The sequence below is a fragment of the Microtus oregoni genome, unplaced genomic scaffold, assembly GCF_018167655.1.
Source record: "Microtus oregoni isolate MIOR12 unplaced genomic scaffold, Mior012 000006F_ref0000085, whole genome shotgun sequence".
Taxonomy (NCBI): Eukaryota; Metazoa; Chordata; class Mammalia; order Rodentia; family Cricetidae; genus Microtus; species Microtus oregoni.
The window spans coordinates 49593750-49665838 of NW_024543065.1; the positions used below are offsets into that span (position 1 = coordinate 49593750).

The 72089-nt window shown below is 39.8% G+C and overlaps 1 protein-coding gene across 1 annotated transcript; it reads left to right on the forward strand.

The window, feature by feature from the left end:
• Nucleotides 1–16063: 16063 nt before the first annotated feature.
• On the forward strand, nucleotides 16064–36304 carry LOC121449923 (pregnancy-specific glycoprotein 22-like). Its single transcript, XM_041654584.1, has 8 exons — nucleotides 16064–16154; nucleotides 18489–18710; nucleotides 19501–19746; nucleotides 28298–28474; nucleotides 29783–30142; nucleotides 33016–33375; nucleotides 34530–34889; nucleotides 36033–36304. Exons 1-8 carry the CDS (start codon nucleotides 16064–16066, stop codon nucleotides 36302–36304), a joined length of 2088 nt encoding a protein of 695 aa, XP_041510518.1.
• The last annotated feature ends 35785 nt before the right edge of the window (nucleotides 36305–72089 follow it).

The window sequence follows — 72089 nt, forward strand, 5'->3', positions numbered from 1 at the left end:
TAGACCAGGCTGGTCTCGAACTCACAGAGATCCGCCTGCCTCTGCCTCCCGAGTGCTGGGATTACAGGCGTGCGCCACCACCGCCTGGCTGCCATTATTTTATTGAGAATTTTTGCGTCTATGTTCATGAGTGAGATAGGCCTGTAATTATCTTTCTCGGTTGGGTTTTTGTGTGGTTTTGGTATCAGGGTAACTGTAGCTTCATAAAAGGAATTTGGCAATGACTCTTCTGTTTCTATATTGTGGAATACATTAAGGAGTATAGGTATTAGGTCTTCATGGAAGTTCTGGTAGAATTCTGCATTGAAACCATCTGGTCCTGGGCTTTTTTTGGAAGGGAGATTTTTGATAACAGTTTCTAATTCTTCGCGACTAACAGGGCTATTTAGATCGTTCACCTGGTCTTGATTGAGCTTTGGTATATGGTATTTATCTAAAAAAAAATGTCCATTTCTTTTGTATTTTCCGGTTTTGTGGCATACCGGCTTTTGTAGTTAAGATCTCATGATTCTCTGAATTTCCTCTGTGTCTGTGGTTATGTCCCCCTTTTCATTTCTGATCTTATTTATCTGTGTGTTCTCTCTCCTTCGTTTAATTAGTTTGGATAGCGGTTTGTCGATCTTGTTGATTTTCTCCAACAACCAACTTTTTGTTTCATTGATTCTTTGGACTGATTTCTGTGTTTCTAGTTTGTTGATTTCAGCCCTCAGTTTGATTATTTCCAGTCTTCTACTCCTCCTGGGAGCGTCTGCTTCTTTTTTTCTAGAGCTCTCAGGTGTGCTGTTAAGTTTCCAATGTATGCTTTCTCCGTTTTCTTTAAGTGGGCACTTAGTGCTATGAACTTTCCTCTGAGCACTGCTTTCATCGTGTCCCATAGGTTTGAGTATGTTGTCTCTTTGTTTTCATTGAATTCAAGGAAGACTTTAATTTCTTTCTTAATTTCGTCCTTGACCCAGGTGCAGATTAGTATTTGACTGTTCAGTTTCCATGAGTTTGGCGGCTTTCTGAGGGTAGAATTGTTGTTGCCTTCTAACTTTAATCCGTGGTGATCTGATAAGACGCAGTTGGACACTGATTTTTTTTTTTTTGTATCTTTGGAGGTTTGCTTTGTTACCGCCTATGTGGTCGATTTTCAAGAAGGTTCCATGAGCTGCAGAGAAGAAGGTATATTCTTTCCTATTTGGGTGGAGTGTTCTATAGATGTCTATTAAGTCCATTTGCTTCATTACCTCCAACAATTTTCTTAATTCTCTATTAGGTTTCTGTCTGATTGACCTGTCCATTGGTGAGATAGGAGTGTTGAAGTCTCCTACTGTTAGTGTGGGTGGTTTGATGTCTGCCTTGAGTTTTAGTAATATTTCTTTTACATAAGTGGGTCCTTTTATATTAGGGGCATAGATATTCAGGATTGAGACTTCATCCTGATGAATTTTTCCTGTTATGAGTATAAAGTGTCCATAAATATCTCTTCTGATTGATTTTAGTTTGAAGTCAGTTTTGTTAGAAATTAATATGGCCACACCTGCTTTTTTCTTAGGACCATTTGCTCGAAAACCCTTTTCCCAAGCCTTTACTCTGAGTAGATGCCTGTCTTTGTGGTTGAGATGTGTTTCTTGCAAACAGCAGAATGTTGGATCCTGTTTTCTTATCCAATCTCTTATCCTGTACCTTATTATAGGTGAATTGATTCCATTAATATTAAGCGATATTAATGACCAGTGGTTGTTTACTCAGGTTATTTTTATTGTTTTTGGCAGGAGAGTTCGTGTGTCTCCCTTCTTTGAGTTGTGCTGGTGAAAGGTCACTAGATACCTGATTTATTATAGGCAATGTTGGTTATGTTGGATTTTTTGGGTTGTGTTTTTCCTTCTATTATTTTCGGTAGGGCTGGATTTGTGGCTACATATTGTTTAAATTTGTTCTTATCCTGGAATGTCTTGTTTTTTCCATTGATAGCTTGACTGGGTATAGTAGTTTGGGTTTGCATCCATGGTCTCTTAGTTTCTGAAGTACCTCTATTCAGGAACTTCTGGCTTTCATAGTTTCCATAGAGAAGTCAGATGTAAGTCTGATTGGTTTACCTTTATATGTTACTTGTCCTTTTCCCCCTGCAGCTCTTAATATTCTTTCTTTAATCTGTATATTTTGTGTTTTGATTATTATATGGCAAGGGGATGTTTTTTTTGATCCAGTCTGTTTTGTGTTCTGTATGCTTCTTTAATATTCAAAGGAATATCTTTCTTTATGTTGGGAAAGTTTTCTTTCATAATTTTGTTAAGAGTATTATCTGGGCCTTTGTGCTTTGACTCTTCTCCTTCTTCTATCCCTATTATTCTTAGGTTTGGTTTGGTCTTTTTACTGTGTCCCATATTTCCTGAATGTTTTGTGATGAGAATTTGTTGGCTTTGCATGTCCAGTTCAGCAGTTCAGGCAAGAGCAGTTTCTTGCCCAAATGGCTATCCAACTCCTTTAGGAGCCTCTTTGATGTCCATCTTCCTCTTGAAGTATATTTGTGCTGTCAAGAACAGATGTGTCTCACCATCAATAAAAGTCTTAAGTTCCTAAACATTATAAATGCCATAATCTGAAGGTCTCTGAAAGATCTGAAGAATACCTAACTAACTGAAATATATCTCTATACATCTAGAAAATCTAACTAAACTGACTAAAATATTAACTATTATAGATGACTTTCTATTAAACTATATTTTAAATCATACATTACATTTTTAAATAAACTATACAAACACAATACCTTAATCAAGAGCAGAAATATACATATAACAAAATGGACCTTAAATTTGTATAGATAAATCAAGAGCCATGCCTATGCATATTATTCAAATCTATATCATATTCTCCTTTAAATGTAAGAAACATTTACAAACGATGTTTGGGAATAGGGGCGTAGTTCTGTCTGAACTTCTTCCTGCTGCTTATTGGGTGAAGTATTTTGTTTTTGGTGATGTTTACAGCAAAATTTCAGGAACCTTGTTCCATAAAACCATATTGGTCTGGAAGGACTCCATTGGTTCTTATCTTCTTTGAAAACAACAGAAGAGCTTCTTTTTCAAGGCAACATAACCTTAACTCAAATTTTAGAATCAAGATACCTTTATGTTAGTTTAACTTAGCGGTCTATACAATGAAATATGTCTCTTAACTCCTTCACAGTCAAAAAATTTAAAGAAAACACAGTAATATACATAATCCATACTATTTCTGTAAATTTTCCATCTTTATGTGGCTTATTTTTCTTTACTCCTTTTAATCTATGATTTCCTGTACTCTGTCTCTTTAAAGACTTTACCCCTTTTTAAAAGCATTAACTTTATTTTATGACTCTCGATACTCTTTTTCTTCTCTCTCCCAAGCTTACGTACATTTATCAACACTATGACCCATGTAGAATTCTTTTATGTCTGATCCCACTGCCTGCCCAGATAGGAAGCACAGAGACATCGGCATGGTCTCAGTCACTTTCCTCCTGACATTAAGTGGGCTCACAAACACCTAGGCTCACAAATTCCATTTAAATGCTCCATAACCAGAGTTTGAGCTGGCAGCATGGCCCAGGAAGCTGTGTTTTAAAACTGTGTGGATTTTTTTCTGCTGCAACTGAATCAAGAAAATCTCTCTTAAAGGAGCTGTGGCACATCACCAACAAACAGCAAGAAGCTCTGTTAAGGTCTGTATTTTTGTGTCTAGAATTCCTTTACAAGTCCTCCAAGGTTTTACATCGATTTTGTCCATAACATTGTTGTGCCAGTTTGTAGGATGAGGTCGCTTATTCTTCCTGACTACCTGGGTAGCTTTGACCAGAAATAATTACACAGAAACTATATTTATTAAATCACTGGTTGGTCCATTGATTTAGCTTCTTACTGGCTAACTCTTATATCAATTTAACCTATTTCTGTTAATCTGTATATTGCCATGTGGCAGTGGCTTACCAGCAAAGATTCGGCATGTCTGACTCTGGTGACTCCATGGTGTCTCTCTGACTCTGCCTCCTTTCTCTTAGCATCCTATTCAGTTTATCCCACCTTCCTAAGTTCTGCCCTATTGACAGGCCAAGGCAGTTCTTTATTCATTAACCAATAAAAGCAATATACAGACAAAAGGACCTCCCACACCACTTCATTGTTTCCTAGAATATGAAGAATGGTCTTTATTTTGTGAAGATATCCTGAACTTACAGAACAAGGCTTTGAGGAGTCTAGCTGGATCTGTCCCAGAAGACTCAAAGCTGTGAACTAGACTTGTAGCATTTGATGTTTCTATGTCAGCTAACAACTGAGGGAAAGAATTAGTAGTCCTACTCAGTTGTGATATTTACAAGCCATAGAAATGACCAGCATGGCATGATATCCCTAAAGGTCCAAAGTGTCACTTATATCTTGCAGGTAACCAACAACTGTCTAAGTAGACTTAGAAGTGCTTGCTAGTAAGGAAATCATTTCTGGTATGGGATCCTAAATGATCACATTTGGCTAGTAAGTTCATTGATCCTAGAGGAGAACATAGCATGGCCAAATTCCTAAACTAGTATAATTTTTAGGTAAATTTATACATACCTATGCCCACAACTAAATATGGCTCTCATCGATGTCAAGGAAAGCTCTATTTTTACAGATGAAGACCAGCAAAGAAATCCAAAACTTGTCCAAATGCAGAGAACAACAGACACCACAGGGTGTCCAGCTCCAACTTATTTATCTATATTGACCCCATTGTTTGAACTCATAGAACACTTCAGAAGAGGGGCTGGAAAGGCTGCAAGAATCAGAGGACTGGGATGTTTATTGTGAGATTGTATGTTCTATATATGACAAGGAAGCTGCATCCAAGAATTTCCAACTATATGGTTGCCTAAACAAGACCTAAACACTGACAACACCATCTTAAATTCCAGCATGAAAGAGAAAGTTTCCCAGGTCTCTACCCATAAATAAAGATCTATAGTAATTAGTGCGTGCTGAGGGAAAATCAGTATTCTTCATGGATGAGCCCATGATAGATTACCAAATTCCAAATGGTCAGCTATAAAACCTCAGACCTTTATCCTAAACACACATGGGCAATACTAAATGGGTCCAGCATATTTTATTAATATATTTATTAATTTTCCAAAAGAAAAGTATAATAATAACAACATTTAAAGGACAGACATGAATTTGAGAGAGAGAGAATAGGCAGCATGGGAGGAGTTAAAGTGTGAAAATGAGGAATTCAAATGATATAAATACAGTATGTATGTAGAGATTTCTAAAAAAAACTTTTAAAATCTTTAAAAATGAATAAAAATAAGAGTGAGCAAGTGATAGAGAACAAGAAACAGTTGCCATGGTAGAGATCATGAAGGGATATTTAAGGAACATATTCTGAAGACTCTCTCCATTTCTGGACAACATCATTGAGCAGTCTTTTCCCAATTCCTGACACAAAGGAATGATCTGATCTTTAATTTTATTGGACTGGAGTGAAGTTTCATACTATATATTTAGCTCTGTGTAGTGTAAGGAACAAGGAACATTCAGGAACTTTTATGGCAGAGTGAGAGTAGTCAGATCATAGCACTAGCACAGACAGCTCCAACACTGTATCATAGAGTGAGATGCAAAAGATGTGGTCTGATAAAGACTGTGGGGACCTGGCCTAAAACCTCAGACCTCTATCTAAAAAATTGCAGAGACCATGTTTTCACTGTGTATAGTAGGAAGGAAACTCAGTGTATTGCTGAATTCTTCTAAGACAGGAGATTGAGAGGGAACGAGGAGTTTATTCTCAAAACCCAAAAGGAGAACAGTGATTTCCTAGCAGAAATCTCTTGGTGGACTGGTGGGGAGGGGAAGCCAGATTGTTTTCTTCTCAAAGTTTGTCTCATTGGTCATTGTTTACTAAAAATGGATGATCCCTAGTATGACAGGGTGCTCCTTTAAATGAAAATCAGAGAAGGGTGGGCCATCAAGATGCTTTAGTGTGTAAAGGCACTCGCTGCCAAAGATTAAATGCTGGCTTAAATTCCCAGATTCAACTTGTTGGAATTAGAGAACCAATTTCCTCATATTTTCTTATCTTCGTATATGTACAGTAGCATGTTTTTACTCATACACTGACATAGGCATGAGTAAACATATAGACATTCTTTCTCTGTCTCTCTCCACCTCTTTACACATAAATAAAATGGATAAGTAACTGTAAATTAAATGTCAAACTGTGGCTTTAGCCTATTTTGCTATCTACCAACATGAGATTCCTTTAAATCTGCTCTTTTCTTATATTTATTTATCCATTTATTCATCCATTCATTCTTCATCCACAGGTATTTGAGGCTTTTTCAGACACTGGAACATTCCAAAACAGTGGGGACATTCAGACCTCCAAAGCCCTAGTTGCAATGGACCAAAGGGAGACAGGCATCTAAAAGGTGAAATAATGGGTAGACTGTAACCACAAGAGAACAGGTAAGTAAACAATAAAGAGGCATGGGGATTTGTCTCAAGGTTTAATAGCATATGCTGATCTTCCAGAATAAGCAAGATAAGTTTCCAGCATTTATGTATAGAGGATTTAAAACCTTACCTAAAACCTGTTCCAGATGATTCCCCATATCCTCTGGGCCTCCACTAATCACCTGGACATCTCCTTCTGAGACTCTATATGGTACAAAGGTACTCAGGTCGTTAACCAACTGTTCTGATGCAATTAAGAGTTGTCACAGGACAGTCAGGATCCCCAAGGGGCATGACAGAGGACATAGTCCTTCCTGATGACTCAATGTCCTCAAACATTAACTCTAGGCAAATAGGAACAGATGGTGCTGCAGCTGGCGAGAGGTAGGGACAGCACTCCTTCCCTTATGATCTTAGTCAGCTCTACTACCTGTCTCAGGTGTTACTGGGCAGCAGGTAGGGGAAGGCAATGCTTCTGTGCCCATGCTACCAGATATCTGATAAATAACATGGAAAGCTCCCCTTTGTTCATAAAATCTGGGTTGGGTTACCCTTAGCTCAAATCACTGGGCAGTTCTGCTATGCTGTCTGGGTAAGGGGCAGGGCCTGTTTGCTCTAGTGCTACAGCTGGAAAGTGGGAAGGTCTAGTCTCTCCACTGTTGAAAATAAGTGGTCAAAATAGCATCCTTGTATTGATGCTGGTTTTAGAGGGAAAGCAAACACAAACACAGAGTTGCTACTGTGTTTTCACATGTACCACTACTGCAATGGTGCAGTATTCTGTTTCTGGTTTGCCTCTGTTCATTTATTTATTTATTAATTTATTTATTTTTTAAAACTATTCACTTTAGTTGGGTTGTGGTTGTGCTCACCTTTATTCTCAGACAGCCTATTCTATGGTTCTACAGAAGAGAGTTTATGAACATTCAGTGATACACATTGAAACTGTGTCTTGAAAAACAAAACAAAAAGACTTCATATTCATTAAATGTCTTCATTGATTCAGTTGTATTTGTTATTCATGGAATTAGACTTGTGCTTCTTCATTTTTATAGGTTTTGTATTCTAAGAATGTGTTTGTTTCATCTGAGTCACTTAACATTTAGATAATAAGTATTGAGTACTCATAGAATTCTAGAATTCTAAAGAATGGACTTTAAGGTGATAAAGTATTCTTATTTATTTATATCATTATGCTAACCCACTCGAATTCAGTTAGAGTTGATGCAAGAATGTTGATTCCTGGTATATTTTGTATGGTTTGCTTAGTTACCTTCTTCTTGTTTAGCCTATCAATTGCAATACCCTCAGTGTTCTGGCCCTCGAAATCAATTTATTAGAAATAAATTATCCCCATATATACCCACATACCAAGCTGATAGAGGCAACCTTGAGGTTCCCCAGATGTCTCTAGGCTGTTTTAAGAGACACAAAGTAAACAGCACAACTGTCAAACATATTTGGGGCATCAGTCTAATTTCATCAAGTTATTGACTATACATTTCATATGTCACATAGTCAGTATACATGTGAACCTGAAAAAAAGCTCTCTTTCTTGTTCAAACGTATGTGAGGAAGAGACTGTAAATGGAGACTGTGTGTTCATATATTGCCCATACAGACCTAAATAATTACACAAAACTATATTAATTATAGCATTGTTTGACTAATATCTTTGGCATATTCCTAGCTAGTTCTTACATGTTGAATTAACCCATTTCAATTAATTTATGTATCAGCATGAAGCTGTGGCCTACTGCCGCACTTCGCGGCCCCTGTCTGTGCTCTATGTGCTAGAACCCAGTTCGTGAGGTTAGGGCAAGGGACTGGAGGTTGAGAATACACAGGCAGAGACAGACCAACACACAGACCTTCCAACACTGGTACCAAAAAGCCCCTCTTTAATAGCACCTTGGAGGCTTAAATTCCCTGCAGTCAATGGCCAACAGGTGAAAATCCCATCCTCGATCCTCTAGGCAAAGCACAGCTTTTAGTCCTTTCCATTAGAAGTCTCTAGACAGGGAAGAGCAGCTGAAGGCCAGGACTTGATTGGTCCCAACAGCCTACCAGTAAATTTCTGGAATCTTTCTCATTTGGCAACTATATGACATCTGCTTGATTCCTTCTTCTTTCCTCCTCTATCTCTGCTTGGATTTCCTGTCTTGCTTTTCTGCCCTGCCATAGATACCCTATTTATTAACTAGTGTTAATAAACCATATTCACAGCATACAGATGGGAATCCCACATGACTTTCCCTTTTCTGTCTAAAAAAGGAAGGTTTTAACTTTAGCATAGTAAAATTACATGTAATAAGAAAAGTATCAAGCAAGAATTACCCCTAAAATATTTAGACTACTTGTATCTGGCAAAATTAAAGAAAATATTCTATCATCTATCTGTCCTTGTGAGTTTAAGGTTTCATATATAGCTTATCTTTTATCATAGCTAAGGAAAACTGTAACTATATGACTTAAACTTCATCAAAGGCCCCAGAATGATATAGTATGACATAAATAAACAGAAAGTACATTATAAGCAACTTCTAAAACTCTAAAATTGACAGCAATATGTCACTACCTATAAAGTCACTAAGAGTTCTTCTGTTCTTCTGTAACATTGGGGTGTCATCTTCAACCTACAGGCCCATAGTATCCAGCAGACTTTCTCATGAAGCAGGAAATTTGAAAGACTATTTGGCCTATATTGGAAGTTTGTAAGTCATTTATTTTCTGTGTCTGGCAGAATGTCTGACAGACTCTGTCATGGTGCAGGAACCCTGAAGGATTAACTCACCTTCTTTTGGCAAGTTCAGCAGTCATTTTTCTGTGGGTCTTCTATGACCAACATATAAAGCATACTATCAAGCAGTCCAAGCAAGACCAGATTTTTCCCCAAATGAGTAGCCTTGTCACATTAAAGGCAAATTCTATAACGTGTTTCTTCAATGCCAATCAACATCTGTGAAGTAACTGGTGCTGCCAGAAGCAGACATTTCTCACTGCTGAAAAGTGTAAGTTCTGGCTGGGACCGAGTCGTGAGGGCAACCAGGCAGGTGGTAGTTCCTTTGTCTCAATAGCCTGAATGCAGCAAGCAAGGTAGGCCCTTTGTTTACGAGCTACCTAACCAGCATGGACAGCTGATCTCGGCACCAGGAGAGCCATCACTGGGGTGAGTGAGTTTCTGACCCACGGGAGCAGCCCGGGACAGGGAACTCAGATGTTCCTCATCCCCCTATACTTCCTGGTCTTCCTGACGTTCCTCATCCCCCTATACTTCATGGTCTTCCTGCAGGGGCTATACTCCACGGATACTGCCTCTTTCTTCCTATCTCACCCAGCTTGCATCCAGAACCTCCCCCCTTCTGCATTCCTCCCCTCTTCGGGCACATAACATCACCCAGCTCAGCCTGTTTGGGTGCTGGGACAGAATCTAGGCACCAGGAGAACCATCACTGGGGAGTGCCATCACAGGGAAGGTACATCAGTAGGCAAGGAGACCTGATCCTGTAAAAGAAGATCCATAGGGGAACATTCGGGGGAAGAGATAGGCAGGCGCCAATGCAAGAATTCACCCAACAATCTGAAAAACAACATGAAACCACCAGAACCCAGTGACCTCACAACAGGAGGACATGAACACCTTAATCAAGAAGAAGTAGAAAAAATTGACTTTATGAAAGTGATAGAGGCTCTTAAACAGCATGTAAAAAACGATCTTATAGAAATGGATGAGAAGTATAACAGAAAGTTTGAATAATTGAGTAAATCAGTGAATTTACTTGGTTTTCCTTAGGAAACCAAGTAAAAACAATCAAACAGATAATGGAAACATTTCAAGACCTGAAAACTGAAATGGAGGCAAGGAAGAAAACACAAACAGAGGGCCGGCTGGACATGGAAAATCTAGGTAAACGGATAGAGAGAGACTACAGAAATAAGCATAACCAACCGAATACAAGAGATAGAAGAAAGAATCTCAGATTCTGAAGATACCATAGAGAAAATAAATGCACTTATCAAAGAAAACAGCAAATCCAAAAACTCTCATCACAAAACATTCAGGAAATATGGGACACAATAAATAAAAACAATCATAAGAATAATAGGAGTAGAAGAAGGAGAAGTGCAGCTCAACGGTCCATTCTGAACAACTACTGGAAATTACCTCAATTATGCAGGGGTTCAAGCTTGGTCCTAACACAACTTGATGTGACATACTGTTGGAGAAAACAAATAAAATGGTCTCACACTGATGGAGGAAGTTCATTGGTTAAATAGTAAAGAAACTGCTTGGCCCTGACAGGTTAAAACATAGGTGGGAGGACTAAACAGAACAGAATGCTGGGAGGAAGAAGAAGTGAGCTCAGACGCCATGTTCTCCTCTCCTGGGGCAGACGCGATGAAGCAAGCTGCCAGGTCAGACATGCTGAATCTTTCCCGGTAAGACTGGTGCTACACAGATTACTAAAAATGGGTTAGGCAAAATATGAGAATTAGCCCGTAAGAGGCTGGAGCTAGTGGGCCAAGCAGTGTTTAAAAGAATACAGTTTGTGTGTTGTTATTTCGGGGTATAAGCTAGCCACGCGACTAGGAGCTGGGGCAGTAGGAACATAGCCTGTAGCTCCTACTACTTCACACTAGTTCAGAATTGAGCATGATAAAGGGATTTTTATTTAAGGGGACTCACAGATCATAGTCCTCTGCATGAGCACATAACAGGAACTGAATTGTAAGAAGGTGCACCATTTCCATAGCTGGTACCCCCAAACCAGTCTCATAGTAGTGCTATCAGCATCATGACAACATTTCAACCAGGTGGTGTCATTGTTGTGGGTCCCCATCTTCTGCCTGGAAGCTTCAAAGATTACTGCAGGGAAAATCTACTGTTCATTGTGGAAAATTTAAGCATTATTCATATAGATATATTAAATGAAAGATACAATATAAACAAATGGGCCTGCCTTTATTAGAAATGAATATAGTGGCAATAGGAAGTATCAATATAGTTGTAGTTACCTGCATACAATGACACCTGAAAGTTCTCTAGAGGATGTACAAGATTAATGTCAACCGTTTATTGTGTTAAACTATATGTTTCTTTGATTTCTATGGGAACATAGAGAAAGACAAAGTGGGCTGAATTAAACAAAGTGAAACAGAGGGAGGGTCTCAGTTTCTCATGAACTGCAAGGCCCATAGAGCCTGAGGAGCCATGGACTATAATCTGAAAAATTTAGGATGCAGGCTTCTGTAGGCAAGTAAATAAGGACAACTCCATGGCTCCCTAAACAATTCCCTTCATACTCTTAGATTATTCTAAGATTCATTTTTTTTTATCTTTTGTGGTCCGGTGGCTCATTTTGCTTTCTATCAAACACATGGAAACATTGGGCAAAATTATGCTTCCTCAGGGTTAGGTGAATGCCAGTCCAACTGCTTGTCTATTGTATGAGATTTCTTTACATGCATGAAGTATTGAGGGGATTTTGTGGGTTCTTCTTAAGGAAGGTCAATGTGAAGCCTTATTATGTTTAACCTTAAAGAGAAAAGCCTTGGATGGCTCTGGCCCAGGCTGGGCAGTGGCTATAAGTACAGCTAGAGGGACACAGCCCTCCATGGTGCAAGGTAGGCAGGGAGTGGGCCTATTAGAACCAGCACAGACAGTAGGGATCTGGATCCAAGATTCTCGGTCTGTACATTCAAACTTTGCCAGTCAGTTCACACATGACAAAAACTGTTTCTCCCACAGAGCACAGGAGGCTCACTATCTCTGAGCACTCAGGTCCTCTGGTATCTGACTATGATTTTTCTTCTGCTTGGTTCTCTAAGAACATAGATTGAAGGAGGAGTTTTAAAAGACCAATGCTGGTTACTAAAAGGCCTTTGCAAAGAACAAGGATTCCAGAGGAGGCATCTTCTATATGGTGTCTGCACGGCACTGCTGCCTGAGGCCAATACCACAACTGGCCATTCTAACCTTAAGGAGATTGATGATGGTATGAACCTAAGATTCAGAATATAAGCTAGCTGTCAGTATAAAATGGTCAAAGTCTGCACAAGGTGATAGATTGAACTTGTCAGAGGGTCACTGTACTCTCATTTATTTAGTATCACGAATGACAGAGGACCCTGTGAGTATGTAATCTGGCAATGACTGACTGCCACCTGAAGTGACCTATTCAACCTGAATGCTACCTGTGAGTAATTTTTGTTGCATCATGACTATAAGTGCCTCCATATAGAGGTCTGGAGCTGGAATGTTTGTGACATTCACCCATTACACAGATGCCTTGGATGATCATGTTGCCCTGATCTAGACCAAGCACATGTAGCAAGGACCAAGGTCCAAGAGGTGCAATGGGGTGGAAGGACTTCTGCCTAGAGCGACTTAGGGTGATGGACACAGGGCATATCTCAGACTCAGCTCAGTGCACTCATGATGACACAGTGGGTATACATTATACATTGTACTCCTGATGGATCAGGTGCTTGTGCGTGCTACATAAGAAATCTTCTACTACAATCTGTACCCAAGCTCTGGTTGGGACATCCTTATCTATGGTTACACTGTATATCAAAAAGTTGTTATTTTGTAGCACAAATTCTAATTGGTCTTAATAATAAAAGCTCAGAGTCAGCTAACAGAGGGTGAAAACTGAAGGATCAGAGAAGCAGAATGGCCAGTCACCAGAGTTCTTACTTCTAATGATCACCAAAGGGGTGATTCTGTGTCTACAAAGCCTTAGACTGCCTGGGTTCCTGTGTCCTCCTGCCTTATATTAATATCTCTACCCAGCCACATCACTCCTGTCTCCACCTCCCTAGTGTTGGGATTAAAGGTATGTGATCCCAAGTGTTGGAATCACCTTTGTGTGATCTCTGTTTCTCTTTTATACAAATTTATCTCATGTAGCACAAGGTGGCCTTGAACTCACAGAGATCTGTCTGCCATTGTCTCCCAAGTGCTGGGATTAAAGATGTATGGCACCATTGCCTGGCCTCTATGGATAACTAGTGGCTTATCTCTGCACCCTGATCTTCATGCAAGCTTTATATGTTATAGTATAAAAAAATACCACCACACTATTTTCTTCTCTATACCCAAATTTTTCCTTCCCAATTCTGACATTATATTTGGTTTTATTGTTTGTTCCAGATAGTTTGAATGTTTCAATCATGTTCCCCTCAGAAGTCATTTTCATCTAGGGGCAAACCTCTACATCTCATGCCTCACATCAACTAACCAACACACATAAAACTCTTTACTTATCAATGGGAAATAAGAAACCCCAGTAATCCTCCAAAAGTTTCTTTATCTAAAATGTAACTACCAATCCTGTATCTTCCTTGTCTAGAACATTGTGACATCAATAGGGACAAAGCCTTGGTTTATGGGTAGATATAGAAATTAATTCACAGCTTGTCTCGAGGGGCAAAAACAAATCTCAATCTTCTTATGAGAGTCCACATCTTTTTTGTCCTCTTCTCTTTGAATCTGATTTCTCCTGGGTGACTTTTGATTGGTCTGGAGATGTGAGGGGGTGAGCTCCTTTCAGGTGTGAGGAAATTCCCAGGTAAGGAGACTTTACTTAAGGTCAAGTAGATGCTTCTTTCTGTCACTCATTCCTTCCTTACCCCCATTTGCTAACATGATTTCTATGACCCAGAAAGAACACTCAGAACTTTGAGCCATGTTCATGTTTCTTTACCCCAAATTCTCCCAGATCCTGTCTTGTCTCATCTGGTAATTGGCTTCTGCTCTGAATCCAATGGAGCCAGAAGAGGCAGGTGATGAACAAGGATAGGAGGCCAGTCCTGAGTCAGGATGAAACAAATGTTTTAGTGATGCTCTTCACAGTGTCTGTGGTGGATATCAGAGTGTCACTGGTTCAGAATCTGGAAGGAAGGAAAAGCAAAATACAGGGTAGATGTTCTTGAGCTGTGTGATGCTTCTTAGGATCCAGCTGTGTGGCGCAGTGGACACTAACACATTTGAGGACCACAGCAAACAGAGGGCCACTCACTTGGAGAATGGGGAACTTCCTTGGAAATCTCCCTATGGAGGAGGAGGACTTAACTCTTTACAACAGGATCCTAGTTATCATCAACTGTTATCTTGACACAGCCCAAAATCAAGTGGGTGGAAACCAGAGTCTCACTGGAGTAATTCCTTATTAGTTCAGTCTGTGGACATGTCTGTGAGGGATTGCCTTATTTTGATGTAGGAGCACAAAAGCCATTGTGGGCAGTACAATTCCTATGTAGAAGATCCTTGGTTTTACAAGAAAGCTATCTCAGAGTGAGCAATAGAGGAGGCCAGCGAATGAGCCAGCAAGTATCGTGTTTTCTGCCTTGACTTCCATCAGTGATAAAAAATGACTGAGTCCAAGAAGAAAAATGGACCCTTCTCTCTCTCCTAAGCTGCTTTTACTCATGATGTTTTTATCATAGCAAGAAAAAAAAAACTAGGACTTCGTATAATGAGGAGCAGACAACACATCCATTTGAATCAATGTTCTCTGTACTCAAAATCAGATCTCCTCAGCACCCTATATGCAAAGAGAAGGAAGGATTTAGATCCCAAAGATGAACCAAAAAGTTCATTGCATCCCCTAAGTTAGTGTCTTCTCCTTTGAGTCTCTAGAGAAATGTCCTAGGACTCTTCTCTGAAATTTTCTTAGCATAAAGCTCCTCCAGAGGGTGCCCGTTCTCTGGATACAGAGTGATCCTATTTTAGTACAGGGCTTTGCAGGAAAAATCTGAGGTCCTTTATAGACAAACATTACATAGAATTAGAGTCCTGAAGAACACAGTGAACAGGATGACAGACCCTCCATACACTTGTGCTGAAGGTATCAGGTCACTTCACATTTGAATTGTTGACAATCCTTGCTATCGCCCCACAAGTTTGATTTCAGTTCTCCCATAGATATTCAGGGAGAGAAATCAAGACACATGCTCAACACTTAGAAAATGTTTCTCTGAGCTATAACCTTGCCTAGCAGACTGGATTTCATATCTGTCCCTACTAAAATAAAGCTATCTCCCAAGACCCTATTCTCACCTACTGGATGCTTCTTGTATCTGAAATCACCTTTCTGCAGAGCAAGCCTAAAGCCCCATCCCTCCAGGCATCTCTCTAAGGGAAGACAGGATTCCCACTGGAGAATTACCTAGACAAAGTCCATAGGAGGCTCAGGAAAATTGGAGAGGACATTGACTTACCTAATGTACAGCTCAGCCAACACATAATGCTGAAAGTTGGCTTGAAGTTCTTTATAGAAAGAACAGTCTTTTCAATGACACACAAGTCACATCTTCCCCAACACTGAGGAAATGAAACTCATAAACTTCTCCCAGGACTCTGTTCTAGATCAAGAATTTGATTGGCGAAATTATTAATAAAGGCTTGCTCTTAATCCCTTGTCATCATTCAGCTGGTCCCTTTCCATCCCTCAGAGACATTTCTGTCACCTTCCTTACAGGAGCAAATCCCACCTTCCCAGAGCACTGAGAACAGTGCACATTGGGTACTTAGCAAGGCCTCTCTGTCAAAAAGACCCATAGGATGGATAGAGGTTCCTTCTTTGGTTCACAGACCCAAGACCATGACACAGCAGATGTCAGGCCTGGATGAACTATTGTTCTCTGAGGGCATGGGGATGTTTATCAGCATTGTTGCTAATGTGTTTCTTGGAGGTGAAACATAAACAGAGAACAGTTGAGAGGGATGTGGGGCAGCACTGAGAGTGGTAGGAACAGAGCAATGCCTTAGACTCAGATCTCACCACCTGACACCCACTTGAGTATGCGAATTTCTACTGCCCTAGAGGAAGCTCAGATCAGAGGGAGGAAGAAGAGCAGAGGCTGGAGTTGGGCTGTAACTGAAGCTCTTCTCCTCAGAGGGAGAGAGGCACAGTGAGAAGAGAGATGGAGATGTTCTCTGTGCTTCCCTGTAAGTGGTGTACCCTATGGCAGGGGCTCCTGTTCACAGGTAAGAATACCAGCTCTCTGGGAAATTATCGAATTGTTTTAGTCTATAAAGAAAACGGAATTCTGAGAGAAGAATCAAGATTTCCAGAGTCATGTTCTCTCTCCTTCTGCTCCTCATTGGCCTTCGGAACTCAGTCTGGTGCTCCAGTGTGGGTTTCTGTCTCTATCTCCATCCATCGCAAGATGAAGGTTCTATGGTGATATGCAAGATATTCATCAGTATGGCTATAGGACAGGGTGATTTCAGGTTCCCTCTCCTCATTGCCCAAGGAAGTACCTGGGGACATCTCCCTGGACACCTGCAAACCCCTCTAGAGTCAAGTCTCTTGCCAACCCTAAGATGGCTCCCTTAATTAGGATATATACTTCCCTGCTCCTATATCCACCCTTCCTTTATCCCAACCATTCCATTTCCCAACGCTCTCCCCATCCTCCCCTTCTTACTTTTCTCTCCCCATTTCCCCTTACCCCCATCCCACCCGACCCTCGAGTTCCCAATTTTTGCCTGGCAATCTTGTTTACTTCCAATATCTGGGAGGATGACTATATGTTTTTTTTTTTGAGTTCACCATCTTACTTAGCTTCTCTAGGATCACAAATTATAGGCTCAGTTGACCATGAGGGGTGCACCCACCCACTGAGACAGTGGGGCTGATCTATTGGGAGCTCATCAAGGCCAGCTGGATTGGGACTGAAAAAGCATGGGATAAAACTGGACTCTCTGAACATGGCGGACAATGAGGGCTGGGACAAGGACAATGGCACTGGGTTTTGATCCTACTGCATGAACTGGCTTTGTGTGAGCCTAGCCTGTTTGGATGCTCACCTTCCTAGACCTGGATGGAGGGGGGAGGACCTTGGACTTTCCTCAGGGCAGGGAAACCTGACTGCTCTTCAGACTGAAGAGGGAGGGGGAAAGAAGTGGGCGGAGGGGGAGAGGAGTGGGGGAAGGTGGAGAGGAGTGGGGTAGGGAGAGGGAAATGAGAGGTGGGGAGGAGGTGGGAATTTTTTCAATAAAAAATGAAATTAAAAAAAAATATTTCTGTAGTCATAGGACAAAAATATAGTGAGGGAGAGAAGTTCAGCTACTTGTAGCTGTCTGTAGACAGGAGGTGATAAATGATAAAAGCCTCATCTACTCCCTATTCAAAGTCAAACACATTGGCTGCCATTTCTGAAGCCAGGTGTTCCCTATCATGACAGGGTGACTCTCCAAATAGAATTTAGACAGTGGTGGGTCACTAAGACAAGTTAATCTGTGGAGACATGAGAATTTGAATTCAGTCTTCAGCTCATACATGGTAGATGGAAAAAACAAACTCCTTCTGGACTTTTTCTGCCTTAAAATATTTCAGAGCATGAATGTGCTCATACACACACTGAGAAGTATGCCTTCACAAGTACACACATACAATACATAAAGAAATGTGAAACCATTTAAGTCACACTTGAGTGTATTTTTTCTTGTTGCCTACAAATCTGGAGCTATGTAGGTAAATTTTTTCTCCCGCTCTCCTTTTCTCCCTTACTCAGTTCCTCTCTTCATCCATTCCTTTCTTATTTTCTTCCTGCCTACATTCTGCTTTTCATTCCATCCTTCCTTGCTTGTTTCCTTTCTTCTTTCCATTATCCACTGGTATCTAAGTCTTTTCCTAGAACTGAACCTCCGAAAAGATCAGAGTAATCGCTGACTTCACAAAGCCCTGGTTCTAGTGAATCTGACATCAGCTTATATAGAAAATGATTTAAGGGTTGACTGATACGACAAAGTATACAGAAATAAAATTTAAAAAGTGAGGATTTTCTAGAGGAAGAAGTCAGAGAGGCTTCCTCACACCAATTCGGGGCAATGGTAAATGGAAAGCCAGCCATACACCTGATCAGAGAATTCCTAAGATGAATTTCAATCAGAGGTTCTGAGGTCATGGAGTTCAAGCTGCTCATGTGTCGAGGAGGGTACAGAAACCCCTACTCACACACCTAGGCTGAGTTATGATGTCAGCTGTTCAATATTGATTGTTTTTCTCTTTTCCCTTTTAGCCTACCTTTTAACCAGTTGGTACCTGCCCACCACTGTCCAAGTCATTGTTGATTTAGTGCCACCCCATGTTGTTGAAGGAGAAAATGTTCTTCTTCATGTCCACAATCTGCCAGAAGATCTTGTAGCCTTTGTCTGGCACAAAGGGGTGACAAAGATGAACTTCGGAATTGTACTTTATTCACTGACCACTAATTCAAACATCACGGGGCCTGGACACAGTGGTAGAGAGATAGTGTACAGAAATGGATCTCTGTGCCTCCAAAATGTCACCCAGAAGGACACATGATTCCACATGCTACGATCCTTAAATAGGCATAAAGGAATTGTATCAACAACATCTATATACCTGCATGTATACTGTAAGTGATTCTATGTGAACTATCAGTGCTGGGTGGGTTCATTCCACTGGATACACACAGCATGGTGGCCTGTGCCTACCTCCCCTCTACATTGTGTCCCCATCTTTGTATTTTGGCATTTAGTGTGCGTCTTGCAGTGCAGACTTTCCTTATTTGGTGGTTAGAGACACAGGATACAGCAGAGAGCAACTCCAGTGTCAGCTCCTATTTTCTTGGGTCAAAAGGATACTCATTAGCTTTGATAATTTGACTGGAACTACAAAAGGAACAGAACAATAACAGAAAGAGTGAAAGCGCGAAGATGCAGGATCTGTAGGGGAAGATGTCATGAAGACATCATGACAAAACTATCCTACTGTAAATTTGAGCAGAGGTCTGACAGCAGTGAAATAGCAACATATAAGTGCAGGGACACAAATTAGGATGATAAGATACTTACGTACACAGCTAGATAGAGCAATGAACACAACTGTTCAGAATATAGGGCTTCATCTCACCAAAATGCAATGGATGGATCTCTCTCTATCTCCACTTCTAGCCTTCCTTTGGACCTGTGGACCTCTTTCCACCTCTGCCCAAGTCACTATTGAATCAGTGCCCCCCATAATTTACGAGGGGGGAAGTGTTCTTCTACTCATTCACAATCTCCCAGAGAATATTCGATCCCTTTTCTGGTACAAGGGGATGATTGTGTCCAATGATCTTGAGGTTGCAAGACACATAATAACCATGAATTCAAGTGTGCTGGATTCTGTACACAGTGGCCGAGATACAGTGTACAGCAATGGATCCCCTCTGCCCAACAATGTCACCTGGAAGGATGCTGGATTATATACCCTACGAACTCTAAGTACAGATATGAAAACAGAATTAGCACATGTGCAACTTCAGGTGAACAGTAAGTGATTCTCTGTGATCATTCAGTGCAGGGTGGGGCTTAGACACATAGGATTATGATGCCTGGCCTGTACCTCCCTTCCCTCTGCACTGTGTCTCAATGTTGGTGTTTGAGCACTAAATGCATGACACATGTTAGAGAAAAATGATCATACGTCAGACTGTATCTTCTAACTCTACCCCACACATACATGTCAAGGAAGACCTTGATGGAAAATAATTTAGCTCAGTCTCTTGGGGGAATGTAGAACAGGGAGCCCTGAACTCTGTCATCTTTCCAAGGCTGGACTACTGTGAGAGAGGAATGTTTTGCTAGACTCAAACCTTACTTTCTTGTATACCTGATAGGGAACAATGTTTTTTCCACTGTCCATATCAAACTGGTGTATTTATTAACCCCAAGTTGAAAGTGTCATAAATAAAATCCATCAACTGAGGCAGGGATCATGGAGGTATGCTGCTTACTGGCTTACTTTACATGGCTGGTAAGTCCATTCTTATATATCATCCAGTACATCTAGTCCAGGAGTGAGAATGCCTGCAATAGTCTGAACCCTTCCACAATAATCCCATATATATATATATATATGTATATATATGTATGAATATATATATATATATATATATATATATATGAAGATTGAGTGGGCAGCAGTAGAAAAAGGCCTATCTACGGAGGGGGGAGGACCTAGGACTTACCACAGGGCAGGGAACCCAGACTGCTCTGTGGACTGGAGAGGGAGTGGGAGAGGAGTGGGGGAGGGGGAGAAGGGTGGGAGGAGGGGGAGAAGGGTGGGAGGAGGGGGAGGGAAATGGGAGGCTGGGAGGAGGTGGAAACTTGTTTTTTATGTTTTTTTCTCCTTTTCTCAATAAAAAAATAAAAAAAGAAAAAGGCCTATCTATAGGCTAATCTGGTAGTGCAATTTTCAATTGATACCTTGTATTTCAAGAGGGCTCTACATTGTGTCAAGTTCATGTTAAACTACCCAGCCTAAGTGAGCCCTTTTGAAGACCTGAACCTTGAAGATCAGACTGGTCCTGACTTTCACTCAGTCCCAGTTCTGAAGAGTGCAGGACAGAGCAGAAAATTCTTCTGGGAGGTGAATTTAGGAGTTGAATGGAAACACAAAGAAAACAAACCAAAATTAAAATTAAAAAACAGAAACAATAAAAACAGATAGTAAAACCCTGGAAGTTCAGGGAAAGCATCCTCTCAGACCCCTCCAGTGTGCAGTGCAGTGTGTTCAATTTCTGCCTGAGTACAGTGAGGGAGCAGGCATGCAGATACTTGAGGGGAGATTTCCATTCTGGAAATTTGAGTAAGAAATCAACACCTATACCTTTAACTACGCAAAACCCACATGCTTAAATGACAGTGTGACTATATATTCAACAACATAAAAAGCAAAACATCACCACCTGAACCTAGTGGTTCTACAACAGCAAGACCTGAACATTCCACCATAGATGAAGTAGAAAAAAAACCTAAAATAATAGTATGAAGATAATAGAGGCCCTTAAAGGGGAAATGAAGGTAAAAACAAACAAATATTTGGAAGAAGTCAATAACTCCTTTAAGAAAGCAAGAAAGCCAAGATAAACAGTTGAATGGGTGAAGGAGACAGTTTAAGAATTGAAAATTGTAATAGGGGCAATAAAGAAAACAGAAACCAAGGGATTTCTAAAAATGGAAAATATAGAACAGGAACTACAGATGCAAGCATAAACAACAGAATACAAAAAAATGAAAGAGAGACTCTCCAGCATTGAAGATACAATAGAGAGAATTGATTCATTGGTCAAAAAAATGTAAAATCCAACAAATTCTTAAAACAAAACATCAGTGATATCTAAGAAACTGTGGAAAGATCAAATCTAAGAATATTAAGGATAGAAGAAGGAGAAGAACTCAAACTTAAAGGCACAGAAAATATATTCAACAAAATCATACAGGAAAACTTTTGCCAACCTAAAGATGGAAATGCCTATGAAGGTACAAGAATTTTATGGAACACCAAATAATCTGTCCCCCCAAATCATACATTTGCCACATAATAATCAAAACAGTAAACATACAAATAAAGCAAGAATATTGAGAGTTGCAAAAAAAAAGGCCAGGTAACCTATTTAGTCAGAACCATCAAAATTATACTCAATTTTTCAATGGAGATTCTGAAGTGCTGAATATCCTGGACAGATATTTTGCAGACATTAAGAGATCATGGATGTCAGCCTAGAATACTTTACCCAGTGTTGCTTTTAATCACCAAAGACAGAGAAAACAAGTTATTCCATGGCAAAAATACATTTAACCAATATCTAACCACGAATCTAGCCTAATAGAATGTATTAGAAGGAATTCTCCAATCCAAGGATGTTAGCTACACCCACAAAACACAGGCAATGGAAAATTATACAACAGCACATCCCAATGAAGAGAAACACAATCATATTACCATCACCAACAACAAAACCAAGAATAACAGGGATTATCAATACCTGATCATTAATATCCCTTAATACAATACACTCAAGTCACAAATAAAAAGACACAGGATAACAGGATTGAAATGAAAACAGGATACATCCTTCTCCTGCATACACTGAATACACCTGAACTTCAAAGACAGCTATTACCTCAAAGTAAAGGGTTGGGAAAAAATTTCCATTCAAATGGATCTAAGAAACAAGCTGGTTTAACTATTCTAATATCTACCAAAATAGACTTCAAAATAAAATTAATCAAAAGAGATGAAGAAAGATGTTTCATAGTCATAAAAGAAAAAAATCCATGAAGATGAAATCCAAATTGTGAACATTTATGCACCCAAGACGAGGGATCCACATTTGAAAACGAAACCTTACTAGCCAGGTGGTGGCACATGCTTTTAATCTAAGCACTCTGGATGTTTGTGATTAATCTTCTGCCAGGTTCAGTAAAAACAAGGATCAAAGGCAGATATTAGAAAGACAAACAATGATTGAATGAGGTATTTGTAATGGTCAAAGGTCCCACAGCAAGTAATCCCTGTTATCTTTGCAGCACTGTTACACAAGGCCACTATCAGATGCAACAATTTTAATCTCATTGAAGTTGATGACAGTAGCCTGAAAGCCTATATGTTAGTGTCAGAAAAAAACCTACCTGTCGGGGATAAATGGTCAAAGCCTCTCAGAAGATTATAGGCTGAAACTGTGGGAGGGCAAGTGGGATTTCACATATTCAGTGTGACAACTGACACAGGATCCTGTGAACATTTAATATGGAAATGAGTGACTTACAACCAAAGTGACCCAATCAACCTGAATGTTAACTGTGAATAATTTCTGTTTCCTCATGGCTATAACTACTTACATACAGAAATATACAGCTACACTCATCCACTCTCGGGTATTGATAAAGATTCCCCCTCCTCCAGGTAACTAGGCTGCTCTAGCACAAGCACATGCAGCAAAGTTGAGCATTGAGTTAGAATGGGGGGGTGGTCGTTCTTGTCCTTCCAGAAAAGCTAACGGTGATGAAGTCAAGGAACATCTCAGACTCAGGCTCAATTCACACATGATAGTTCATTGAGAATGTTTGTTATGCTAGTGATTGATTAGGGCTTGTGTACGCTACATGAGTACTCTTCTACTAATCTAAACCCCCAGTTCTGGTTGGGATCTGTCCAACTGAGGTAAAAAAGCCAGATATCAGAGCTGCTATACATGAGGATTTTTCCATTTCTTTGGAGACATCACATGTGGCTTTATTCAGTATGCTCTATCATTCAGGTGATGGGATAATATCCATCTCAGATAACCACATGAATGCAAGGTTAAACCTCAAGCTCTTCCACAAAGTTGCTTCAATACTGTTTGCTTAACAGTGGAGAGCCCCAGATATCCTGACAGGAGTTATTTATCCAAAACTTCATTACTAACATTTGTAAATCCTATATCTCCCTTGACTAGAACTCAGTCATTAGTGTCCATGGGACCCAAGTGAAGAAAATTACAGGTCTTGAGTAGCAGATCACTGAAATGACAGCATTGACCTTTGGGTGAAGCCTTGGTTTGATGGACAGATATAGAAATTAATTCCCAGCCTGTGGGACACAAACAAATACCAAACCACTTTTGAGATTTCAGCTACATTTCTTTCTTCTCTCCTTACATCTCTGCTTTCTCTTGGCTCACCTTGGACTGTATTGGAATGTGAAGTGGTGATGGGGCTTCTCCCAGGATGGAGAAACATCCCACGTAGAGAAACTTTACTTAATGTAAAGTAGACTTTTCTTTCTGTCACTAACTCATGCAATTACCCCTTCCATCTGCTATCATGGTCTCTATGACCCAGAAGACATACTTAGAACTTTGACCCATGCTTATTTTCCTTTACCACAGGTGCTTCCATTTCCTGCCTTGTTTCAGCTGGTATTTGGCTTTTGCTCTGATTCCAATGGAGTCAGAAGAGGCAGGTGATGGGTGTACCTTAGTGGACTGTTATAAGTCAGGATGAAACATGTCTTGATGATGCTGTTTCCTTAACACCACATGATATCTTTTGTGGACATCATTGTGTCCCTGATATTAGTATCAGGAAGTGAGAAAAGTGACACTCAGTGTATGTGCCTTTGGGGTCTATTCTGGCTCAGATTTGACCCGCACATGTGATGACCATGGCAATCTAAGAGGGGTAGTCACTTGAAGAATGGGGAACATCCTCTGGAATCTCCCTATGGACTTAACAGTTTGAAACAGTGTCCTAGTTAGTATTAGCTATCATCTTGAGATTGCCCCAAATCACTTTATGTGAAAAGAGTCTTGAGGCACAGGCCACATTAGTTACAAAACCTGGTGAGTGATCTACCTGCCAGCTAAAATGCAACACTCCCTAGATTCTATTTCAAAGGACCCCTCCCACCAAGTAAACTGTCCCAAATCAACTGCATTGCTCTTGGGCATTGTCCCTGCTTCTGGCTAAATTTTGATGCATAGGCATAGGTCACATCAATCAGAAGAGTTGCAGGCCACAAGAGTAAGAACAGAGTCCCCATGCTGCACCTAATGCAAAGCTAACTTTCTAAAGACTAGTTCCGAACCTCAACAGTGACTCACTTACAGATCAGAGTAAAGAGTTGGAGATTTTGCAATTAAATCTCCTAAGAAGCTAGATGGTGAATCTGTCCTACTATGACAAAATGACTTCAAACTAAAATTAATTAAAAGAGATGGAGATGGACATTTCATATATTCATCAAAAAACAAGCCTAGCAACATGATGATTCAATTCTGAACATCTATGCCACAATACAAGATCATCCACTACTGAATTTTTAAATTAACTTTACAACCAGTCAACTCAGGGAAGTTGTTTTTGAGCATTAGGAATTCCCTGGTCGAATTTTGGGGTTCAGTTATATAGACAATCATATAATCTGCAAACTGTAATACTTTGAGCCAAACTGGACTCTCTGAACGTGACGGACAATTAGCGCTGACTGAGAAGCCAAGGACAATGGCACTGGGTTTTGATTCTACTGCATGTACTGGCTTTGTGGGAGCCTAGTCTGTTTGGATGCTCACCTTCTTAGACCTGGATGTAGGGGGGAGGACCTTGGACTTCCCACAGTGCAGGGAACCCTGACTGCTCATTGGACTGGAGAGGGAGGGGGAGGAGAATGGGGTAGAGGGAAGTAAATGGGAGGCCGGGAGGAGGAGGAAACTTTTAAATAAATAAATAAAATCAATAGTCTTCCTATATATAAATGGTAATGGGTTGAGGGAAAAATCAGTGATGAAACATCCTTCACAGTTTCTACAAACAGTAAAATTGCTCTTAGTGTAATTCTAACCCAATGTGGTGGTTTGAAAGATAATGTCAGACAAAGGGAGTAGCACTATTAGGAGTTTTGGTCTTATTGAAGTAGGTGTGTTACTGTGGGAGTAGGCTTTGGGGTTTCTTTGGCTCAAGATTTGCTTTTGTGACAGACATATTATTTCCTGTTATTTGGCTGATATAGGAATCTCAGTTAATTCTCAAGCCCTTATCTGTCCGCACACTGCCATGCTCTTATCCATAATGTCAATAGTGGAACATCTGAAACTCTAAGTAAGCCAACTCAAATAAATATGTTCCTTTATAAGAGTAATGATTATTATGGTTTCTCTTCACAGCAATATAACCCATAAGACACCAAGCATATGAAAGACCTTTATGACAATAACCTCAAGTCTTTGGAAAAGATATCAGAATATGGAAAGATCCCCCATGCTCATGGATCAGTAGGGTTAACATTGTAAAATCAGCCATCTTTCCAACAATGTAATTACCATCAAAATTCTAATATAATTCTTTACAAAGCTTCAAAAAACAATGTTCAACTCCTTAAGGAAAAACAAAAACTCCCAAGAAAGCTAAAACAATCCTGTATAATAAAGGAACTACATGAGGTAACACCACCCCTAATTTCAAGATCTACTATAGAGCTATAGTAATAAAAATTGTATTGTATTAGTATAAAAACAGACAGGTAGATCAATGGATGGGAGAAGTAGGCAGAGAAACAGGAAGGAGATTTTGGAGAGGAAACTGTTGTCAGGGTGCCAAAATAAACAATAATACAACAGAAAAGAACACAAAATCTCAACCAAGTTAGGTTAGGCTATACATTTCTGTGAATGGTTGTCTTAATAATTGATACAGGAGAGCCTAGGCAGGTGGTCTCTGGTTGTATAAGAAACTAGCTAAGGATGAGGCATAGTCTGAGCCTGCAAATGAGCCAGAAAAGACCTTGTTCTCTGCCTTGACTTCCTTCAGTGACACAATGTGACACAGCCTCAGTAAGGAAATGGACTCTAATCTCTCTTCTAAACTGCTCATTTTTATGGTATTTTCATGACAGGAAATGAAAGAAACATAGAACAGTGTATAGGAAAGACACATTGATTTGAAACAATTTGATTTGTACGCAACACATCCTGGATAATGAAGTGGTAGGTCCATGTATGTCTCTCTTAGGGTCCTCTTTGTTGTCTTGGTTCTTTCTCTGGGATTGTGAATAGTAGGCTGGCTTTCTTTGGTTTATGTCTAAAAGTAAAAAAAGACAAGATATCCTGAATAAAGTTGGAGCATGCAGGCCATGGGAGAGAGTAGAAGCAGAGTGGAGAGGAAGGGAGGGGAGCAGAGAAAAATGTATAGCTCAATAAAATCAATAAAAAATTAAAAAGAGAAATGATAGGATTGGCCAGAAAGTACATGCGCATCCCCATAACTGAGTGTTCTCTCCTTTTTATTACCAGGCAGGATTTCTCTGAGTAACCCCAGCTGTCCTGGAACTTGTTACATAGCCCAGGCTGGGCAGGATATAAGAGATGAACATGCCTCTTCCTGAGTGATGGGATTAAAGACATTTATCACCATTCCTGACTCTGTTCTGTCCTTTCAATCTCAAGAGAAATGTCTGAGGACTTTACTCTGCAATTTCCTAGAAAAGGACTCCTGAGAATGCTCTTCCTCTGGATTCATACTGCTTCCAACTTTAGTTCAGGGCTTTCCAGGACAAATCAAGAATGTTGTCTTAACCAATCCTACAGCAGAAGGAATTAGGAGTACTAAAGTGTACAGTGATCTGGATGACAGTTCCTGCAACCCACCTGTGCTGAATGTATCAGGGAAGTTGACATTTGGATTATAGACCATGTTTTTGGTAGCCCTGGACATGAGATTGCAACTCTCTCAGTGATCTCCAAGGGTAGATAGCAGTGTACACGCTCAATGCTCTGGAAATTGTTTCATTGAGCCATGACCTAGCAGAATGCTTTTTTTCTTTGTCCCTAGTAACACTGAGTTAGCTCACTAGACCCAGCTCTGGCCTACTGGTTACTTCCTTTGTGTGAGAACTTCTTCCTGCGTGGGGACCATGAAGATCTCCTCCTTCGTTGTATCTTTTGTAGGGGAATACAATATTGCCACCAAGGAGTCATCTACGAAACGGCAAATGTGATCAGAAAGGACAAGTGTATACCTAACACATAGCGCTAGAATGTTGTCCTGAAACCCTCCATAAGAAGATGGAATCCACAGTACTTTGAAGGACAAGCAGGTCATCTCTTCCCCAAGGCTGAGCACATGAAATTCCTCATACAATTGTTCCTGGACCTCTGTCCTAGTTAATTAATTTGACTGGTGCCAATGGTGATAAACCATTGATCAACATTCCTAGTCATCACTCAGTGTGTCACTTTTCACATGTCACAAAGATTCTGTCAACTTCTTACAGGGATTAAGTAAACACAAGTTAGATTGGGGGTTCAACTGTATCTCTGTGACACAAAGGCGCAAAGGCATGATAGAGGCTATCTGGTACTGAAAGACCCTAGGCAAAGCACAGCAGATGTCAGGCCTGGGGTGATCACTTTTTCTCTGAGGGCATGGGGATTCTTATCTGAATTTTCCTGTGTGCTGCTTGAAGGAGAAACATAAAGGGGAGTTGAGAAGGATGCAAGACAGCACTGAGAGTAGCAGGGACTCAAACCCTATCTCTCACAATCCATTGGATTCTGTGAAGTACTCCTGTATAAGAAAAAATCTCAGACCAGGGAGGAAGAACAGCAGAGTCTGAGTTCTGTGCTCGACCCGAGGCTTTTCTTCTCAGAGGCAGAACAAGAAGTGAGAAGCTTGATGGAGGAGTTCTCTGTGCTTCTCCAAAGGGCACGTACACCATGGAAGGGGCTTCTTCTCACAGGTAAGGATATCCACTCTCTGAGTTTGTTGGGAGGGGAACTCAGAGGCAGGTCAGAGTCTCATAAAGAGAAAAGGATCTTGAGAGGAGACTCATGTTTCTGATTGCAGTTATGGTGCAGAAGGTCCAGTGAGGGACAGAGGCTCAGCAAAGTGAGGTTCTCAGGAGAGAGGACTTGATGATGGTATGAGAAAAGCCTCAAACACTACATATTAACTGTGAATTACATTGGCTCTAATGTTGTGAAGACAGTTCTTCCACAACTATGTCAGCATGACCCTCCAAATAGAAGTTAAGCTGGGGAGGGCTAGAAAGATGTCTTAGTGTGGAAAGATATGACCATCTGAAACCAATCCTCAGCTCCCACTCAGTAGATGGAGAGAACAGACTCCTGCAGGATCTATTCTGCCCTCCACATAGGTGTTTTGGCATGCACACACACGCGCACACTCTGGTACATGTGCTCCACATAGATTTGTGGCATATATCCACATATGTACACACAGAGACACCAGCTTCACAAATACACATATATTTACATAAGAACATCTAAAGTTATTTATATTACAGTTGAATGTAATGATTGTCATAACCTCCAAACCTAGTAACTATAAAGAGAAATCCATGGAGACACATTCCTCTTTCCCTTCTTCCCTTTTTCCTTTATTTACTTGTGCCTGAGTCTTTTCAGGGAACTGAACCTACCAATAAATTCTAACTACTGCTGGCCTTACAAATCCCAAATCTAAATGGGCGATGGTGTCTAAAGCCTTTAATCCCAGCACTTGGGAGGCAGACAAGGGTGATCTCTGTGAGTTCAAGTATACCTTAGTCTACAGAAGTAAGTTTCAGGACAAGCAAGGTTATACAGAGAAATCCTGTCTCAAAAAGCCAAAAATAAAACCAAAACCAAAACCAAAACAAAATGAACTAAGAAACAAAAAGTTCTGGTTCTAGTTTGCCTGATGCCAGTTTATCCAAAGATGAAGTCATGGCTTTACTAGAATCACAAAGAAAACAGAGTTTAAAATCAGAAAGAGAGGATTCTCCAGATCATGAGTTCAGAAAGGCATTACTCCTCACACCAAAATACTCTATGTGAAGAGATATATGGGACACCAACAGGGGTGACCAGGCAGCCACCTAGGCAGAGAACTCCTAAGAGAATTTACTGATACTCTTAGATACTTTGAGCCAATACTTTGAGTCATGTTGCTCTTGTCTGCAAAGGAAGGTGACCCATAGTCACACACCAAAGCTAAATGGTGATCACACCTGTTTAATTGGTGATTTTTCTCAATTCCCTTCTAGCCTCCATTTTAGGCTTCTGGCACATGTCCACTACTGCCCATGAGACCACTGAGTCACTGCCACGCCAAGTGGTTGAAGGAGACAACGTTCTTTTGCTTGTCCACAATCTGCCAGAGAATCTTATAGCCTTTGCCTGGTTCAAAGGGCTAACAAATATGACGCAAGGAATTGCAGTATATACAGTGCACAACAATTTAAGTGCACCAGGGCCTGTGCACAGTAGTAGAGAGACAGTTTATAGCAATGGATCCCTGCTGATAGAAAATGTCACTCAGAAAGACACAGGAATCTATACCCTACGAACCTATAATAGAAGAGGAAAAATTGCATCAACAACATCTATGTACCTCCACGTGCATGGTAAGTAATTCATTGTGAACTATGTGAGCTAGGTGAGGTTCATTTCACCGGACAAATATAGGAGTGTTACTCTCTATGTGTGTGTGTGTGCACTTGTGTGTACCTACTTTTCCTATGCATTGTATCCCATGTTGTGATTTGAGCATTTACTGCAGGACACGTATGTTATAGAACAATGGCAAATAAATTAGAATCCTCCATTTGATGTCTTCTTGAACAGAGGTGGATGCATGATATATAACTCATCCAAGGATATTAACCTGTATCTAGACTCTAGGGGTTCATACTAGGAATGTTTCCTTGAGAAAGACCTGGAGGGAGTGAATATTGGGCCTGATTGAGAAAAAGATGGGATCCTTATTGAGCTGTGAGTAGAGTCTGCCTTGTCTCCAGGTCTCTGACCCATACTCAACTCCATGTATCCATGAACAACATTTTTTAAGTGTTGGATTTTGACCTCCTGATGGCAGGGAACAGTGATCCTTAGTTATCAGTCTTGTGATGTATGCAATCAGACAGTACACTGTCATGAGAGTCTTGATTAGTCTACATCTATTGGAAATCTTCTTCAGAAGGGGAACATAACTCAACAAGTGTTAACTTACTATCCTGTTGGTCATATGAGATTTCTTTCACATGAAAGTCATTGTCCCCAAGGAGAGGGACCAAGGATACAGGTTCTCCTGATAAGTGCTTCTCCTTTGGGTTCAACTCAAGAAATTCCCTCCTGTAGTCAAATGGCTACAAGATATGTTGATCTGACAGCTTCCATGACATGAGCTGCAGTTCACCAGGGATGTCACTAGGACACACAATGAACTACAGTAACGTATTTGTTCAAACCAGGAATTTCCCTAGCAGCCTTGTTCTATTCCTGTTTTTCAGGCCTGAAAATCATGGTCACAATGTTCTCAGACCTACTTACTGTTTAATATGTCTGCCACACTGCCAGGAGACCCTGTCTGTTTCCCATTATATGTGTTTCCTTTGGAAAATCCATGGTATCCAAAGGAAATCCACTAGACAGAGGTCAAAGACCTCTTAGAAAAACCATGGAGCACAGGGGCAAACCCACTACAAAGCTCAGCAAACAGAGGAAGTGGGAGCATTGTCTTGAAAATCTTGCACAGGATGAAGGAGCTCACAGTCATTTTCCAGAAATCATGTCAATTCCTCCTAAACACCCAAGATGTGAAACTCAGGATACAACCTGGGCCTGTAAACTCTGTCAGAACCCAGTCTGATGGTGATTCCAGTGAGAAGAGTTTTGTTCTTTTCCATACACATCACTCACAAGTCCCTTTGGAGTCTCAAAGGTAGTTTTGTCACCTTCTTGTTGAGAGTAAATTCCATGTTTTCAGAGCAATGTAAACACAGGGCAGACTGGATGCTCAGCGAGGTTAGTTGTACAGATTTTCCCTTTTTGGTGCTGATTAACTTGGGCCAGGTAATACAGAGTGCAGTTCCATGGTCAACAGATATTATCTTTTGTAAATGGATGGTCACTGCCCTTGGTGACCATTTTGTGTTCTATAGGACAGAAACATAAAGAGAGAAAGGCATAAGAACATGAGGTAGGACTGAAACTGGAGGTGCAGATAAGTTTTTTAAACATAGACCCACTTACCGGCCATGGGACTCTGGTAGGTGCTTTGACCTGGGGAGAGGCTCAGCTCATATGAAGGAAGAACAGCAGAGATTGGAAGGTGTTGTGGAGCAGAGGTTCCTCTGGGGCATGACAGATCAACATACTCAGACAATGGAGGCCCCCTCTGTACTCCTCTGCAAAGGCTGTATCATATCTCAGTAACTTCCACTCATAGATGAGGAGACCAGGATTTGACAGTGCATGAAAGGTGAGGACTGAACATCATACTGTCTCTAATCTCCTGAGTGGTATGAGAACACGAGATGAGTCTCAGTGTTTGTAGGGCAGAAGATACAGAGTAGGGGAGAGGCTCAGCAGTGGGACTCTCTCATTGAATGTGAAACAGTAAGGTGGGGGATACATTATTCTTGCATGAAGTTAGTAAGCATGAGCACAATATTTTGAAGACTGGTGCTCTCAACATGATGGCCAAAATAAAAAATCAAGCTGGTGTGGATCATTGACTTTTTACAATGGATATAGGCATTTTTTTGTTGTCTGACAATCTGAGACCAATGAACAGAAATCCTCTGACATTCACTTAAGTACTGTGTCCTGGACCCACCAACACATACTAGACGAGCCCTTACACTACTCACAAACAATTATAATATGTAGACATGTGTGAAAAATCAAAGAAATGGAATGATCCAATATTGTAGTCCTAAATCTGTGAGTTTCGTAAATGAATCAATGGGCATACAGGATTTTGAGACATCATTCATTCATCTCCACACATATAGGAGTTTTTTTCTAGGCATCATTATTTTTTAAAGAATTGAAGACAATTCATGGATCTTATGATGTCCCAGTTTGGACGGACTTGAAATAAAGAAAGTTAGAATGTGAACACAGATGAAATTAGCTGCATCCTCAAGATGAATAGGAAAAGAAAAACAAAAGTCAGAGAGGAAAGACTCAGAGTCTATAGGGGAAGAAGTTGGGCAGACATCACCCCAATTCCAATCAATTGCAAATGTTATCAGGGATCTGATGGCATTGAGCAGGGGCAATGTTGATGGTTGAAGAGAGAATCATACACCAAACATAGCAAGTGTGGGGACACTGAGAACATAAAGACCATGTGCTGACCTCTACCAAGTAAGACATGGAGATGCTCACCCACAAATCTAGGCTGAGCAACAGACACAGTTGAAAAAGATACAGGGCCTTTTCTTAGTTAAGTACTAATGTTATTTAAATGGATCTATTTCTTTCCTTCTAGCTTTCCTTTGGAAGTGTGGGCGCCTTGCTACCTCTTCCCAGCCCACCATTGAATCATTGCCACCATGTGTTGCTGAAGGGAGAAGTGTTCTTCTACTTGTTCACAATCCCCCAGAAAATATTGCAGGCTTTATCTGGTTCAAAGGAAAGACTGTGTCCAAGAACATTGTGGTTTCCCAGTATACACTAGGCAGGAAGTCAACTGTGTGGGGACCTACATATGGTGGCAGAGAGACATTGTACAGTGATGGATCCCTGCTGCTTCATGGTGTCACTCAGAAAGACCACGGATTATACACCCTACAAATTCTGAGGGCAGATATGAGAAGTGAAGAAGCACGGGTGCAACTTCAGGTCGACAGTAAGTGATTCTCTGTGATTGTTCAGTGTTGGGTGGGGTTAGACACATTATACTGTCATGGCCAGTCTAGTCTTCCTTCTCTTAGCACAGTGTCTCCATGTGGAGGTTTGAGCATTTAATGCTGGATACACTGTTAGAGACAAATGGCCATAGATCAGTTTTCATCTTCTGACTCCACCTGCATCAAAGAAGGCCTTGATGAAAAGTAATTCAACCTAAGATGTCAGAGTCAGTACAGTCACCTGGGGCTCTAGACCAGGGAGCCCTGAATCCTGTCATATTTCCAAGGCTATACTAAAATGATCTAGGGGAGCATTTTTCCAGTGCTCTACTCGTACCTCCTCTCAAAACTATGCTTCCTATTGGCTTGGTCTTCATGTTTGTTAAACCTGCTCTCTTGTATCACACAGGACTCCTAGCCCAGGGCTAGGAACTGTCTGAATTGGTCTGAATCCTTTTGTATCAACCCCAATATAAAAAAATATACTATAGTTTGCCCACAGACCAATCAGGTGACAGTATTTTCAACTAAAGACTTGTTTTGAAAAATGACCATAGCTTATGTCAAGTTGACATAAAACCTGCCAGCCTAGTTCCCAAGACCTTTAAAGATCTATGCCTGCCTTGAAGATCAGACTGTTCCCAGCCATCACATGTTGTAGTAAGGAGTGGCGGGCTATGTTCCTGGTACCTGGCCGCCTGCAAGGCTAGCTTTATACCTGAAATAATCCCGTGGAAACTGTATTCTTTTACGCACTGCCTGGCCCATTATTGGCGAGCTCTTTCATATTGATCTAACCCATTTCTAATATTCTGTGTAGCACCTTGAGCTGGCTTACCAGGAAAGATCTTAACCTGCATCTTTCTGGAGTGGGAGAATCTTGGCGACTCAATGACTCAGCTTCTTTCTCCCAGCATTCTGTTCTGTTTTCTCTGCCTGCCTAAGGGTTGGCTTATCAAATGGGCCTAGGCAGTTTTCTTTATTAATTAACCAATGAAAGCAACAGATAAATACAAGACCCACCTCCATCAATCACACAGGCCCATAATGAAGACTTGACCGAATGAATCCATTTGCTCAAAATAGAGGTCAGAATCTATTCACCAAGCACAATAATCCCTACATGATGGCTTTTTTCTCTTTTCACTTCCAGGCTCCATTTCACTATTCTGTAATGCTCTCAATTCTTCCCAACTCATGATTCAGTCAGTGCCTCGGTATGCTGCTGAAGGGGAAGGTGTGCTTCTCCAAGTTCATAATCTTCCAGAAGATTCAAAAGGCTTTTCCTGGTTCAAATCAATATCTAGGACCCAGTTTCACAAAATTGTAGAGTACAGCAGAGTCAATAATTCCATCACCTGGGAACCTGCACACAGAAGACAAGGGATGGTGTATAAAAATGGATCCCTGATGTTCCAGGATGTCACTGAGGAAAATTCAGGAATCTACACACTAGCAGTTTTAAACAAAGATTTCAAAATTGAAAGTGCATATGTGGAATTTTATGTGAAGAGTAAGTGACTTTCTATGGTCTCCAACTTCTGGGTGTGGCTTATCCTACTTCAGAGTCCAAATTGTCAGGATTGGGCTGTTCCTGCTTATTCCCTCACTGCATTGTGCCCTCCACTAGGGTTTGGGCCCTCACCACAGGACACATATTGAGTAGACAAATAGTAATAAATCAGAACCCCTCACCTCTGTTTACCAGCGGAGAGGAGGAACTGTTCTGGGTAAACTTAACATCATGATGTCAGCTACAACCCAGATCCTTGGAGCTCTCACCATGCACATGACCCAAAAAGATTCCATGAGAGTCAGGAGCCCTGGCTGATGAAGTCATGGGGTCCTCACAGAGAGCACCATGAATCCCTGATTCTAAAACTTTGCCTGGGTTGGATACAGTATGACATTGGGGAGGATTTTTTTTGTAACTGTTTGTTTAGATTTTCTATCAGAGACAACTAGGCAGCCTTGAATACAAAACTGCCCTGGCTGGATTCAATGTGATATTGAGTACCATTTTGTAAGTATTTATTTATGTTTGTTAGATTTCCTGTCAGAGCTGACAGGGAACAAGACTTTACTTATCGCCCAAGTCAAGAGACTGATTGTCCCATAGAGTGTAGAATCAATTGCGTACTGCCATGACAGTTGAAGTTACATAGGTCTCCTGTGTATCTCATTCTCCTGAGGTTTAGTGGGCATTTGTATGTTTCATTAGCCTATTGTTCTGATGGGCTTGTGAAATTTCACAGAAAGGTCAAAGCAGCAAGAGAAGAAACAGAAGTCAGTTACTCCAGATTCTTCCTTCTCCTGATGGGTCCAGACTAGGGAATTTTCTTCTGCAGTTAAGTAGAACAGATGGTGATGATGTCAGCAACTCCCCATCCCAAGTTCATTGCTCAGAGCTAAGCTTACCTCATGGAGAAGGCAATGATCCTGCACTGTGTATCATATTACAGGAAAACTGTTCTACAGGAAACGGGCACTAAATTAGAGTAAGACAGTATCTGGGTGGCAGATCTCAAGCACAAGGTATGCCTGTAGTCACAACTCCGAATTCTCTTTCATGAAAATTTCATAAAGTATGAATTTCAGTGGGCCTGGTCAAACTCTTTGAACTTCTGTCATTTGGTACCTTCCTTTTTTTTCACAGAGAATGTAACACAGCCCTTTGTGCAAGTCACTGACAGTACAGTCACAGGACATAGATCTGTGACCTTCACCTGCATTTCACCCGACACTGATGTCTCCATCCAGTGGATTTTCAATAAGAAGAATCTGGAGATCACAGAGAGGATGACTCTGTCCCCATCAAAGTGTGGACTCAGAATAGATCCTGTCTGGAGCACAGATGCTGGACTTTACCAGTGTGAAGTCTCCAACCAAGTCAGTTCAAAGACCAGTCCCCCAGTCTTCTGGTCATGATGAGTATGTGAGCTTTCCTCTCATTCTACAGCAGAGTGGGGGTATTACTTTATCAATGGGGTACAAAATGGAGAAAGTTATGCGGTGAAAATGGTTAAGTACTACTCAGGTACAGTCAGCATGGTGACTCCCACCTATAATCCCGGGATACACGTGTGTACAGGGGAAGGCCAGGATTTATAGTGAGGCAGTCTTAAAAAGAAAATAAAGATATCAATATAGGAAACAAAAATTCAAAGGCCTTAGGAGCTGAGGTTGTAGTTGAAATATATAGTGATACCTCAGAATTCATGGGAACTAGCTACAGGGCCCCTCAAACTTTTGGATGCTCTGAGTCTGCTGGGAAAATGGTGCCTTGTTTGCATTGAGAAAACATCCTCTGATATACTCAAATACACCCCCTATTTACCTAATTCACATTAATCCCAATGCTGCATGCGCACAATTAATCCATCTGTAGTGAGGTAGAATGGCAGGATAAGGATCTGCTCATGAATTTCTTAGGACATGGCTGGTTTCTAAATAGCTTTGACCCACTGTTTGTTTGATGCACAAATGTAAGTGTCTTTGTGTAAGGGCAGATCATGCTGTTTTCATCCTGAAAGAGGCATTCACAATGGGTCCTTGCATATGATTCTTTTTTTCTGTTAAGTATTTCTTTCCTTTTTACCTCTTCTCGTATATTACAGCTATCCACAGTTTTCCCTCACTCACCTCCCTCAACCTTATTTCCCCTTGCACCAGATTCACTCATGTTCGGTTTCCCTTCAAAAAATTAGCAAACCTCTCAGGGCATCTACAGAATATTACACAGAAAGTTATATTAGACTTGCCACAATCCCTCATATTAGATTTGAGAGAAATAACCCAATAAGAAAAAAAGCATCTTAAGGGCAGGCAAAAGAGTCGGTGGTGTCCCCTACTTCTGCTTTTAAGTGTTGTACAAGGATACATATATATGTATATATATATTACCATACTTATATGCAGAGGCTGTAACTCAAACCTGTAGAGGGTCTGTGATTATCACTCCAGTCTCTTGATCCCCTATAATCCCTGCTTAATTGTTTCTGTGTTCCATGTGTGGGGTTCGCCTTGTCCTACCAAGTGTTTGGCGGTCTGTCTCTGCATCTGTTCCCATATGTTGCTTGATGATACCTTTCTGATGAATTTTAGGGTGAAGACTGATCTAGTAGTGTAACAGAATATCATTAGTAATCTTTTCATTTAAATGTTTTTCCAGTCATCTTTGGTTCCTTCCTGAATTTCTGGGCTGTCAAGCCTCTGGTTCCTGGCCATCCAGCCAGTGTCAGGTCTGTGCTTCCTCTCAAGGCCTGGGCCCTAATTTTGGCCTGTTATTGGTTGGCCACTCCCACAAGTTCTGTTCCACCATTACCGCAGTGTATATTTCAGGAAGGACAGGTTGTAGGTTGAATATTTTATGGCTGGATTGTGATCTCACTCCCACTAATAGAAATCTTCTTTGATGGCAGAAGATGACTGGTTCAGGATACCTATCCCTCACTACAAGGAGTTTTTACTAGGGTTGTTCTTGTAGATCCTAGATATTCCATCATAGTAGGCCTCCACATTGCTCCACAAAGTCCCACCATTCCAGTCATTATTATAAATACTCTTTCCTTTCATCCCACCTTCCCCTTCCTGTTTGTCCTCTTCCTATTCCCCCTTTTCTCCCATCCATCTACAAAATCTTTCCTATTCTTCTTCCTATGTTGATACATGTGTCCCACTTGAGTCTTCCTTGTTACTTTGTTTCCCTATGCATTTGACAAAACTGGACTTCGAATGCGTTGTGTGCAATAGTAGTTTACAGTAGTAGAGTTAAGGTGGGTGTGTTTGTTTGCCAGTTCCAGAAACTTCTGTAGAATCTTTAGGATTTTCAATAAATAAGGTTATTTCATCTGCAGGTCTACATTCCAGGCAATCAACTGACCAAATTTATTTATTTGTGTCACCCTTTTGTTCCTCCTAGGATATCTAAGGGAATGCTGAAAATAGTGGCCACTGCAGCATCCTTGTGTTGATCCTGGTCTTAGAGGAAAAGATATCAGTGTCCCCACCGAGTACTGAGTTGGCGTGGTTTTTCATGTGTGCCCCTCATGTACTGGTTTCTATTCTATCCCTGCTTTGTTTTCATCATTAAAAAATTCACTTTTTTCAAATGTCTTTATTAATTCAGACTTATGAGTTATTCATGAAATCTATTTTGTGTTTCTTCATGCTTCGATCTTTGTAGGTTCTGGGATTCTAGGTATTTGTCTGTTTTATCTAAGTCATTCTCCAATTACCCCCATCACTGTCGAGTATTCAGGGAAATTTTAGTAATGTGAATAACTGACCAGCTCTCAAATTTCACTTCTAGTGTTAATGTTACTCTTCTAAAAACAAAGTTAATCCAATTAAAGATTGTCTATGCTGTTAATCACTTTGAAAAATAAACTTTTTTCTTTTATTGAAAATAGATTCTTTACTCATAAAATATATACTGTTTATAGTTTCCCCTTTTTCAACATTTCCCAGTTGTTACCCACATCTGTACCATGGGGATCCACTCCATTTCTTTCTCTTATTAGAGAAGAATAGACCTTTATGAGATAATAAAAAATGATAAAATAATATGTAAAAAATAAAACAAAGGATATGGTATAGATGTTGGACCCTACAACCCAAAGAGAGCATATGAGTCCTAAGAGCAGATACAAGAGACTCACTTGTTCTTAGAGTTGGGAGTCTCAGAAAAATACTCAGATAATAATTATAAAATACATGCAGGGGACCTGCTACCAATTCATGTATTTCCTGTGAAAGGTGATCTCATGCAGAAACTTTTTTCTGAGGACTAGACCTTATAGTACTTGAAGATTCTATGTAAGTGGGTAACAGAGGAAAACCATCAATTGTCTTACCCAGTTATGATTCCTACAAACCACAGCAATGAGAAGCATGACAAGATATCCCCAAATACACAAGAGTATCAGTTATCTCTTGGAAGTAACCAAAAACTGTCTAATTGTTTGTCAGGCTGCTCAAAAGAAGGATAATCATGACTAGTACTAAACTGCAAACAATTGCACATGGATAGTGATTTGATGGATCTTAAAGGATATCTATAAAGGCCAGATTCCTAAATCAGTTTAATTTCTATGTTTATTCTAAATGCACATCCTTATTCCAAGAGACAAGTGTAGCTCTAGCCCTACATTAAAGATGCCTATTTTTGCAAAGACTGAAGCTACCAAAGAAATCCAAAACTAATCCAAATGCAGTGAACAGTAGATGCTTGGTGGTATAAATAGGAATGTCCCCATAGATTCACATATATTTGAATATTTGGCCCATAAGGATCTGCACTACTAAGAGATGGGGCCTTGTTTAGATCAGTGTGGCCTTATTGGAGGAAGTTTGTCCCTGTGAAGATAGACTTTGAAGTCTCATATGGTCAAACTACTCTCACAGTGGCACACAGTCTCATTCTGCTGCCTGAAATTATAGATGTGGAACTCCCAGCACCTTCTCCAGCAGCATGCTTGCTTGTAAGTAACCATGATTTTTTTTTGCCTTGATAGTAATAGATTAAATTTTTGAAATGGTAAGCAATCCCTGATTACCTGTTTTCCTTAATAAGAGTTGCTATGATCTCGGTGTCTTCACAACAACAAAATCCTAACTAAGTTAGATACTGTGGGGTGTCCAGTCCTACCTGATTTATCTATAACACAACCCCTTTCTTTGATGTTCAGGTCACATCTCACAAGAGGACTGGAAATACTGCAGTAGACCTTCTGTTCACTGTAAAATTGTGTCTTCTATACGTTACAAGGATGCAACCCCCAAGAAAATTAAACCATGCATAAATAGGCATGAAAAATGACAGCACCAATTGACATGCCAGAAAATGAAATACAGGAAAAAAATCTCAAGAATCTCTACTCTGACATAAATAAACATCTCCAGGTAATTAATGAGTTCTGGGAGAGGGAAAGTTCAGTGTTCTCCATCGATGAGCCAATGATAAGAACGCTAGTCCCACATGGTCAATCATAAAAATATATACACATGAACAACTCTAAGTGGACTCATGAGATTGTATTTATATATTTATTGATTTAAACATAGCTCTATATATGTAATGATAATAATAATTTAAAAAATCCATGTAGTTGAGAGGGAGTCAAAATCCTATGAGAAGGTAGAGTGGCATAGGGTGGGTTGGAAAGGATGTAATGTAAACACAATGTGAATGTAGGAAATTCTAAAAAGTACTTTTAAAGTTTTAAAAATAAGAGCGAACCTAAGAGAATACTAGATAGAGTGAGAGAATGAAAATAGCTGTCAAGAGAGTGATCGTGGAGGGTAGTTTTCTAAGAACATTCTCCATTTCTGGGCAACATCCTGGAGCAGACTTCTCCGGATTCACAGAATAAAGGGAATCTCTGTTTATAATCTACTAGCAGTGGTGAGATTTTTCTCATCACGTGATGCAGCTCAGTCCAGTGTAAGTGACAAGGAGCATGGAGGATCAAGCTATTGTGAACAATGAGTGGTCAGGTTTCAGCAAAGACAGCTTCTACACTTTGTCCTAGAGTGATCTTCAGGAAATGTGGCCTGAAATTAGGGTAATGGAATCTGGCCTAAAGCTACAGGCCTGTGTGTTCTTACACAGGTTTCCATGCATTAACAGTAGATAAGAGGACAGAAATCATAAAATAGCTGGGATTTGTTTAATAAGAGCTTGGCAGGGGACTCAGTTTGTGTTGAGAGAGGACAGAGAATAAGTTGAACAGCAGGGAGCTTCTTAGAAGCAGGAAATATTAAGAGGCTAGGGAATGTCAGATTGTTCCCGACTCAAAGTTAATCATCATTGGCCATTATATTTCGACAACTGAAGTTTCCAACTATGACATGGTGTCTCTCCAAATAAAAATCCAATCATGGTGGGCCAAAGAGATAGCTTACTGGGTAAAGGCAATTGCTGCTAAGGCTGACATTATGAGTCAATCTCAATATCCAATATGGCTCAGTGATAGATCCAACTCCTTCAGGTCTTCTAACTTCCATAATTGCACAGGAGGATTTTCCCAAGCGCTGAGAGATGAGAAAGGAGGGCTGGGGAGATTGCCCAGAGATTAAGTGTATTAGTTGCTCTTCCAGAGAACCTGAGTTCAGTTGCCAGAACAAATGTTAGGTGGCTTCATAATCAATACTATGTATCTCTGCATACTGCTGAACTCACTAAAGAATCCCTGCACACACAGTTGAAGATGAGAATATTCTACTAGTTCTTATTTTCTATTTTTGGTTTCTAAAGACAGGGTTTCTCTGGGTAGCCCTGACTGTCCTGGTCCTCACTCACCAGACCAGGCTGGTCTCTAATTCAGATTCCAGCTGGAGGAACTTTTGTTCAGAGATGTTAATCTTTGTCATCAGCAACTTGACGAGATGTCTTGTCCAGGAAAACAGAACCAATGGATACTTAGATCTGACTCTAGAAACAAGCTACTTTCCTCTGGAGAATTTCTGCAGATTTTCAGGTCTCACAAGCTCACCTACTGGCCAGGAAATAAATATTTTCTTGTGTGTTGTAATCACTACTACTGGAAGGTAAAAAACCATTTTATCATCTGCCTCTCATCTTACCATATTGTGCTCTTTATAGAAACAAACCTTGCAGTGACTGATCTTAGATCCTGGGTATTAGTAACAAGGTTTGCATATGAAATACGTTAGTAGCTCAAACCTGTAGCCAAAAATCTGCCAAACACAACTGTCCCTTTCTCCCTAGCAAGTTCTTGGTCTGCCTGCTACCAGTCAGGTTTGCTTCTGAAAACATTCATCTGAAATATCTGGGGTGTTGTCAGAGTGGTTAATGCACTGATTCCTATCATATAGGGCCAAAGTTCTGTTCCCATCACGCACATGGCAGCTTATAGTCGTCTGTAACTCTAGATCCAGGAGATTCAATGTCCTCTTCTGACTTTTTTTAGCACAAGATTTGCTTGTGTTTATAGATATACATGCGGCCAAAAATGGTGTTCACATAAAGAAAAACAGAAGAAAGAAAATAACCATTGGTATTTCAGGAAATATCTATGCATGCTCCTTACCTGTGTGAGACAGGGCATTGTTGGCTAGGTACAAAACAATGGTCCTGTTTGAAGGCTCTATATCTCCCATGCTGTAAGTACACCTGATTACTTATTGTGACAAGGTGTGGTGGTTTGACTAAGTATGGTTCCCATAAGCTCCTATTTTTTAAATGCCTGGATAATAGGACACAGTGATATTAGAAGGTGTGACCTGTTGGGACAGGCTATATGGATTTATATGATCAAACTAGGGCTGTTTAGTACACTGTTTTTCCTGCTGCCTGCAGATCAAGATGTAGAACTCTCTGCTCCTTCTTCAACACTATGTTCTGCCACGCTAATAATGTGTTAAACTTTTGAAACTGTAAGCCAGACTTAATTAAATATTATCCTTAACATAAATTTAATAAGAATTGCCATGGTCATGGTATCTCCTTACAGCAATAGAAATTCTAACAAAGATACAATAAAATGCTACTTGTTATGGCTTGTGAAGGAACTTTTCAGGCTCATTTTGGAGGGGCTTATGACGAGACTGAGGCTGTGACAATTTTGTTGGAAGCAATCAGACCTTTTGTATCCTTGTCAGAAACAGAACACAGTGGCAATTGCTGGGATCAATAAGTTGTAGTTGCCAGGATGTAGTGATATCTCCAAGCTCTTCAGGGTACTAAAGATTAATGAATGTCTCAGGCCAACTAACTCTTCTGTCACCTATATGCTTTCTTGATTTCTAAGGGAACATAGAGAACAGTGGATGCCTCACTACCTGAGGTATCACATCAGATTCTCAGGAACTGAATGTCACACAGTGCTGTAGGAGTCATGAACTCTAACCTGAAAAAACCTATGTCACATGCCTCCAAAGCAGCTAAGAAGGGCCAACTCCATGGTGCCCTTCAGTTTTCACTTTTTTTATTTTTGTAATTTCAGGTTATACATGTAAATATTTAAAGCAGACATTGAGTAGCAAGTCAATCTCAAGGCTATAATGTTTTCCCATATAACTAAGAAAAAATTGTAGAGACATTCCTATGGATTACATTTTAGAATAATAACTAGATATAGAAAAATAATGATCAAAAATCTTTGGGAGGTTTTATTCAGAAAAGCAGGAATATAATTTATATATCTTTGAAAGCTGAATTATTTTTCTTCATGCAAGGCTTGAACTTAAATTGTCAAATGACCATGTTCCTATAACGTGATTTCAAGTCTGACTCCAGTTGAACTGAGAATCATCATGAGGGCCATTAGCAACAAAAACCCATGAATGATTAGCATGACACCTGAAGAAAATTTTCATTTTTGAGCTTTGTACCTCAATACCAATCACAAACAGAAATTGTTCTAATATATTTTAAAGCATTTCAGTTTCCTTTCTGCTGTAGAATATGCTTTTTCACTAGTGAATATATGTTGTTATGACTGGTTTAATAAAGAATCTGACTGGCCAATAACAGAACAGGAAGAGATTGGGCAGGAGAGTCAGACTAGAAAAATGCTGGGAGGAAGAATAGGGTAGTCTGGAGTCACCAGCCTAATGTAGCAGGAGCAGGGGATGAATGTGCCATGCTAAGAAAAGTAACACTGCACGGCAGAGTTTAAATAATGAATATGGTTTAACTTAAAATGTAAGAGCTACTTAATAATAAGCCTGAGCTATTACAGATATTGGCTGAGCATTAATTATTATTAGACTCAGTTTGTCTATTTGAGAGCAACTGTGGGACAAGAAACCTCAGCCTACAACTGAACTTTTAAAAACTGAGTCCATAAAGTGTATGAAAGAGTCTTAGACTGACCATTTACAAATCCAGCTATATGTACTTATTGAGTTAAAGCTACTTCATTAGTAGTAACAGAGGCTATGTGTGTAACAGTAACAGTAATATCTAATAGAATCAATCTCCCAGTCTGCAGCAGAAAGGCCATCTTTGCCCAAATTTTAAAAATTTACAGTATATAACCAGGAAGATAAAATATTGTAAGGAGTAACTGTAGAACACTACTCTTTTTATTTTAAATAACATTTTAGTCATCTATTATTTCATTCTACCAAAGATTCATGAGGATAATATTGAATGCCTGCTATGGGACAATGGTATTTTTATTTTGTCACCTGAATTATTTTTAATAAATAGTTGATTGGCCAGTATCCAGGCAGGAAGTATAGGCAGGGCAATAACAACCAGGCAGGAAGTAGAGGCATGATAATGAGAATTATGAGAAGAGGGAAGTTTCAGTCTGCAGTTGTGACCCAGATGCAAAGGAAGCAAGATGTGACTGCCTCACCAAAAAGGTATTGAGCCATGTGGCTAACACAGACAAGAATTATTGGCTGATATAAGTTATAGGATTTTATTAATAGGCTTCTGCCTCCCTTCCCTCTTCTGGCACATAACATCACCCAGCTCAGCCTGTCTGGGCATTGGGGCCTAATCCTGAGGACAAGTGGGCAGGCAGGAGTTCCTTTGTTTCAATAGCCTGCCTGCAGCAATCAAGGTAGGTGCTTTGTTAACAAACTACCCAACCAGCAAGGAGATTAGATCTCAGCACCAGGAGAGCCATCATTGGGGTGAGTTGCTTACCCGTGGCAGCAGCCCGGGACATGGAACTCAGACATTCCTCATCCCCCCTATACTTCCTGGGCTTCCTGCAGGGCCTATACTCCCCCGCATACTGCCTCTCTCTTCCTATCCCACCCAGCTTGCATCCAGAACACTCCCCCTTCTGCCTCCCTTCCTTCTTCGGGCACATAACATCACCCAGCTCAGCCTGTCTGGGCACTGGGGCCGAATCCTGAGGGCAACCAGGTGGGCGGGATTTCCTTTGTTTCAATAGCCTGCCTGCAGCAAGCAAGGTAGGCGCTTTGTTTAAGAGCTACCTAACCAGCATGGAGATCTGATATCGGCACCAGGAGAGCCATCATTGGGAGCTACCTAACCAGCAATGAGATCTGATCTTGGCACCAGGAAAGATATCACTGGAGCACCAGGAGAGCTATCACTGAGGCGTGCCATCACTGGGAAGGTACATTAGTAGGCAAGGAGACCTGATCCTGTAAAAGAAGATCCATAAGGGAGTATTCGGAGGAGGAGATGGGCAGGTGCCAATGCAAGAATTCACCCAACAATATGAAACAGAACATGAAACCACCAGAACCCAGCGACCTCACAAAGGAGGACATGAACACCTTAATCAAGAAGAAGTAGAAAAAATTGACTTTAGGAAAGTGATTGACGCCCTTAAAGAGCATGTAAAAAATGCCCTTATAGAAATGGATGAGAAGTAAAACAGAAAGTTTGAAGAATTGAATAAATCAATGAACGATACCCTAGGAAACCAAGGAAAAACAATCAAACAGATAATGGAAACAGTTCAAGATTTGAAAACTGAAATAGAGGCAAAGAAGAAAACACAAACAGAGGGCCGGCTGGACATGGAAAATCTAGATAAATGAATAGAGACTACAGAAACAAGCATAACCACCAGAATACAGGAGATAGAAGAAAGAATTTCAGATTCTGAGGATAACATAGAGAAAATAAACGCACTGATCAAAGAAAACAGCAAGTCCAGCAAACTCTCATCACAAAACATTCAGGAAATCTGGGACACAATAAAAAGACCAAACCTAAGAATAATAGAAGTAGAAGAAGGAGAAGTGCAGCTCAATGGTCCAGAACATATATTCAATAAAATTATAGAAGAAAACTTTCCCAACCTAAAGAAAGATAGACCTATGAAGGTCCAAGAAGCATACAGAACACCGAATAGGCTGGATCAAAAAAAATCCCCTCACCATATAATAATCAAAACACAAAGCATACAGAATAAAGAAAGAATACTAAGAGCTGCAAAGGAAAAAGGACAAGTTACTTATAAAGGTAAACCTATCAGACTTACACCTGACTTCTCTATGGAAACCATGAAAGCCAGAAGGTCCTGGATAGATGTACTGTAGAAACTAAGAGACCATGGATGCAAGCCCAGACTACTATACCCAGCCAAGCTTTCATTCACTATACATAAAGAAAACAAAATTTTCCAGGATAAAAACAAATGTAAACAATACGTGGCCACAAATCCAGTCTTACAGAAAGTAATAGAAGGAAAATCACTAACCAATGAGTCCAACAATGACCACAATAACTCAGACATCTAGAGACCTTTCACCAGTGCAACTCAAAGAAGGGAAACACACAAACTCTACTACTAAAAAAGTGACCGGAGTTAACAACCACTGGTCATTAATATCACTTAATGTCAATGGACTCAACTCACCTATAAAAAGGCACAGGCTAAGAGATTGGATATGAAAACAGGATCCAATATTCTGCTGTTTACGAGAAACACACCTCAACCACAAAGACAGGCACCTACTCAGAGTAAAGGGATGGGAAAAGGCTTATCAAGCAAATGGACCTAAGAAACAAGCAGGTGTGACCATACTATTTTCTATCAGAGTTGACTTCATACTTAAATAAATCAGAAGAGATGGAGATGGACATTTCATACTCATAACAGGAACAATTCATCAGGATGAAATCTCAATCCTGAATATCTATGTCCCGAATATAAATACACCCACTTATGTAAAAGAAACATTGTTAAACTCAAGGCCGTCATGAAACGACACACACACAAATAATAGGAGACTTCAACACTCCTCTCTCACTAATGGACAGGTCAATCAGACAGAAACCTAACAGAGAAATAAGAGAATTAATGGAGGTAATGAAGCAAATGGACTTAACAGACATCTATAGAACATTCCACCCAAATAGGAAAGAATATACCTTCTTCTCTGCAACACATGGAACCTTCTCTAAAGTTGACCACATACTCGGTTAGAAAGCAAACTTCCACAGTTACAAAAAATATTAGTACCCACCTCTGTCTTATCAGATCACCATGGATTAAAGTTAGAATTCAATAACAATGCTACCCCCAGAAAGGCTACAAACACATGGAAACTGATCAGTCAACTACGGAACCATACCTGGATTAAGGAAGAAATAAAGAAAAAAATTAAAGTCTTCCTTGAATTCACTGAAAATAAAGAAACAAAATACTCAAACTTATTGGACACGATGAAAGAGTCCTAAGAGAAAAGTTTATAGCACACATTAAAGAAAACAGAGAAAGCACACATTGGAGACTAAACAGCCCACCTGAAAGCTCAAGAAAAAAGAAGCAGACTCAACTAGGAGGAGTAGAAGACTGGAAATAATCAAACTAGGTCGGAAATCAACAAAATAGAAACAGAGAAAACAATACAAAGAATCAATGAAACAATAAGGTGGTTCCTGGAGAAAATCAACAAGATTGATAAACCCCCATCCAAACTAGTCAAATGGCAGAGAGAGAATATGCAAATTAATAAGATCAGAAATGAAAAGGAGGACATAAACACAGACACAGAGGAAATTCAGAGAATCTTTAGATCTTACTACAAAAGCCTGTATGCCACAAAACTGGAAAATGTAAAAGAAATGGACACTGTTTTAGATAAATACCATATACCAAAGTTAAACCAGGACCAGGTGAACAATCTAAATAGACCTGTTATTCGCGAAGGATTAGAAGCGGTTATCAAAAACCTCCATACCAAAAAAAGCCAGGACCAGATGGCTTCAATGCAGTATTCTACCAGAACTTCCAAGAAGACCTAATACCTATACTCCTTAATGTATTTCACAATATAGAAACAGAAGAGGCCTAGCCAAATTCCTTTTATGAAGCTACAGGTACTCTGATACCAAAACCACACAAAGTCTCAACCAGGAAAGAGAATTACAGGCCAATCTCACTCTTGAATATCGACACAAAAATACTCAACAAAATACTGGCAAACCAAATCCATGAACACATTAGAAAAATTATCCACTATGATCAAGTAGGCTTCATCCCGGAGATGCAGGGCTTGTTCAACATATGAAAATCTATCAATGTAATCCATCATATAAATAAACTGAAAGAAAAAAAAATATGATCATGTCGTTAGATGCTGAAAAAGCATTTAACAAAATTCAACATCCCTTTATGATAAAAGTATTGGAGAGATTAGAGATAAGATGGTCATACCTAATTATAATAAAAGCTATTTACAGCAAGCCGAAGCTAACATCAAATTAAATGGAGAGAAACTCAAAGCCATTCCATTAAAATCAGGAACACAACAAGGCTGCCCACTCTCTCCATACCTCCTCAATATAGTGCTTGAAGCTTTAGCAACAGCAATAAGACAACATAAAGGGATCAAGGGGATTCAAATTGGAAAGGAAGAAGTTAAACTTTCATTGTTTGCAGATGATATGATAGTGTACATAAGCGAACCAAAAAACTCCACCAAAGAACTCCTACAGCTGATAAACACCTTTAGTAATGTCGCAGGATACATGACCAACTCTAAAAAATCAGTTGCCCTCTTATACAGAGAGGATATGGAAGCAGAGAGGGAAATCAGAGAAGCTTCACCTATCATGATAGCCCCAAACAGCATAAAATATTTTGGGGTAACTCTAACCAAGGAAGTGAAAGATCTATTTGACAAGAACTTTAATCTTTGAAGAAAGAAATTGAAGAGGATTTGAGTTTTGTGCATGGTGATAGATATGGATCTATTTTCATTCTTCTACAGATTGACATCCAGTTTTGCCAGCACCATTTGTTGAAGATGCTCTCTTTTTTCCATTGTATACTTTTAGCTCCTTTATCGAAGATCAGGTGTTCATAGGTTTGTGGGTTAATGTCAGGGTCTTCTATTCGATTCCATTGGTCGACTTCTCTGTTTTTATGCCAATACCAAGCTGTTTTCAATACTGTAGCTCTGTAATAGAGTTTGAAGTCAGGGATGGTAATGCCTCCAGACAAACCTTTATTGTATAAGATTGCTTTGGCTACAACCTAGATGCCCTTCAACGGAAGAATGGATGAAGAAAGTATGGAATATATACATATTAGAGTATTACTCAGCAGTAAAAAACAAGGACTTCTTGAATTTTGCATACAAATGGATGGAAATAGAAAACACTATCCTGAGTGAGGTAAGCCAGACCCAAAAAGAGGAACATGGGATGTACTCACTCATATTTGGTTTCTAGCCATAAATAAAGGACATTGAGCCTATAATTCATGTTCCTAGAGAAGCTAAATAAGGTGAATCCAAAGACAAACACATAGGCATCCTCAGGAATATTAACCTTCATCAGGCGATGAAAGGAGACAGATACAGAGACCCACACGGGAGCACCGGACAGAAATCTCAAGGTCCAAATCAGGAGCAGAAGGAGACGGAGCACGAGCAAGGAACTCAGGACCACGAGGGGTGCACCCACACACTAAGACAATGGGGATGTTCTATTGGGATCTCACCAAGGCCAGCTGGCCTAGGTCTGAAAAAGCATGGGATAAATCCGGACTAGCTGAACATAGCGGACAATGAGGAATACTGAGAATTCAAGAACAATTGCAGTGGGTTTTTGATCCTACTGCACGTACTGGCTTTGTGGGAGCCTAGGCAGTTTGAATGCTCACCTTACGAGACCTGGATAGAGGTGGGCAGTCCTTGGGCTTCCCACAGGTCAGGGAACCCTGATTGCTCTTCGAGCAGATGAGGGGGGGGGGACTTGATCGGGGGAGGGGGAGGGAAATGGGAAGCGGTTGTGGGGACGAGGCAGAAATCCTTAATAAATAAATAAATTAAAAAAATAAAAAAAAAAGAAATTGAAGAGGATACCAGAAAATGGAAGGTTCTCCCTTGCTCTTGGATTGGGAGGATCAACATTTTAAAAATGACAATTCTACCAAAGGCAATTTATAGATTCAATGCAATCCCCATCAAGGTCCCATCAAAATCCTTCACAGATCTTGAGAGGACAATCATCAACTTTATATGGAAAAACAAAAAACCCGGGATAGCCTAAACAATTTTATACAATAAAGGAACTTCTGGAGGCATTACCATCCCTGACTTCAAACTCTATTACAGAGCTATAGTTATGAAAACAGCATGGTACTGGCATAAAAACAGAGAAGTCGACCAATGGAATTGAATAGAACACCCTGACTTTAACCCACAAGCCTATGAACACCTGATTTTCGATAAAGGAGCTAAAAGTATACAATGGAAGAAAGAAAGCATCTTCAACAAATGGTGCTGTCACAACTGGATGTCAGCCTGTAGAAGAATGAAAATAGACCCATATCTATCACCATGCACAAAACTCAAGTCCAAATGGATCAAAGACCTCAATATCAATCTGAACACACTGAACCTGATAGTAGAGAAAGTGGGAAGTACCCTACAATATATGGGCACAGGAGATCACTTCCTAGGTATAGCCCTAGCAGCACAGACATTTAGGGCAACATTGAATAAATGGGACCTACTTAAACTGAGAAGCTTCTGTAAAGCAAAGGACACTGTCACTAAGACAAAAACGCAACCTACTGACTGGGAGAAGATCTTCACCAACCCCACAACAGACAAATATGTAAGGAACTTAGAAACTAGGCATTAAAATGCTAACTAACCCAAAAAATGGAACACTGAACTGAACAGAGAATTCTCAACAGAAGAAGTTCAAATGGCCAAAAGACACTTAAGGTCATGCTCAACCTCCTTAGTGATCACAGAAATGCAAATCAAAACAACTTTGAGATATCATCTTACACCTGTCAGAATGGCTAAAATTAAAAACACCAATGATAGTCTTTGCTGGAGAGGTTGTGGAGGAAGGGGTGCCCTCATCCATTGCTGTTGGGAATGCAAACTTGTGCAACCACTTTGGAAATCAGTGTTTTGGTTTCTCAGGAAATTCGGGATCAACCTACCCCTGGACCCAGCAATACCACTCCTGGGAATATACCCAAGAGATGCCCTATCATATGGCAAGAGCATTTGTTCAACCATGTTCATAGCAGTATTATTTGTAATAGCCAGAACCTGGAAAGAACCTAGATGCACTTCAATGGAAGAATGTATGAAGAAAGTTTTGAATATATACACATTAGAGTACTACTTTGCGTTAAAAAACAATGATTTCTCAAATTTTTCATGGAAATGGATGGAAACAGAAAACACTATCCTTAGTGAGGTAACCCAGACCCAAAGAGATGAACATGGGATGTACTCACTCATAATTGATTTCTTGCCGTAAATAAAGGTCACTGAGTCTATAATTTGTGATCCTAAAGAAGCTAAATAAGAAGGTGAACCCAAAGAAAAACATATAGTTTTCCTCCTGGCTATGGGAAGTAGATGAGATTGCAGGGCAAAAAATTGGAATTTTGGGGGTGTGGCAGGATGAGTTAAGGGGAGATGGAGAGAGAAAAGTGAGAAGGGGAAGATTGGGGGAACTTGTGGAAACAGGATGATTGGGATAAAGAAAGGTTGGATAGAGGAGAAGGGAAGCAAATATCTTAGTTAAGGGAGACACCTTAGGGTTGGCAAGATACTGAACCTAGAGTGGCTCCCAGGTGCCCAGGGTGATGTCCCCAGTTAGTTCCTTGGGCAGCTGAGGATAGGGAACTTGAAATGACCCTATCCTATAGCCATACTCATTAATATCTTGCATCTTAAATAGAACCTTCATCTGGTGATGGATGGAGATAGAGACAGAGACCCACACTGGAGCACCAGACTGAGCTCCCAAGGTCCCAATGAGGAGCAGAAGGAGGGAGAACATGAGCAAGGAAGTCAGGACCACGAGGGGTGCACCCACCCACTGAGACTGTGGGGTTGATCTATTGGGAGCCCACCAAGGCCAGCTGGGCTGTGACTGAAAAAGCATGGGATAAAACTGGGATCTCTGAACATGGCGGACAATGAGGGCTATTGAGAAGCTAAGGACCATGGCAGGGGGTTTTGTTCCTACTTCCTGTTCTGGCTTTGTGTGAGCCAAGCCAGTTTGGATGTTCACCTTCCTAGACCTGGATGGAGGAGGGAGGTCCTTTGACTTTCCACATGTTTATTAGTAGGAGCGGTGGGGCTGCGTCCCTGGCACCCGGCCGCCCCCAGGGCTAGCTTTACCCGAAATAATTACACGGAAACTGTATTCTTTTAAGCACCGCTTGGCCCATTTCCATCTGGCCTCTTCTAGGCTAGCTCTCGCACCTGGACTAGCCCATTTCTAATAATCTGCTGTTGCCCACCAGCTGGCTTACCAGGAATGATCTTAACCTCCATCTGTCTGGATTGGGAGAATCATGGAGACTCTCCGACTTAGATTCTTTCTCCCAGCCTTCTGTTCTGTTTACTCCACCCACCTAAGGGTGGGCCTATCAAATGGGCCTAGCAGTTTCTTTTTTGCTTAACCAATGAAATCAACAGATTGATATATGACACTCCCACATCACACAGGGCAGGGAACTATGCACTGGAGAGGGAGGGGGAGAGGAGTTTTGGGAGGGGAAAAGGGGCGGGAGGATGGGGAGGGAAATGGGAGGCTGGGAGGAGGCAGAAATTTTGGAGAAAGTTTGTTAAGAAAGGAATTAAATCATCAGGTAATTCTGGAGGAGAAGGTTATAATATATATGCTATACTACATTTTTAGGTGGTTAGTAAAGGGCTAAAATATTTATTTTCAGTACAATTATGAATAGGGCATGGTTTGTATTTTAAATCAGCAAGCAGATTCTTTTCCCCCAGCATGCATAGAGGCTACAAGGTAACTAAGCAACATTCAGTGAGAAGCTGATGGCTTTGATATGATTAGCACATACACCAGATGCTGCAGTTCGTTTAGGTCTGGATTAGGTTTTCTGCTCTAGGAGAAGAAGAGACCCAAGTCTCTAAATTTTCAGTTTTGGGTTATGCTGTTATCAACTGTTCTGATCATGTTTGTTGTGGGTCTTTCTCTCAGTTGCAGTTAATTATTTCTTCTGCTGTCTTTGAGAGTCCTGAACTAAAATCATCAGTAAAGTGAGGAGAACTTAAGGAGTTATGAATCTTTTAAGAGAAGTTAAACTAGAGCATCAGCTTGGGCAGGTAGTAATTCTATGTCCTTGTATATCTGTGAATGTCTTAAGTGGGATACTCTATGCCTGGACACTAAGTACTGACATAATTCTTGTTGATAATGATATTTGCAGGAAAGCAGATCTCTGTGCTTACCTAAGAGAGAGGAATGGAGACCTGGCAGTGGAAAACTGTTTTCATGAAACAGTTCCCAAATATGTAACAGAAAAGGAGTTCAGCTACAGTAAAAAAAAAACCTACAGCAAACGACAATTACTTTATTCACAAAGCAATAGTCCCAAAAGCCTTGATTTTTGCTTTCATATTTATCAAATCCCTTGGTTCTGATAAGTCAATTGTGAAAAGATGACTGAAGATTACATTATAATGTATAATGTTGCAGCTTGTAAGAGATTTACTCAGGAGGATATGATGGCATTGGGGATGAGGAAAGAAGGCTAATACTATGGTATTTCATTGTATATATATATATATATATATATATATATATATGTATATATATATATTCAAATAAAAGTTCAAGGAAGAAAAAAATAAATAAAATAAAAAAGAATTTATTAATAGGAAGCTTGAGCTACTGGGACAATAAGTTTATGATTAATGTAGACCTCTGTTTGATTTCTTTGGCACTTAATGACTGTGGGAACTGGGCAGGACAGAAACTTCAGACAACAGAATGGTGCCCTATGTGGGAAAACTGCAGCCACATAAAACCTGAGAGAGCTTGGGAAGTAATTCTAGACACAACAGTGTTAAGCATGCCCTCTTGATAGCTGCACTTTTTTGGATGTGCTCTGTTTGCTAGAGGCAAGCATGTCTCATTTAAGAGAGGCTTCTTAACTCAGCTTTAGCTTCAAAACCTTGCAGTTCTTTTAAGAAATCCTGCCCCAAAACACTCAAATGGTGTAGATGAAAATCTGACTTTATGCTTTTTGGTGGTGGTATAGACCTTGAAATGATTGTTTATAATTATTTGTTCACAGTTAAAGAGGGATATGATACAGATAAGAATACTTTGCATTGTTAGATTTTGGTTTATTGATACAAATTTGAGGTCAATTTTGTTATACTGTGTTTATGTATTTCTGCTCTTGATTAAGGTTATTGTGTATGTAATTCATTTAAAAATGTATAATTAAGAAATATAGGCTAAAAGATTGCCATCTATAATAGTCAAGCTTGTAGTCAGGTTAGTTAGCTTTTCTAGATGTCAGCTTTATCCCAGATATGCAGGGCTGGTTCAACATACAAAAATCTATCAATGTAATCCATCATATAAATAAACTGAAAGAAAAAAATGCTAATTTTATTAGATGCTAGAAAAGTATTTGACAAAATCCAATACCCATTCTTCATAAAGGTTTTGGATTAACATAAGTATGCTTCTTTGGCTACTTTTGTTCAGTATTTTCTTAGAAGTACAAGGCAGAAAAATTAGGCAAGACAAAGAAATGAAAGGTGACAAATAAATTGGCCATAAAAATATGTCTGTAGATAATATGAAATTATTTAGAGAAAATTTTAAAGATTCTACAAGAGTTTCCAGAACTTCTGAGAAAACATCGCTCCTTGAGTTGTGTTTCTGTAAACTAATATTGATCACAATTATGTGTCCTCATTTGTCACATGCTTAGAGAAAGAAATAAATGGTCTTCCACAGGGTTGGAGCAGATGGGTCAGGTTTTAAAATGCTTTGGAAATGGTGATATTCACATGACTATATGGTTGTGTTCTTGTCACTTTGTTTGCCCACTTGAAAATGGCCAAACCATGATACCCCATATGTGTCACAAAATATTAATAGGTAAAGGGATCTTGCATGAAGACTCCCTGTGAATGCTACTCTCTGGTTAGATTTTTCCAAGTTTTTAAAACTTGAGTTCATTAAGCAAACTATGGAACAAAACCATATTAGAACCAGTTAGGTGAACATGAAAAGGAGGTAGACCCTTTTTCTGTTGCTCTTGCTGACTTCATATGGATTCTTTATTATTTGTGTATAGGAGGACACTGACATTCAAAGGGGCTGTACCAGCTTGCATTCCCACCTTCAATGCAGAAGTGTTCCCTTTCCCTCACAACCTCTCAAGCATAAGTTGTCATCAGTATTTTTGATCGTGGCCATTCTTACAGGTGTAAGATGGAATCTCAGAGTTGTTTTGATTTGTTTTTCTCTGATGACTAAAGATATTGAACATTTTCTTAATTGTCTTTCAGCCATTTTAGATTTTTCTGTTGAGAGTTCTCTATTCATAGCAGCATTGTTTGTCATAGCCAGAACCTGGAAAAAACCTAAATGTCCCTCTACTGAAGAATGGATAAGGAAAATGTGGTACACTTACACAATGGAATACTATGCAGCAGAAAAATTAGCAACATCTTGAATTTTGCAGAAAAATGGATGGAGCTAGAATACATTATTTTGAGTGAGGTAACAAAACACAGAAAGACAATTATCACATGTACTTACTCATAAGTGTTTTTTAAACATAAAGCAAAGAAAACAAGCCTACAAATCACAACCCAAAGAACTTAGACAACAATGAGGACACTAAGAGGGACTAACATAGATTTAAACTACACGGGAAGCAGAAAAAGACAAGATCCCCTGAGTAAAATGGGAGCATGGGGACCTTGGGGAAGGACTGAAGGGGGAGGGAAAAGACAGAGAGGGAGCCAAGAAAAATAGAGAGCTCAATAAAAATCAATAATATAAGAAAGACTACAGAAGGATATATTACCTAAGTAAACAGTGAGTACATTGTAAACAACTTCCAAAACTTTAGAATTGACAGAGACATCTTGCTGCCTGGACAGCCACTTGAAGTTTTTCTGTACTAATAGTGCACCCATCTGAGCCTTCAGACACATAGTATCTAGCAGACTTTTTCAGGAAGCAGGAGATGTCAAAGACAGTTCAGTCATTTTCTTTTGTATGCTGTAGCATGTCTCACAGACTCTTTCATGAATCAGGAACCCCAAAGAATCATCTCACCTTTAGGCAAGTTCAATGGTCATTTTTATGTTGGTACTGCATGTCTAGTCCAGCAGTTCAGGCAAGAGCAGTTTCTTGCCCAAATGGCTAACCAACTCCATAAGGAGCCTCTTTGGTTCCCATCTTCCTCTTGAAGTGTATTGGTGCTGTCAGGAGCAGATGTGTCTCACCATCAACAAAAGTCTTAAGTTCCTAAACATTATAAATGCCATATTCTGAAGGTCTCTGAAAGATTTGAAGAATACCTATCTAATTAAAATATATCTCTATACATCTAGAAAATCTAACTAAACTGACTACAGTATTAACTATTGTAAATAACTTTCTATTAAACTATATTTTGATTATACATTACTTTTTTAAATAAACTATACAAACACAATATGTTAATTAAGAGCAGAAATATACATATAACAAAATTAACCTTAAATTTGTATTAATAAATCAAGATCCATACCAAATACACATTATTCATATTTATATCATATTCCCCTTTAAATGTAAGGAAACATTTACAAACAATATTTGGGAATATGAGCACAGTTCTGTCTAAACTTCTTCCTGCTGTTTATAGGGCGAAGTATTTTGGTTTTGGTGGTGTTTACAGCAACCTTTCAGGAGGTCTTGTTCAGGGGGTCTTATGATTTTTATCTTCTGTGAAAACAAAAGAAGAGCTTCTTATCCAAAGCAACATATCCTTAGACTCAAATTTTGGAATCAAGATACCTTTATATTGGTTTAACTTAACAGTCTATACAATGAAATGTGTCTCTGTACTTAGCTCCTTTACAGTCAAAAAACTCAAAGAAAACACAATAATATCCATAATCCACACTCTCTGTAAATTTTCCATTTTTATGTGGCTTATTTTTCTTTACTCCTTTTAATCTATGATTACCTGTACTCTTTAAAGACTTTACCCCTTTTTAAGAGCATTAACTTTATTTTATGACTCTCTATACCCCTTTTCTTCTCTCTCCCAAGCCTACATACATTTATCAACACCATGACCCATTTAGAATTCTTTTATGTCTGATCCCGCTGCCTGCCCAGACAGGGAGCACAGAGCCATCAGCATGATCTGAGCCAATTTCCATTCTGACACTGAGTGGGCCCACAAACACCTGGGCTCACAAATTCCATTTAAATGCTCCATAACCAGAGTTTGAGCTGGCAGCATGGCCCAGGAATCTGTGTTTTAAAATTGTGTGGCCTTTTTGATACTAGAACTGAATCAAGAAAATCTCTCTTAAAGGAGCTGTGGCACACCACCAACAAACAGCAAGAAGCTCTGTTAAGCTCTGTAGTTTTGTTTCTAGAATTCCTTTACAAGTCCTCCAGGTTTTACATCGATTTTGTCCATCACATTGTTGTGCCAATTTGTAGGATGAGGTCGCTTATTCTTCCTGACTACCTGGGTAGCTTTGACCAGAAATAATTACAGAGAAACTGTATTTATTAAATCACTGGTTGGTCCATTAGCTCTAGCTTCTTACTGGCTAACTCTTATATCAATTTAACCTATTTCTGTTAATCTGTATATTGCCATGTGGCAATGGCTTACCAGCAAAGATTCGGCATGTCTGACTCTGGTGATTCCATGGTGTCTCTCTGACTCTGCCTCCTTTCTCTTAGCATCCTATTCAGTTTATCCCACCTTCCTAAGTTCTGCCCTATTGACAGGCCAAGGCAGTTCTTTATTCATTAACCAATAAAAGCAATATACAGACAAAAGGACCTCCCACACCACTTCATTGTTTCCTAGAATATGAAGAATGGTCTTTATTTTGTGAAGATATTCTGAACTTACAGAACAAGGCTTTGAGGAGTCTAGCTGGATCTGTCCCAGAAGACTCAAAGCTGTGAACTAGACTTGTAGCATTTGATGTTTCTATGTCAGCTAACAACTGAGGGAAAGAATTAGTAGTCCTACTCAGTTGTGATATTTACAAGCCATAGAAATGACCAGCATGGCATGATATCCCTAAAGGTCCAAAGTGTCACTTATATCTTGCAGGTAACCAACAACTGTCTAAGTAGACTTAGAAGTGCTTGCTAGTAAGGAAATCATTTCTGGTATGGGATCCTAAATGATCACATTTGGCTAGTAAGTTCATTGATCCTAGAGGAGAACATAGCATGGCCAAATTCCTAAACTAGCATAATTTTTAGGTAAATTTATACATACCTATGCCCACAGCTAAATATGGCTCTCATAGATGTCAAGGAAAGCTCTATTTTTACAGATGAAGACCAGCAAAGAAATCCAAAACTTGTCCAAATGCAGAGAACAACAGACACCACAGGGTGTCCAGCTCCAACTTATTTATCTATATTGACCCCATTGTTTGAACTCATGGAACACTTCAGAAGAGGGGCTGGAAAGGCTGCAAGAATCAGAGGACTGGGATGTTTATTGTGAGATTGTATGTTCTATATATGACAAGGAAGCTGCATCCAAGAATTTCCAACTATATGGTTGCCTAAACAAGACCTAAACACTGACAACACCATCTTAAATTCCAGCATGAAAGAGAAAGTTTCCCAGGTCTCTACCCATAAATAAAGATCTATAGTAATTAGTGCGTGCTGAGGGAAAATCAGTATTCTTCATGGATGAGCCCATGATAGATTACCAAATTCCAAATGGTCAGCCATAAAACCTCAGACCTTTATCCTAAACAGACATGGGCAGTACTAAATGGGTCCAGCATATTTTATTAATATATTTATTAATTTTCCAAAAGAAAAGTATAATAATAACAACATTTAAAGGACAGACATGATTTGAGAAAGAGAGAGAGAGAGAATAGGCAGCATGGGAGGAGTTAAAGTGTGAAAATGAGGAATTCAAATGATATAAATACAGTAGGCATATAGAGATTTCTAAAAAAAACTTTTAAAAATCTTTAAAATGAGTAAAAATAAGAGTCAGCAAGTGATAGTGAGAGAACAAGAAAAGGTTGCCATGGTAGAGATCATGAAGGGATATTTAAGGCAAATATCTGAAGACTCTCTCCATTTCTGGACAAGATCATTGAGCAGTCTTTTCCCAATTCATGACACAAAGGAATGATCTGATCTTTAATTTTATTGGACTGGAGAGAGGTTTCATACCATATATTTAGCTCTGTGAAGTGTAAGGGACAGGAGCATTCAGAAACTTTTATGGCAGAGTGAGAGTTGTCAGATCATAGCACTAGCACAGACAGCTCCAACACTCTATCATAGAGTGAGATGCAGAAGATGTGGTCTGATAAAGACTCTGGGAACTTGGCCTAAAAACTCAGACCTTTACCCTAAAACAAGTTGCAGAGGCCATGTTTTCCCTGTGTATAGTAGGAAGAAAGCTCTGTGTATTGCTGAATTCTTCTAAGATAGGAAGTTGAGAGAGAACAAGGAGTTTATTATCACAACCCAAAAGGAGAGGACAGACGGGAACAGTGATTTCCTAGCAGAAATCTCTTGGTGGAGTGGAAGGGAGGGGGAGCCAGATTGTTTTCTTCTCAAAGTTTGTCTCATTGGTCACTGTTTACTAAAAATCGATGGTCTCTAGTATGACAGGGTGCCCCTTTAAATGAAAATCAGAGAAGGGTGGGCCATCAAGATGCTTTAGTGTGTAAAGGCACTTGCTGCCAAAGATTAAATGCTGGCTTAAATTCCCAGATTCAACTTGATGAAATTAAAGAACTAATTCCCTCATATTTTCTTATCTCCATATATGTACAGTAGCATGTTCTTACCCATAAACTGACATAGGCATGGGTAAACATATAGACATTCTTTCTCTTCTCTCTCCACCTCTTTACAAATAAATAAAATGTATGAGTAACTAAATTAAATGTCAAACTGTGGCTTTAGCCTATTTTGTTATCTACCAACACGAGATTCCTACAATATATGCTCTTTTATTATATTTATTTATGCATTAATTCATCCATTCATTCTTCATCACCAGATATTTGAGCCTTTTTCAGACACGTGAACATTCCAAAACAGTGGGGACATTCAGACCTTCAAAGCTCCAGTTGCAATGGACCAAAGGGAGACAGGCATCTAGAAGGTGAAATCATGAGTTGTCTGTGTAACCACAAGGGAACATGGAAGAAAACAATAAAGAACACTTGGGGATTTGTCTCAAGGTTTAATTGCATATGCTGATCTTCCAGAATAAGCAAGTTAAGTTTCCAGCATCTATGTGAAGAGGATTTAAAACCTAACCTAAAACCTGTTCCAGATGATTCCCCATATCCTCTGGGCCTCCACTAATCACCTGGACATCTCCTTCTGAGACTCTATATAGTACAAAGGTACTCAGGTCGTTAACCAACTGTTCTGATGCAATTAAGAGTTGTCACAGGACAGTCAGGATCCCCAAGGGGCATGACAGAGGACATAGTCCTTCCTGATGACTCAATGTCCTCAAGCATTAACTCTAGGCAAATAGGAACAGATGGTGCTGCAGCTGGCGAGAGGTAGGGACAGCACTCCTTCCCTTATGATCTTAGTCAGCTCTACTACCTGTCTCATGTGTTAATGGGCAGGAGATAGGGGAGGGCAATGCTTCTGCCCATGCTTCCAGATATCTGATAAATAATATGGACAGCTCCCCTTTGTTCATAAATTCTTAGCTGGGTTACCCTTAGCTCCAACCACTAGGCAGTTCTGCTATGCTGTCTGGGTAAGGAGTAGGGCCTGTTTGCTCTAGTGTTACAGCTGGAAAGTGGGAAGGTCTAGTCTCTCAACTGTTGAAAATAAGTGGTCAAAATAGCATCCTTGTATTGATGCTGGTCTTAGAGGGAAAGCAAACACAAACACAGAGTTGGTACTGTGTTTTCACATGTACCACTACTGAAATGGTGCAGAATTCTGTTTCTAGTTTACCTGTGTTTATTTTTTTTAAAAAAACTACTCACTTTAGTTGGGTAGTGGTTGTGCTCACCTTTATTCCCAGACAGCCTATTCTATGGTTCTACAGAAAAGAGTTTGTGAACATTCAGAGATACACATTGAAACTGTGCCTTGAAAAACAAAAAACTGTTCATTTTTGTTAAATGTCTTCATTGATTCAGTTGTATTTGTTATTCATGGAATTAGACTTGTGCTTCTGTATTTTATAGGTCTTGTACTTCTAAGAATGTATTTGTTTCATCTGAGTAACTCAACATTTAGATAATATGTACTGAGTACTCATAGAATTCTTAGAATTCTGAAGAATGGATTTTATCGTGAAAACTATTCTTATTTATTTGTATCATTAAGCTAACCCACTGGAATTCAGTTAGACTTGATGGAAGAATGTTGATTCCTGGCATTTTCTGTATGGTTTGCTTTGTTACCTTCTTCTTATTTAGCTTTGGACTACCTGCCTATCAATACCAATATCCACAATGGGCTGGGCCCTCAAAATCAATCTATTACAAATCAATTCTCCCCATCCCCACATACCAAGCTGATAGAGGCAACCTTGAGGTTCCCCAGATGTCTCTAGTTTGTTTTAAGAGACACAAAGTAAACAGCACGTCTGCCAATCACATTTGGAGCATAAGTCTAATTTCATCAAGTTATTGACCATACATTTCATATGTCACATAGTCAGTATACAAGTGAACCTCAAAAAGAGCTCTCTTTATAGTTCAAACATATGTGAAGAAAAGACTGTAAATGGAGACTGTGTGTTCATTTTCTGCCCACGCAGAACTGAATAATTACACAAAACTATATTAATTAAAGCATTGTTTGACCAATAGCTTAGGCATATTCCTAGCTATATTTTACACGTTGAATTAACCCAGTTCTATTAATATATGTATCATTATGAAGCTGTGGCCTACCAGTAAATTTCTGGAATCTTTCTCCTTTGACAAATACATGACATCTGCCTGATTCCTTCTTCTTTCCTCCTCTATGTCTGCTTGGATTTCCTGCCTTGCTTTTCTGCCCTGCCATAGATAGCCTATTTATTAACTAGTGGTAATAAACCATATTCACAGCATACACGACTTTCCCTTTTCTGTCTAAAAAAGGAAGGTATTAACTTTAGCATAGTAAAATTATATGTAACAAGACAAGTATCAAGCAAGAATTACCCTTACAATATTTAGTCTACTTGTATCTGGCAAAATAAAAGAAAATATTCTATCATCTATCTGTCCTTGTGAGTTAAAGGTTTTATACATAGCTTATCTTTTATCATAACTAAGGAAAACTGTAACTATATGACTTAAACTTCATCAAAGACCCCAGAATGATATAGTATGACATAAATAAACAGAAAGTACATTATAAGCAACTTCTAAAACTTTAAAATTGACAGTGATATGTCACTGCTTATCATACTATCAAGCAGTCCAGGGAAGACCAGTTTTTTTCCCAAATGAATAGCCTTGTCACATTGAAGGCAAATTCTATAACGTGTTTCTTTAATGCCAATCAACATCTGTGAAGTAACTGGTGCTGACAGAAGAAGACACTGCTGAAAAGGGTAAGTCCTTAAAATTTTTCAGATGCTATATTATGTAGTCTTTGAAGTGCTGAAGATTATCTATCTACTTTATATATACCTCTGTATATCTAGAAAATCTAACTTGACTACAGATTTGACTATTATAAATGACTATCTATTAATCCATGACTTTTAATTATACATTACCTATTTTTTCTTTTTTTATTTATTTTGTTCTTTTTTTAACTTTTTTTTATTGAGAAAAGAAAAAAAAACAAATTTCCTCCTCCTCCCAGCCTCCCATTTCCCTCCCCCTCCTCCCACCCTTCTCCCCCTCCTCCCACCCTTCTCCCCCTCCCTCCACTCCTCTCCCCCTCCCTCTCCAGCCCAAAGAGCACTCAGATTTCCCTGCCCTGTGGTAAGTCCTAGGTCCTCCCCCCTCCGTCCATTTCTAGGAAGGTGAACATCCAAACTGGCTAGGCTCCCACAAAGCCAGCACATTACGTAGGTTCAAAACCCCGTGCCATTGTCCTTGGCTTCTCATCAGCCCTCATTGTTCGCCATGCTCAGAGAGTCCAGTTTTATCCCATGCTTTTTCAGTCACAGTTCAGCTGGCCTTGGTGACCTCCCAATAGATCAGCTCCACTGTCTCAGTGGGTGGGTGCTCCCCTCGTGGTCCCGACTTCTTTTTTTTTAGTTGTTGAAAAAAAATTTTCTGCCTCCTCCCCGTTACCCATTTTCCAACCCCCTCCTCGCACACATATCCCCCTCCCCCCACTCCCCTCCCCTTCTCACCCTCCTCCTCACTCATTCCCCCTCCCTTTTGAGAATGAAGAGCAGTTCAGATTCTCTGCCCTGCGGGAAGTCCAAGGTCCTCACACTTATATCCAGGACCAGGAAGGTGAGCATCCAAATAGGCTAGGCTCCCACAAAGCCAGTTCATGTATTAGGATCGAAACCTAGTGCCATTGTCCTTTGCTTCTCATCAGCCTTCATTGTCCACCACATTCAGAAAGTCCAGTTTCATCCTATGCTTATTCAGTCCCAGTCCCGCTGGCCTTGGTGAGCTCCCAATAGATTAGTTCTACTGTCACAGTGGGTGGGTGCACTCCTCTTGGTCCTGACTTCCTTGCTCTTGTTCTCCCTCCTTCTGCTCCTCATTCGGATCTTAAGAGCTCAGTCCGGTGCTCCAATTTGGTTCTCTGTCTCTATCTCAATCCATCGCCAGATGAAGGTTCTAAGATGATACGCAAGATATTCATCAGTATGGCTATTGGATAGGGTCATTTCAGGTTCCCTCTCCTCAGTTGCTCAAGGTACTAGCTGGGGACATCTCCCTGGACACCTGTGAGCCCATCTAGAGTCAAGTCTCTTGCCAACCCTAAGATAGCTCCATTAATTAGGATATATATTTCTCTGCTCCCGTGTCCACCCTTTCTTTATCCCAACCATCCCATTTCCCCAAGCACCCCCCATTTTCCCCTTCTCACGTTTCTCACCCCATTTCCCCTTAGCCGCATGTCCCCTCATCCCCACGTTCCCAGGTTTTGCCCAGCAATCTTGTCTACTTCCCATATCCAGGCAGATGACTCTATGTTTTTCTTTGGGTTCACCTTCTTATTTAGCTTCTCTAGTGAAGTACTCTACAACATATGGGCACAGGAGATCACTTCCTACGTATATCCCCAGAAGCACAGTCATTAAGGACAACATTGAATAAATGGGACCTCCTGAAACTGAGAAGCTTCTGTAAAGCAAAGGACACTGTCACTAAGACAAAAAGGCAACCCACTGACTGGGAGAGGATCTTTACCAACCCTGCAACAGACAAAGGTCTGATCTCCAAAATATATAAATAACTCAAGAAACTAGACTTTAAAATGCTAATTGACCCAATTAAAAAAATGGGGCACTGAACTGAACAGAGAATTCTCAACAGAAGAAATTCAATTGTCCAAAAGACAATTAAGGTCATGCTCATCCTCCTTGGTGATCAGGGAAATGCAAATTAAAACAACTTTGAGATACCATCTTACACCTGTCAGAATGGCTAAAATAAAAAACACCAATGATAGCCTTTGCTGGAGAGGTTGTGGAGTAAGCGGTAAACTCATCCATTGCTGGTGGGAATGCAAACTTGTGCAACCACTTTGGTAATCAGTGTGGCGATTCATCAGGAAATTCTGGATCAACCTACCCAAAGATCCAGTAATACCACTCTTGGGAATATACCCAAGAGATGCCCTATCATATGACAAAAACATTTGTTCAACTATGTTCATAGTAGCATTATTTGTAATAGTCATAACCTGGAAACAACCTAGATGTCCTTCAATGGAAGAATGGATGAAGAAAGTGTGGAATATATACACATTAGAATACTACGCTGCGGTAAAAAACAATGACTTCTTGAATTTTGCATGCAAATGGGTGAAAATAGACAACACTATCCCGAGTGAGGTAACCCAGACCCAAAAAGATGAGCATGGGTTGTACTCACTCATAATTGGTTTCTAGACATAAATAAAGTTCATTGACCGTATAATTTGTGATCCTATATATTACATTTTTAAAGGAACTATATAAACAAGAGGAAAACCAAACATATAGCAAATTGACATTAAATTTGTATTAAAACCAAATCTATACTAAAGTATTCTTTTCTATATCATATACCCCTCCTTTTTTATAAGGTGATTTATTGTGGCAATTAACCACTTATAATCAACTCCTTTTAAAAGAAAACAAACAAAAACAATTCTTTGGAGGAATTTGGGCATTGTTTTCCGCAAACTGCTTTATGCTGTTCAGCAAAGTATTTTTCTGCTTGACAGAGACCTTTCAGGGGGTCTGGTTCTATCAAACCACATTAGCCTGGAAGGAATCTACAGGTTCTAATCTTCTGGGAAAACAAAAGAACCACTTTTTCAAAGTAACATATCCTTAGATTCAAATTTTGAAGTCAAGATTCCTTTAAAATATATATGTTGGTTTAGCTTAGGAGCCCCCATAATCAAATGTCTTTCTGCAGTCAGAAAATTCAAAGAAGACCTCAATAACAGTCTAAACACACTGAACCTGATAGAAGAGAAAGTGGAAAGTACTCTACAACATATGGGCACAGGAGACCACTTCCTACATATAACCCCAGCAGCACAGACATTAAGGGCACCATTGAAAAAATGGGACCTCCTGAAACTGAGGAGCTTCTGAAAAGCAGAGGACACTGTCACTAAGACAAAAAGGCAACCCACTGACTGGGAGAAGATCTTCACCAACCCCGCAACAGACAAAGGTCTGATCTCCAAAATATATAAATAACTCAAGAAACTAGACTTTAAAATGCTAATTATCCCAATTAAAAAATTGGGCACTAAACTGAACAGAGAATTCTCAACAGAAGAAGTTCAATTGTCCAAAAGACACTTAAGGTCATGGTCAACCTCCTTAGTGATCAGGGAAATGCAAATCAAGACATCTTTGAGATACCATCTTACACCTGTCAGAATGGCTAAAATAAAAAACACCAATGATAGCCTTTGCTGGAGATGTTGTGGAGTAAGCGGTACACTCATCCATTGCTGGTGGGAATGCAAACTTGTGCAACCACTATGGAAAGCAGTGTGGCGGTTTCTCAGGAAATTCGGGATCAACCTACCCCAGGACCAGCAATACCACTCTTGGGAATATACCCAAGAGATGCCCTATCACACTACAAAAGTATTTGTTCAACTATGATCATAGTAGCATTATTTGTAATAGCCAGAACCTGGAAACAACCTAGATGCCCTTCCATTGAAGAATGGATGAAGAAAGTGTGGAATATATACATATTAGAGTACTACTCAGCGATAAAAAACAATGACTTCTTGAATTTTGCATGCAAATGGATGAAAATAGACAACACTATCCTGAGTGAGGTAACCCAGACCCAAAAAGATGAACATGGGTTGTACTCACTCATAATTGTTTTATAGCCATAAATATAGGACATTGAGCCTATAATTTGTGATCCTAGTGAAGCTAAAAAAGAAGGTGAACCCAAAGAAAAACATACAGTTATCTTCCTGGATATTGGAAGTAGACAAGATTGCTAGGCAAATATTGGGAACTTAGGGGTGGGGTTGGAGACAAGTGAGAAGGGGAGGATAGGGAGAGCTTGGGGGAATGTGATGTTTGGGATAATGGAAGGATGGATATGGGAGCAGGGAAGTATATATCTTAATTAAGGGAGCCATTTTAGGTTTGGCAAGAGCCTTGACTCTAGTGTGGTTTCCAGGGGTCCAGAGAGATGTCCCCAACTAGGTCCTTGGGCAGGTGAGGAGAGAGAGCCTGAAATGGCCCGATCCTATAGCCTTACTAATGAATATCTTGCATATCACCATAGAACCTTCATCTGGTGATGGATGGAGATAGAGACAGAGACCCACATTGGAGCAATGGACTGAGCTCCCAAGGTCCAAATGAGGAACAGAAGGAGGGAGAACATGAGCAAGGAAGTCAAGACAGTGTGAGGGGCACCCATCCACCCATCCACTGAGACAGTGGGGCTGATCTATTGGGAGCTCACCAAGGCCAGCTGGACTGGGACTGAAAATGCATGGGATTAAACTGGACTCTCTGAATATGGTGGACAATGAGGGCTGCTGAGAGCCAAGGACAATGGCACTGAGTTTTGATCCTACTGCATGTACTGGCCTTGTGGGAGCCTAGTCGGTTTTGATGCTCACCTTCCTAGACCTGGATGGAGGGGGGAGGACCTTGGAATGGCCACAGTGCAGGGAACCTTGACTGCTCTTTAAACTGGAGAGGGAGGGGGAGGGGAGTGGGAAGTGGAGAGTGGGAGCAGGGGGAGGGAAAAGGGAGGCGGGGAGGAGGCAGAAATTTTTAATAAAAAATAATAAAAAATGCAAAGAAACAAAATAATATGCATAATTCAGACTTTCTATGTAGTTATAGCTTTACATGGATTTTTTATTCTATTACTTTTTAATATTTATTTTATTTTCTTATTACTTTAATCTATGGATATCTATACTTTTTTATATTACTTTCACTGTCTCTTTAAAATCTTTGCTTTATTTTTTAAAACTATTTCTTTCTGTAACTTTCTATACTTATTTTCCTTTTCTCTTAAGCCTACACATATTTTTAAAAACACACCATAACTTGTTCAGAGGTTTATTTCTGTCTGAATCTGTTTTATTGTGTATCTGCAATCATTTTCTGACTAGGAGAGTTTATTAAGGTTAAGCGGGTATGTCCAGGACTACCACTGCAGCTTTGTCTGTTGGCTTCACCCTGTTCAACATGGTGAAGGTATATTCACTACTTCTGTGAGCCATACTCACCAACCCAGATCCAGGCACACAGGAAGTCTATGTTGTCATTAAGCAACCTGTAGCACTCTGCTCAAAAATTTCATATAACTTCTCTATAAACACACCTCCCAAAAGAACAAGAGTTTTTTGTGCTACTAGCACAAACCTGGAAGTTATCTCTTAAAGAAGTTGTGCCTCTGCTTGTGGCCATCAGACAGAGCCTTTCTAAAAAATAATTCAGCTACCAAGAAGTTGTACTTGGCCTGTGTTTCTGTGGGTCTAGAAGCACTCTTTTATATTTAAGATATTTTTAGGTCTTATGAGAATCCCTATATGGTGGATGGCATTTGTAAACAGAGACTGTGAATTCATTTCCTAGCTGCCATGATCCAAATGCAATACTGGCTAATAGCTTAAGTATATTCTTAGATAGCTCTTGCATCTTAAATTAACCCATTTCTAATAATCTATATATCACCATGAGGCTGTGGCCTACTGATAACATTCTGGTGTCTTTCTCCTTTGGTAGCTACATGTCATCTGCCTGACTCGATCTTCTTTCCTCCTGTATCTCTGCTTAGCTTTCCTGTCTTGCTATATTTGTCATGTCACAGGCCAAAGTAGCATCTTTATTTACCAATGGTAACAAACCATATTCACAGCATACAGAGGGGAATCCCACATCAAGAGACATTACAACCTATAGATAAAATGGTGACTTTTTAAAAAAGCTTACTGATCTTTCACGTTTCGAGATGATTTTCATGTTCATTTTTTCCTCCTTAGGTAATCATTGGCTCATGTCAGTCATAATACACCACCAAAGTGGAATGGCTCATGCTATTTTCTACTGAGCTAAAATCTTGCCCACTCCTGGTATCCTGGCAGATGTTTCTGTTCAGTCACCATTTCCTGAGGACAGAGTGTGAGGTTTCCTAGGGAAGCAACATGGAAATGATTATCACCACCTATAAGTAGGCCAGGCTTAGACATTAACCCTAGTAGATACTGGCCCGTGCTGAGAAGTGATGGTCAGTGTAGCTTGGGAGACAAGTATTTTATGCTATACGCCCATCCTAGGTCAATATACCTTCAATCTCAGTGGTTCAGTTGACAAGCAACGTATCTTTGCTTTTCCCACAGAGCACAGGTGGTTCCATGATCTCTGAACATTTACATCCTCCTGAATATGTCAGGGATTCATCTGAGCATTTATTCTTTTTTCAGATTATGGTTGACAGGGAGGTAATGGGCAAATGTTAGTAGAATCAGGCCCTTGTATATGCCAGAGATCCCACACAGAACAATATCTCTCCTGCTATCTGCACAGCATTGATACAGAAAGCTAGAAGCAATAACTCCAGACCAGCAGAAGGCGTGAATTCAGTAGCAACAACATGTGAGTATGTCTCAGAATATAACCTACTGTGTGTTAGATAAGTGGTCCGAGCCTCTCAGAAGGTGCCAGATTGAGGCTAAGATCAAAAGAATTCTCACTTTTCTCTGTCACTAGGATTGATTCAGAATGCTGTCAGTGTATAATGTGGGACCCACTGATGCAACATATGTGATTCAATCAACACAAATATTTTATATGTGTAATTTCTATTCCATCATAGCTACAACTGTGTAATTACACTGGGACAGAGACATAATTATCAGTTCCTTTTGGTTTTATGTCATAAAACCGCATATAACAACAGCTAGGTTGGCCCAGTCATCCTATGCTTGCTCTTCCACATCCCTCCAGGTACATCAAAAAGCCAAGTATGAAATAGTTAAACTTTTGTCTGACAAACCTCAAGGTTTATACTTGTGATGGAGAAATGTAACATCTCCAACTCAGTATCTCCTAACATATGTGAGTGTAGTTGAGGATTTTCAGTATGTGTTATGTGCTGGTTTTGAATCCAGGCTGTTGTGCTTGACATAGAAGCACTTGCTTACTTCAGTACTTCCTAGTCTCAATTTGTATGTTTTTTTGGAATTGATGTTTCTCAGTGTTACTATGGCCTTTTAAAGGCAAAATTCTTTTGGTGATTCTGCATTTGGATTTGCTGTGTTTATTCCATACATCTACTCTACTTGTTTTTGTTTATGTGTCAAAATGACACAGAATAATGTGAAAATTGCAAAGGTCATATCTCAAGGGAGTTATTATTTTAATCAGGTCAGTCTGCAGAATTGTTTGTGATGTGTTTTCTTTGTTTACACAACAGAGGAATCAAAACTAAAACTATAGTTTTTATCTGAGAGCACAAAGCATGCATGTCTACTTGGATTATAACAAATATTCTTCTTCCTCCTATGTAAAGCCATCAGCATCCTTTGTGCAAAGAGATTAACCAAGACACAAACCAACCAAGTGCAAGTGCATCCCCTATTCTGATGTCCTCTCCTTTGACCTCTAAAGAAAATGGCAAGACTTTTTGTAGCCAAAAAGTTTTTAAGTAATAAAAACCCAGAATTTGATATTGGGATTCAACCACAAAACCAGAAAAGAAAAGCAACTAGAGAAGTCTTACCTCTATGAAGATTGGGCAACACCAAACTAACAATACAAAACCTCTATCTCGTCAGATTTTATATTCCTTCTAGTACTGGGATTAAAGGTGTGAGACACGTTATATATATATATATATATATATATATATATATATATATATATATAATTTTTGTACCCTATTCATCAGTTGAAGGCCATTTCAGTTGGTTCCATTTCCTTGCTTTTGTGAATAAAGAAGCAATGAACATGACTGAGCAGGTACCTATAGTGTAGGACATCACCTGCTTTGAGCCAATGCAAAATTAATGTAATTTGGTCATGTGGTATATTTGTTTTTAGTTTTGACATTGTTCTACAGCCTGATTTCTAAAGATATTACACCAATTTGGAACCCCACTAACAGTGACTAAGGACTCCTCTTTCTCTACATCCCAATCTGCATTTGTTGTAGCCTACTAGCCATTATTATGGGGGCAAAGTGAAATCTCAATATGGTTGCTAATCACAGTCCTTCTCAAATAGCTGAGGATGATGAACACTTCTGGAAATAGTTCTTACTCATTTTTATTTTCTCTTTTGAGAATTCTCTGTTCAGATCAATAGCAATTCTAAAACTCAATTGTTTACTTTCTTTTGCTCTCTATTTTCTCCTATCCCTCTCTTTCCTATATCTCTCTTTCTCTACTTTATCTCTCTTCTCTTTCTTTTTCTTTTAGGTTTTTGAGACAATCTAGATATAGCCTCACCTGTCCTGAATATCACTATATAGTCCATATTGTCCTCAAACTCACAGAGATCTTCCTTTCTCTGCCTCCTAAGTACTGTGATTAGCAACCATGCCAGGCTCTGCTTATTTTCCTTTATCTTTGGGTTTTTAAAAATTATTTAAAAACTATTCTATATATTGATACTCTGTCGGCTGTATAACTGGAAAACATTCTCCCACACTCTATAAACTCTCTTTTCAGTTATTTTGAGTCAGTAGTCCTAGTCAGTTGTGATGTCTATAAACCTCAGCAAAAGACAGCATTTGAAGATATCCCTAAGATGCTAGAGAGGAACTTATTGCTTGGAGGTAACAGACACCTGCCTAATAGACCTAAGATGTGCTTGATAGGAGAGAAATCATTTCTGATATTGGAATGCTTGACAGCTACATTTGTCTAGTAATGTCATGGACCCTAGAAGAATACATAGTATGGCCACTTTTTTAAACTAGTATAATTTCTAGGTAAATTTAAGCACATCCTTATACATGCAGATATGTGTGTCTCACATAGCTGTCAATAGCCTCTAGTTGCATAGGTGGAGATCATCAAAAAATACCAAAATTTGTCCAAATATTTAGAACAACAGACATAACAGAATTTCCAGCCCTAATACTTTAACCGGATCACAATCCCATTGTTTAGAATCAGGGATAG

Bases quoted from the DNA above. Each gene is read 5' to 3' on its own strand.
- LOC121449923 (XM_041654584.1), top strand. From the start codon at position 16,064: ATGACACAGCAGATGTCAGGCCTGGATGAACTATTGTTCTCTGAGGGC. The intron at 19,747-28,297 runs GTAAGTGATTCT...GATTCTGTGAAG, and splicing joins TGTGCAACTTCAGGTGAACA to TACTCCTGTATAAGAAAAAA. The intron at 33,376-34,529 runs GTAAGTGATTCT...TTTCACTTCCAG, and splicing joins GGTGCAACTTCAGGTCGACA to GCTCCATTTCACTATTCTGT.